This window comes from Heptranchias perlo, chromosome 39, assembly GCF_035084215.1.
Source record: "Heptranchias perlo isolate sHepPer1 chromosome 39, sHepPer1.hap1, whole genome shotgun sequence".
NCBI classification, from domain to species: Eukaryota; Metazoa; Chordata; class Chondrichthyes; order Hexanchiformes; family Hexanchidae; genus Heptranchias; species Heptranchias perlo.
The window spans coordinates 11,117,516-11,188,248 of NC_090363.1; the positions used below are offsets into that span (position 1 = coordinate 11,117,516).

Below are 70,733 nucleotides of genomic sequence, written 5' to 3' on the forward strand. Positions count from 1 at the left end.
ATGTGGGAGCAGCGCCTTTGTGCAGGGTGAGTATTGCACTCTTTATTTTCTCTCTCCCCTCTTGCTTTTTCTCTCCTTTCCTTCCTTTCACTCTCATTTCATTCCTCTTATTTCCTTCTTTTTCTTTCTGCCTCCAGCTCCACTGTCTGTATCCTCTTTTAATGTGTTTCATTCTCCCATCCTATTTCCCTTGCCTTGCCCCTCTCTCTCGTTCCTTTTTCCATCTCTCCCTTTACGCTTTCTCATTCCCTCTTTTCTTTCTTTCCTCTTTCTCTCTTTTCTTGCTTCACTCTTTCATTCTCTTTTCTTTATCGCTCTTTCATTTTTCTCTCCATTTACACTTTCTCGCTCTCTCCTTTCTTTCTCTCTCTCTCTCTCTTTCTTTTCTCTCCTCCCTATCCAGCGAGAATCAGTGAGGGAGAGGGCTCCCACCATGGTCCAGGAATTGAAACCCTTCCGGGGTAAATCTCCCTCACTGTGACCTGTCGCCCCGTGGACTAATTCCCCACCCAACCCCTCCCTGCCATCACCCCTGCAGTGCACTGGACATTACAACATACAGGACTTTGTAATGCGCCAGATGGTAATTCACTGGTGGTGCTCAGGCAGCTTCAAGAAGCCAAAGTGATGGCCCTTGTGGAGAAATGTAGACAAATTCTTGAATATTTGGGATATAAATTTTTATTTCCAATGCTCTTACAAAGGGCAGACTATTGACAACATATAGTCATTGCCACTAACTTTATTAACGTGACGCAGTTGGCATAATAAAATGGGAATATTAACATTAATTATTGAGTTACAGAAAACTTATGCAAAGAGCATGCATTACCTGCTGTTCTGATCAGCTGCCTTCTAATCTAATAAACACAGACCTTCGCGCACACTGAGAGTGTTCTGTGCTTAATTGATTGTCAGGCTAATGGTAGCAAGATCAGTCCAATCAATGTGATTGCAAAAGTATCAACTTCTCCATCTTCTCGCCGGGACAATGACATAAAAAAAATAAATCGGGTAAGTTACATTTCTGTGCAGTTATGGACATTGACTTAAAATTAGTTCCACTGACACTTAGAAACACGCAAGGGAGACCATTCTGCCCATCTTGATCCATCCATCCAGAGCGATCTTAACATCCACCCATTGTAGCATCAAATTGTTTCTGAAATGATTCCAGGGTTCTTGTCTCCATCGCTCTATCTGGAACCTCACTCCACATGATGATGACACTTTGGGGTGGAAACAAGGTGGTAGTGCCCCCAAAAATGGTGGGCAGTGACAGAGGAGAATTAAAACATGGGCAATGCTCCCTCAGTACTGCACTGAAGTGTCAGCCTGGATTATGTGCTCAAGTCTGTGGGGCGGAAGAGAGGCAGGAGGGGTCCATGGGAGTGGGAATAATTGGATGGCTCTTTCAAAGAGCCGCCACAGGCACGATGGACTGAATGGCCTCCTGCGCTGTATGATTCTATATGAGGCTGGTTTGTATTTTAAATGGGATTACCACCTGAGTCGGGACCATCCGCACCAACTGTGACTGAGACCGACGCCCAGCAGTTTGCAGCTGGCAGGAGGCAGGTCGGTGGTGTGGAATTATGGGATGGACCTGTTAGTGACCTTTAACCCCGCGGATTGTCAGCGGTGCTGAGTTTTTCCCGTCCTCATTCATTCCCGGAATGAAGAAGGGAAAAATTCTCTCAGTGAAAGTGTGGGTGAAAGTGTGGAGATGGGACATGTTGTCCGCATTGTAAAATGACACCTGTCCGCCCTCATAGTCCAGGTACACCCCGATCATCCGGGGCTCCACACTCGGGGTGAGGGGGGTGTCATCGGGGGAGGTGACGGCAAAATAACCACTTTCAGGATCCAGCCACACAATCCAGTATCCGGACTCAGGTCTCAGGTTAATCTCCATTTCCTGTTAACAGACTCTCGGGCCACTCCCACACTCCACCAAGTCTTGTTCCCCACCTCCACCTCCCAGTAGTGTCTCCCTGATGTGAATCCCTCCGATCCCAGGACACAGGCCACGCGATCAAACCTCTCCGGGGTGTTTGGGAGCGGCTGCCGTATCACTCCGTCTCTCACACTGGTCCGGTCCTCAGACACGATGAGCCGTGGATTCGCTGTGTTCGGATCCAGAGTCAGAGAGGCTGGAGCTGGGGGAAGGTTAAAATAACAGTCAGTGAGTGAGTTTCTTGCTGTGATTTATTCAAACACTTTCCTGTTTAAAGTGCCCACTCGGGGGATTCCCGGGACCTCGGGTGTTTTTAAAGGGCTCCAGGTTCTGTTATTGGAATCTGCCCCCACCCGGGGGTTTACGCTCCTGGGGCCGCTCTGACTTCCCAACCCGGTCAGAGCTGAGCGGGGACCGGGCGCACATTGTGTTTTATTTTTGTCTTTCTTCAGCCCCTGGCGCCCTGATTCGACACCGACCCGCCACAAGGAACCCAGCGCCCCCTCGCCCTCCACACTCCCCACCCCACCCCGAGTCCCCTGCGGTTCTCAGCCCCTGCAGAGTGACCCACGGGCCTATAGAAATACACAAGGAACCGGCACCAAGAGGCGCCGATGTGACTTGGAGGCACAATCTCGGCCCGGAGACGTTACCCCTGAAATCCCCACATCACCAATCTGCTCGATCGATGAGGGGAGATGGGGGAGGGGGGAAGCGGAAATAAGAAACCAGAGGGAAAGAAAGGGAAGAAAAGTGAGGAGGGGAACTGCTGCAGAAGAAAAGAAAGGACCGAGAGAGAGTGGAGGGGAACTAAACTCAACGGAGGGAATGGGAACAAGAACAGATCCCGCAGAGGGCGGGAGGGAAAGAGCTCGCGCGGGGTAAACAGTGAGGAAAGGAGAGAGTAAAGAGTTCAAGGGGAAAAGTAGAAAAGCAACAGGATAAAGAAGCTGCGGCCCACAACTCAATGTGTCCAACAGCCTGACCCGGAACGCGAGATAAACTGAAACAACCGGGCAGCCCCCAGATTCAGAAAAACCCGCCCCCGAACAGAAAAAACACCCTGGACATAACAAACCGACATCACCCTGAATACAGTCCATCAACAAAATTATATCCAGGAATCTCAACAGACTCGAACACAAAATCAGCCAAAACCGATCGACATAAAAGGAGAGGTGGCAGTGTCATTTCTACAGGAGACTCTCCTCACCATATGTGAACTCCTGCAGCCACAACTGCAGCCTCAAAGCAGTGCAAGGACATCATTGCTTGTGGCTGTCAAGGTAACCGTGGCACTGAACTTTTATGGCTTTCGATCCATTCAGGTCTCTGCTGGCGATATTCTTGACAGAGAGAAGCAGAATGAGCGAGCACGAGTGTGTGCCGCATTGCAGGCTTCTCCATGGTGCAGCGTGTCATTGACTGCACGCATATAGCCATGTGTGTTCCATATCTCAACTCAGCCATCTTTATGAACAGACGGGGTTCGACTCCCTCAATGTGCAGCTGGTGTGTGACGGCAAGCAGTGCATCATGCAGCTCAATGCAGTCATGATGCTTCCATAATGCTGCAGTCCAATCTACCAACTATCTTTGAACCGGCTTCGTAAGTCAATGGCTGGCTACAGGGTAACAAGCGCGAACCCTTCACGAGGTGGCTTGTGATTCCGGTCAGTCACGCACGCACGTGTACAGATAGGTCTACAATGAGAGCAATGCAGCCACAAGAAATGTCATTGAGCAAACCATAGGCATCTTCAAGCAACGTTTCCGCTGCCTGGGCCATTCTGGAGGAGCCCTGCATTACTCAGCTGAGCAGGTGTCTAGATTTGTCGTGGTATGTTGCATGCTGCACAACCTCGCCCTTAAGAAGGAACATCCCTTGCCACCGCCTATCCACCAACTCCCTGAGCCAGAGGCAGAGGAGGAGGAAGACGAGGAGGAAGTGGAGGAAGAGTAAGTGTCAAGAGCAACAAAATGCACAGGCCCTGTCTGCCAGGACTCTTCATGCTCACCTTATTCAAGAGCGATATCTGTAACCTCATTGACGCCTCCCAAGTCACCAACAGTCCTACACTGCTCACATTTCCTCTCCCTCATGACCATCAAATCGCCCTCCATGTGACTGCACATTGCTTCCTCCCACAGCTTAAAGCGTAAATAAAAACCACCACCAACTGCGACCTCCAAACAAAAATTTATCAGATTGCACATTAACTCAAGTATAAAACATTACACCATTCACCTTTGTGAATTCCCTCAGTGCCTTTCATTCGTCTGCCTTTGCCCTTCCTAGTGCTTCGACGAGATGCATCCCCTGTGACTGGAGCATGGGTGGTGGAAGGCTGCTGATCTTCAATTGAGGTGCATGCAGATGGACTTGTAGGAAAAACTCGAGCAGCTCTGGGCCAGGAGGGTACGTATCAGACTGCACCATCTCGACATGGGCTGCAGCAGTCTAGCCTGGCTGGCTGACAGGCAATAGCAAGGGCACTAACAGAGAGGCAGGGCTGGGAGCAGGAAAACTGTCATCCTGAGAGAGGACAGCAGGTTCGACTGCCATGGCGCCATTGCCACTCGAATGGGGCGGCACCTCAGCAATCCTGGTGATCAACTGAAGAGCAGATGGATGGAGTGCTGTGACGCCGTGGAAGCCCCGTTCCACAGTGGTACCTTCCGGCGAGCTGGCACCTGTGGTATCCGTTCACCTCGCCCCGGCTCCTGTGCACTTGTGCCCATTGTCTCAACACGTGCCGATCCCTCCTCTAATCTAGTCTCTACACTAAATGTGGTGTCAGTATCTCAGCTGGTGGATGTGAGTGTCAGATCAAGAGCTGGTGTGGCTTCATTATCCTGTCTTCCTCATCCTCCACCTCAGATGGTGCCGGCTCAAGTCTTGGGTGTCTGCAATGAAAAAAGGAGACGGGTTGAGCTGTGGAGCGGTGAGAGGAGCAAGGAAGACGTGCGTGCTGACACCACCGACAGCACATTAGTCAGAAAATATTGTGGGATGTGGGAAACGAGAAGTAGAATTAGGTATGTAGAGAACCTCTTTGTTGGGACCTCCAGCGCGGCACTTGCCATGGCCACAGCAATGGCCCGCCCAATTATCCAAAGCACAGTCACCTCCAGAGGAGTGAGGACGTGCAGGAGTGCTGATACCCCCTGAGGTCTTTCACACTGCCCGCTGATATGCGCCATCTTCTGTTGCAAGACAGAGAGAAGAATGTCAGTGAGTGTCCTGCAAGACGTTTGGGTAATGTGCCGGTCATGGGTGAAGAACTGCCGGTATATGTGACCTGTGAGTGGTGCGTGTGTGGATTGAAAGTGTGGTGTTATGTGAGGGTGAGGTGCAGCATGCGAAGTGCAGCATTGTGTACAGATGGGCAGCGTTTGTTGGTGGGTGGGTGACGGGGGTGGGGGGTGGGTGTCATCTTGGAGCAGTGTTGTGATTCATAGGATGTGTCACTTGACACTTGCATTCACTCACCTTGACCACTTGTGTCAAATCATTGAACTTCTTCTGGCACTGCACCCACATGTGTGGTGCAATGCTCCTGGCATTCACATCCACGGCCACTTCCTCCCTCTGCCTCTGCAGCTGGTGACTGGAGGGTCTCCTGCCGCCGTGCAGGTACAGGATGGCTCTCTGTTCTTCCACTTACTCAGTCAGGGCCTCCACTGAGCTGTCGGAGAACCTCGATAAATTCTCTCTTGCCGGTCCAGTCATTCGACTTGTTATCCTCCACTGCTTGCATTTGCAGTGCACTTCCCCTTTAAGAGGTTCAGGCTGCCTTGAACTAGTGCTGGCCACGCCCCATATCCAGCCTCCTGGTGGGTGCAGCCTCTCGCCAAGGATAGCGCTGGCTGCACGGACAAATAATGGAAATGAGCCTGAAGCACGAATCTCGCCTCCAGCCTGCATCGGAAACACCGGGCGCGGGTTAATCGCACACAGCGACCCTCGCGCCCGAATTCGGGCGTTCGCGAATTTAACCCCCACTCTCTGATATAATCTGATTCGTTATAATAAGAAATGAGTTTTAAATCAGGACAAAGAAACATATAGGACTTTTACCGGGTTTGATAGCATCAATCATTTCTCTCCACACTGTGTACTGAAAAGGGCCGTTGAATTTTTCGATAGACAGGGCGCCATCTGCTAATGACAGTATATAACCTTCGTCGCTAACCCTGCAAATATTCAACAATTGGTTATAAATTGATCATAAACACCTTTCTGAGTTATTTTACCAAACAGTGCAGAGTTTCAGTAAAGAACATGTCCTACCTCCTCTTCTGACAAGTTTTCTCCTGAAATAAATAAAACACAAATCTGAGTTGACACAAACTGACCATCCATATCCGGACAGCAGAATTGCCCTAATTTTGACAATCTGTTGATAATTCTGAATTCTCACTGCTGCCGACACACAGATACAAAGATGACATTACAAACAGGTATAGAAGAACCGGAGAGAGTGCAAAAAATTCCATGTAGGAAATATTTGAAAGCTGGTCAGAAGAAATTACACCCAAATTATCAAATGCCTCTCATAGAAACAGGATATGGCTGAGAAATCTTATTTGTGTCAGACGATGGAAATCAGCATCAGTCCCCCTCACAGACACTGTGACTCTCACACCCACCGGACCAGACACACCCACACACTCACTCATTGTAACTGTAACTGCATTGCAATGTGAGTTTCAGGAGAATATTAAACTCTTGGGCAACACGGAAATAATTACAAGCTAAATATCAAGATCAGGGCAAATCATTCCCGGGGTGGTTGCTGGTATTCCCGGGATTCTGTAGACATTGTGTGAGGCCGATTAGTTCGGTGACAATAACAGATCCGCCTCGGAATAGACAAAAAAATCGATCGATTTAAAACAGTCCCGAATTATCTGGAAATTCTGCATTTACTTCAAAATTCTTGCCCATCATTTTGTGACTGTGAACATTCACTGAACTAAACTGAAATATAATCCTCACCTTCAGAAATATCACTCCGTCTTTTTCCTCCATCTGTTTTTGGAACTTTGAGAGCTTCTCCTGAATAGAATTTAAATTCTCTTGAATTTCTTGAAGATTTTCCTCCATTGTTTCTAGAATCCTCTCCTCTTCTTCCCTGAGATCTCCGATTAAAAGCTGCTCTTTCTCAGTGAGAATCTGGTGCATTTTAGCGAACTCGGATGTGATGCGGGTCTGCAGACTGCTCGACTGTTCCTACAAAATGAAATGTGAAAAATAATAATGTACCGCGATAAAGGAACAAAACTAACCGAGATCGCAGAGAATCGGCACAGGGAGACCTCACCCTAACTTCGGAAATCTGCTGCTTCTGTTTCAGTTCAGTTTTCAGAACCGCCGTTTTCTTCTCTGTGAGAGAATCTAAGGAAGATTTCAGCTGATCCTGGGATTGGGAGAAAAAATGACAGAATGAAAGTGTTCGACCATGAAAATGTGATCAAATAATCAGGTGATCAAATATGTTCGCTTTTACCTTATAGATTTCAACAGCTTCTTTGATCGGCATGAAGCGGTGGTCTCTGTGTTCCCGCGCATCTCTACAAATCATACAGATCAGTTTCTTGTCAGTTTCACAAAACAGCTTCAGTTCTTCCTGATGTTCCTCACAGTGAAGTTTACTTTCCTTCTCTTCCGGATTCAGCTTTAATTTTCGAGCTTTCTCGGCCAGATTCACTAAGGCCCGATTGACCCTGAAGTTTCTTTCCGGAAACTCCTCCTTACATTCCGGGCAGGAGTTTGTTTCCTTCTGTTCCCAAAACTGTGTGATACAGGAGCGGCAGAAGTTGTGCCCACACTCCAGTATAACCGGATCAGTGAAGAAATCAAGACAGATGGGACAAATTGCCTCCTCGGTCCAACTCTCTGCCTGCCGTCTGGAAGCCATGTTCACACTCAGCACTTCCTCATTCAAACCGCTTTTACCTTCGATGTTACTGGGCTCCCGAACACCTTCAGACCACAAACCCTCTGGTGAATCACCGTGTAAGATACAGATCCATAAACTGAATTGTGTTAATGATTGTAGCCGCTCACCCTAAAATACAAAGTGACATAAATGTCAAGGAGCTGTCTGGAAGCTGTGATCAGTTTCAGTCCTTCCTGATTCAAACTGCTGATGTCATGTTTCTGTGGGTGGATCCAGCCCCGGTTCCCAGTCTGAGATCACTCCAGAGTCCCTGTAAGTGCTGTTCACATCTGGATGAAATTGTATCACATTTACAAAGAGAAAAGACATTCGATGAAGTTTGGGTGCGCACCCATCATCAGACTGAGAGACAAACGGGTATTTTACTCAGTCTGGGAAACGGAGAGGGAAAAAGGAGGAGGGGAGAGGAGAGATCAACGCTGATTTGAAAGAAATTGTTCGGTTGCATGGATCGCAGGCTCGGGCTCAGGATTGGTGTCAGCCTCGCCCACCTTGTCTGTTTTGCCGGCCTGGGATGCGGCAGTTGCTGTGGACGAGCCCCATCTCCTTATAGGCGGGGGCACCGAACACCCTCCGATGTCCAGAGGCCGCGGTGGGCCGGCCCCTGGTGACTCACATAAAACCCACCCTGGGTTTCCTCCAACCGGGCCGGTTGGACGTAGGTCTGGTGCCGGAAGGATTGGACCTGACCGAGGTTCGTCTCCCTGAGGCCGAGCGGGATCGGTGCAACATCTGACCTCACCTCCCCCAGTTGAATTCGAGGGAGGAGGAGCTCGTTGGGGATCAATGGCGGGACGTTTGATAAAACGATCCTCTGTCTCCCGGCCTGGAGAGGATCCACCAGCCGGAATCTCCCGACCACCGTGAGCCCCTTATTGAGGGCCAGTCACACAGCCCGCTCCGACCTCAGGAAGAACACGGCCTTCCCGGACATTTCAGAGGCGGCGACAATGACTGAGGGGCCGACAACCCCAGACATGGTCTTCACACAGGCTTCAATGGGCATGTTGGGCTGAGTGTAGCTCTTGACCCCATTCTGTTTCGCAAAGAGGCGTAAAGGTGCCGGGGAAGCAGGAGCAGCTGCAGAGGCCAAGCCCGCGTCCGTCCGGCTTGTACCGGGCACCGACGAAGGTGGAGTCGCCCGATGAAAATTGGGAGCTGCACTTCACCCAAAGAGAGAGAGAGAGGGAAGGAAAGGGTGGAAGGAGGGTGAGAAAGAGAGGGAGAGAGAGGGAAGGAACGGCGGAAAGGAGGAGGAGGGAGAGAGGGAAAGAGGGAGAGAGAGAGAGGGAAGGAGACAAGGAGGCAGACTGTAGAAGTGGGGGAAACGGTGAGTTGGGTGGAGTGCACTCGACTCGTGTTTTACATTCTCTTCTTGGTTGGGGGACAGAGACGTCTTCACCCAGACAGCTGAAACTGCCGAGGCTCACTGCTCCACAAGGTGTTCATTGCAAAAAGACTTCAGCCAGGCAGCTCCAGCTGTACTGGGCCAGGCAATGGGATTGTTTATAACAAGTATATTTTTAATATCGCACTCGCCCTTTTTCCGGCCTTGTCCACCACCTCAATCTGATTGACAGTCCCCGGGCTCCCTCATTCTCGGCCCCGCCCCTTCAGTCTGATTGACAGTCCCCGGGCTCCCTCACTCCCAGCCCCGCCCCCCTCGTCTGATTGACAGTCCCCGGGCTCCTTCACTCCCAGCCCCGCCCACCCGTCTGATTGACAGTCCCCGGGCTCCTTCACTCCAGCCCCGCCCCCTCGTCTGATTGACAGTCCGCGGGCTCCTTCACTCCCATCCCCGCCCCCTCGTCTGATTGACAGTCCGCAGGCTCCTTCACTCCCATCCCCGCCCCCTCGTCTGATTGACAGTCCGCGGGCTCCTTCACTCCCATCCCCGCCCCCTCAGTCTGATTGACAGTCCGCAGGCTCCTTCACTCCCAGCCCCGCCCCCCTCGTCTGATTGACAGTCCCCGGGCTCCTTCACTCCCAGCCCCGCCCCCTCGTCTGATTGACAGTCCCCGGGCTCCTTCACTCGCAGCCCCGCCCCCTCAGTCTGATTGACAGTCCCAGGGCTCCCTCTCTCCCAACCATCCCCTCCCCAACTCAGGCCACCGTGCAAGGCCATCCCACCTTGTATTGTGCACCATATATTAGGAGATATGTCCTGTGTTTGAATTGCAATATTGGGATCGTTTGTGAACGATCTGTATTGTATTGTTTTGTATTGTATTGCTTTCGAATTGTTTTTTATGTTGTATCTTTAAATTCTATGAAATAAAGTATATCTTGATTTTTTTAAATAAAAGATTGTCTCTGCACCTTTAAAAACTCTGTCTCACTGCACAAGTATTTGAAATATATTGTAGGACGGTGTGATTGTTTCTGTACCTTTAAACTCTCAGACTCACTGCACAGTTATTTCAAGTGTATTGAAGGATGATGTGTGAGGGAGGAGGGTCTGTGAGGTGATGTGTGTGGGAGGAGGGTCTGTGAGGTGATGTGTGTGGGAGGAGGGTCTGTGAGGTGATGTGTGTGGGAGGAGGGTCTGTGAGGTGATGTGTGAGGGAGGAGGGTCTGTGAGGTGATGTGTGAGGGAGGAGGGTCTGTGAGGTGATGTGTGTGAGAGGAGGGTCTGTGAGGTGATGTGTGAGGGAGGAGGGTCTGTGAGGTGATGTGTGTGGGAGGAGGGTCTGTGAGGTGATGTGTGTGGGAGGAGGGTCTGTGAGGTGATGTGTGTGGGAGGAGGGTCTGTGAGGTGATGTGTGTGGGAGGAGGGTCTGTGAGGTGATGTGTGTGGGAGGAGGGTCTGTGAGGTGATGTGTGTGGGAGGAGGGTCTGTGAGGTGATGTGGGAGCAGCGCCTTTGTGCAGGGTGAGGATTGCACTCTTGATTTCCTCCCTCCCCTCTTTCTTTCTCTTCCTTTCCTCTTCTTCCTTTCTCTCTCATTTCATTCCTCTTATTTCTTTATCTTTCTTTCTGCCTCCAGCTCCATTGTCTGTATCCTCTTTTAAAGCGTTTCATTCCCTCATCCCATTTCCCTTGCCTTGCCCCTCTCTCGCGTTCCTTTTCTCTGTTTTCACTTTCTCGCTCTCTCTTTTCCCTTTCTCTTTCTTTTCTTGCTTCCCTCTTTCATTCTTTTTTCATGATCTCTCATTCAATTTTCTCTCCATTTACACTTTCTCGCTCTCTCCTTTCTTTCTCTCTCTCTCTTTCCTTTCTCTCCTCTTTATTCGGCGAGAATAGTATGGGAGAGGGCTCCCACCACGGTCCAGGAATCGCAACCGCCCGGGGCAAATCTCCCTCATTGTGACCTGACCCCCATGGTATAATTCCCCCCCGCGCCCTCCCTGCCGTCACCGCTGCAGTGCACTGGACATTACAATATACTGGACCTTGCAATGCACCAGATGTTACTTCACTGGTGGTGTTCAGGCAGCTTCAAGAATCCAAAGTGGTGGCCCTTGTGGAGAAATGGAGACATGTTTTTGAGTATTTGGGATTTTAACTTTTATTTCCCAAGCTCTGACAAAGGGCAGGCTATTGACAACATAAAGTCATGGCCACTAACTTTATTAACGTGACATAGTTGATACAATAAAATGAGAATATTAACATTCATTATTGAGTTACTAAAAAGGTAAGTAAAGAGCATGCATTACCTCTTGTTCTGATCAGCTGCCTTCTAATCGAATAAACACAGAGCTTCGCTCACACTGAGAGTGTTCTGTGCTTAATCGATTGTCAGGCAAGTGGATGCAAGATCAGTCCGATCGAAGTGATTGCAAAAGTATCAACTCCTCGATATTCTCGCTGGGACATTGACAGAAACGAAATACACCTGGAAAGTTACATTTCTGTGAAGTTATGGACATTGACATGAAATTACTCCCACTGACACTTGGAAACACCCAAGGGAACTAAAACAAGATTTCAAGATAATTATACGTGAGGAAGGCCATTCTGCCCATCTTGATCCATCCAGAGAGATCTTAACATCACCCCAATGCAGCATCAAATTGTTTCTGAAATGATTCCAGGGTTCTTGTCTCCATCCCCCCATCTGGAACCTCACTCCACATGATGATGACACTTTGGGGTGGAAACAAGGTGGTTGTGCCCCCAAAATTGGTTGGCAGTGACAGAGGAGAATTAAAACATGGGCAATGCTCCCTCAGTTCTGCACTGAATTGTCAGCCTGGATTATGTGCTCAAGTCTGTGGAGTAGAAGAGAGAAAGGATGGTTCAATGGGAATTGGAATAATTGGATGGCTTTTTCAAAGAGCCGCCACAGGCACGATGGATTGAATGGCCTCCTGCGCCGTATGATTCTATATGAGGCTGGCTTGTATTTTAAATGGGATTACCACCTGACTCGGGACCATCCGCACCCCCTGTGACTGAGACCGACGCCCAGCAGTTTGCAGCAGACAGGAGGCCGTTACGCGGTGTGGAATTATGGGATGGACCTGTTAGTGACCTTTAACCCCGCGCATTGTCAGCGGTGCTGAGTTTTTCCCGTCGTCATTCAGTCCCGGATGGAAGATCGGAAAGAGTCTCTCAGTGAAAGTGTGGGTGAAAGTGTGGAGATGGGACATGTTGTCCGCATTGTAAAATGACACCTGTCCGCCCTCATAGTCCAGGTACACCCCGATCATCCGGGGCTTCACACTCGGGGTGAGGGGGGTGTCATCGGGGGAGGTGGCGGCAAAATAACCACCTTCAGGATCCAGCCGCACAATCCAGTATCCGGACTCAGGTCTCGGTTCAATCTCCCCTTTCCTGTTAACAGGCTCTCGGGCCACTCCCACACTCCACCGAGTCTTGTTCCCCACCTCCACCTCCCAGTAGTGTCTCCCTGATGTGAATCCCTCCGATCCCAGGACACAGGCCACGCGATCAAACCTCTCCGGGGTGTCAGGGAGCGGCTGCCATTTCCCTCCGTCTCTCACACTGGTCCGGTCCTCAGACACAATGAGCCGGGGATTCGCTGTGTTCGGATCCAGAGTCAGAGAGGCTGGAGCTGGGGGAAGGTTAAAATAACACAGTCAGTGAGTTAGTTTCTTGCGGTGATTTATTCAAATACTTTCCTGTTTAAAGTGCCCACTCGGGGGATTCCCGGGACCTCGGGTGGTTTTAAAGGGCTCCAGGTTTTGTTATTGGAATCTTCTCCCACCCGGGGGTTTACGCTCCTGGGGCCGCTCTGACTTCCCAACCCGGTCAGAGCTGAGCGGGGACCGGGCGCACATTGTGTTTTATTTTTGTCTTTCTTCAGCCCCTGGCGCCCTGATTCGACACCGACCCGCTACAAGGAACCCTGCGCCCCCTCGCCCTCCCCACCCCACCCCGAGTCCCCTGCGGTTCTCAGCTCCTGCAGAGTGACCCACGGGCCTGAAGAAATACACAAGGAACCGGCACCAAGAGGCGCCGATGTGACTTGGAGGCTCAATCTCGGCCCGGAGATGTTATCTCTGAAATCCCCACTTCACCAATTAGATGGATGGATGAGGGGAGATGGGGGAGGGGGGATCTGAAGTAAGAAACCAGAGGGGAAGAAAAGGTGAAAGAAGTAAAAAGTAAGGAGGGAAACTGCTGCAGAAGAGAAGAAAGAACCGAGAGAGAGTGGAGGGGAACTAAACTCATCAGAGGGAATGGGAACAAGAACAGTTCCCGCAGAGGGAGGGAGGGAAATTGCTCAGGCGGGGCAAACAGTAAGGAAGGGAGCGAATAAATAGTTCAAGGGGAAAAGTAGAAAAGCAAGGGGATAAAGAAGCTACGGCCCACAACTCAATGTGTCCAACAGCATGACCCGGAACGCGAGATAAACTGGAACAACCGGGCAGCCCCCAGATTCAGAGAAACCCGCCCCCCGACAGAAAAAAACACCCTGGACATAACAAACCGACATCATCCTGAATACAGTCCATCAAAAAAATTATATCCAGGAATCTCAACAGACTCGAACACAAAATCAGCCAAAACAAAACGGATCTCCATAAAGGGAGAGGTCGGAGTCTAATTTCCACAGGAGACCCTCCTCACCATAAGTGAACTGCTGCAGCCACAACTGCAGCCTCAAAGCAGGGCAAGGACAGCATTGCTTGTGGATGTCAAGGTAACCGTGGCACTGAACTTTTATGGCTTTGGATCCATTCAGGTCTCTTGACAGAGAGAAGCAGAATGAGCGAGCACGAGTGTGTGCCGCATTGCAGGCTTCCCCATGGTGCAGGGTGTCATTGACTGCACGCAAAGAGCCATGTGTGTTCCATATCTCAACTCAGCCATCTTTATGAGCAGAAGGGGTTCCATTCCCTCAATGTGCAGCTGGTGTGTGACCACACGCAGTGCATCATGCAGCTCAATGCCTGCTACCCTGGCAGCAGTCATGATGGCTTCACTATGCGGCAGTCCAACGTCCCAACTATCTTTGAACCGGCTCTGCAAGTCAATGGCTGGCTGCTGGGTGACAAGGGCTATCCCCTCATGAGCTGGCTCATGTCTCCGGTCAGGCACACAAGCACACGCATGGAGCAGGACTACAATGAGAGCCATGCAGCCACATGAAACGTCATCGAGCAACGCTTCCGCTGCCTGGACCGTTCTGGTGGGGACCTGCATTACTCAGCTGAGCAGGTGTCTCGATTCGTCATGGTATGTTGCCTGCTGCAGAACCTCGCCCTTATGAAGGAACAGCCCTTGCACCACCTATCTGGCAAGTCCCTGAGCCAGAGGCAGAGGGGGAGGAGGACGTTAAGGAAGTGGAGGAAAAGGATGAGGAGGAAGAGGAAGAGGCAAGGATGCAACAAGATGCACAGGCCCTGTCTGCCAGGGCTCTGCGTGCTCACCTTATTCATGAGCGATATGTGTAACCTCATTGACACCTCCCAACTCACCAACAGTCCGACACTCCTTGCTTTTCCTCTCCCTCATGACCATCAAATCGCCCTCCATATGATTACACATTGCTTCCTCCCACAGCTTATCAAATAAATAAAAACCACCACTAACTGCGACTTCAAATACAAATTCATAACGTTACACATTAACTCAAGTATAAAACATTACATTATTCACCCTTGTGAATTCCCTCAGTGACTGTCGTTCGTCTGCCTTTCCCCTTACTGGTGCTCCTACGAGGTGAATCCCCTGTACCTGGAGCGCAGGTGGTGGAAGGCTGCTGACCTTCAATTGAGGTGCGTGCAGATGGACTTGGAGGACAAATACAACCAGCTCTTCGCCAGGAGAGTCCGGCTTCAGCCTGCACCATCTCAACATGGGTTCCAGCAGTCTGGCCTGGCTGGCTGACAGGCAACAGCAAGGGCACTGACAGAGTGGCAGGGTTGGGCGCAGGAAAGCTGTCATCTGGAGAGAGGACAGCAGGTTCGACTGCCATGGCGTCACTGCCTCTCGAATGGGGCAGCGTCTCATCAATCCTGCTAATCAATTGAAGAGCAGATGCACGTTCTCTTGCCGGTCCAGTCATTTTACTTGTGATCCGACTTTACTTGCATTTGAAGTGCACTTCCCCTTTAAGAGGTGCCGGCTGCCTTGAACGAGTCCTCGCCACGCCCCATATTGAGCCACCTGGTGGGTGCAGCCTCTCGCCAAGGATAGCGCTGGCTGCACGGACAAATAATGGAAATGAGCCTGAAGCACGAATCTCGCCTGCTGCCTGCATCGGAAACACCGGGCGCGGGTTAATCGCACACCGCGTCCCTCGAGCCCGAATTCGGGCGTTAGCGAATATAACCCCCACTCTCTTTGATATAATCTGATTCGTTATAATAAGAAATGAGTTATAAATCAGGACAAAGAAATATATAGGACTTTTACCGGGGTTGATGGCATCAATCATTTCTCTCCACACTGTGTACTGAAAAGGGCCGTTGAATTTTTCGATAGACAGGGCGCCATCTGCTAATGACAGTAATTGAACACCCTCGCTAATCCTGCGAATATTCAACAGTTGGTTAGAAATTGATCATAAACACCTTTCTGAGTTATTTTCCAAAACTGTGCAGTGTTTCAGTAAAGAACATGTCCTACCTCCTCTTCTGACAAGTTTTCTCCTGAAATAAATAAAACACAAATCTGAGTTGACAGAAACTGACCGTTTATATCCAGACAGCAGAATTACTCCAATTTGTGACAATCTGTTGATAATTCTGAATTCTCACTGCTGCCGACACACAAATAGAAAGATGACATTGCAAAAAGGTACAGAAACATCGGAGAAAGTGCAAAGAATTCTATGTCGGATATATTTGAAAGCCGGACAGCAGAAATTACACCCAAATTATTAAAAGCTTCTCATAGAAAAAGGATATGGCTGAACAATCTTATTTATGTCAGACGATGGAAATTAGCATCAGTCCCCCTCACAGACACAGTGACTCTCACGCACACCGGACCAGACACTTGCACACACTCACTCAATGTAACTGTAACTGCATTGCAATGTGAATTTCAGGAGAATATTAAACTCTGGGGCAACACGGAAATAATTACAAGCTAAATATCAAGATCAGGGCAAATCATTCCCGGGATTCTGCAGACATTGTGAGAGACCGATTAGTTCGGTGACAATAGCAGATCCGCCTCGGAATAGACAAAAAATCGATCGATTTAAAACAGTCCCGAATTATCTGGAAATTCTGCATTTACTTCAAAATTCTTGCTCATCATTTTGTGACTGTGAACATTCACTGAATTAAACTGAAATATAATCTTCACCTTCAGAAATATCACTCCGTCTTCTTCCTCCATCTGTTTTTGGAACTTTAAGAGCTTCTCCTGAATAGAATTTAAATTCTCTTGAATTTCTTGAAGATTTTCCTCCATTGTTTCGAGAATCCTCTCCTCTTGTTCCCTGAGATCTCTGATTAAACGCTGCTCTTTCTCAGTGAGAATCTGGTGCATTTTAGTGAAATCGGATGTGATGCGGGTCTGCAGACTGCTCGACTGTTCCTACAAAATGAAATGTGAAAAATAATAATGTACCGCGATAAAGGAACAAAACGAACCGAGTTCGCAGAGAATCAGCACAGGGAGAACTCACCCTAACTTTGGAAATCTGCTGCTTCTGTTTCAGTTCCGTTTTCAGAACCGCCGTTTTCTTCTCTGTGAGAGAATCTAAGGAAGATTTCAGCTGATCCTGGGATTGGGAGAAAAAATCACAGAATGAAAGTGTTCGACCATGAAAATGTGATCAAATAATCAGGTGATCAAATCTGTTCCCTTTTACCTTGTAGATTTCAACAGCTTCTTGAATCGGCATGAAGTGGTGGTCTCTGTGTTCCCGCGCATCTCGACAAATCACACAGATCAGTTTCTTGTCAGTTTCACAAAACAGCTTCAGTTCTTCCTGATGTTCCTCACAGTGAAGTTTACTTTCCTTCTCTTCCAGATTCAGCTTTAATTTTCGAGCTTTCTCGGCCAGATTCGCTATGGCCCGATTGACCCTGAAATCTATTTCCGGAAACTCCTCTCTACATTCCGGGCAGGAGTTTGTTTCCGTCTGTTCCCAACACTGTGTGATACAGGAGCGGCAGAAGTTGTGCCCACACTCCAGTATAACCGGATCGGTGAAGAAATCAAGACAGATGGGACAAATTGCCTCCTCGGTCCAACTCTCTGCCTGCCGTCTGGAAGCCATGTTCACACTCAGCACTTCCTGATTAACCCCGCTTTTACCTTCGGTGTTACTGGGCTCCCGAACACCTTCAGATTACAAAACCTCTGATGAATCACGGTGTAAGATCTAGATCCTTAAACTGAATTGTGTTCATTATTGTAGCCGCTCACCCTGAAAGACAAAGTGCCACAAATGTCAAGGAGCTGTCTGGAAGCTGTGATCAGTTTCAGTCCTTCCTGATTCAAACTGCTGGTGTCATGTTTCTGTGGCTGGATCCAGCCCCGGTTCCCAGTCTGAGATCACTCCAGAGTCCCTGCAAGTGCTGTTCACATCTGGATGAAATGATATCACATTTATAAAGAGAAAAGACATTCGATGAAGTTTGGGTGTGCACCCATCATCAGACTGAGAGACAAACGGGTATTTTACTCAGTCTGGGAAAACGGAGAGGGAAAACGGAGGAGGGGAGAGGAGAGATCAACACTGATTTGAAAGAAATTGTTCGGTTGCATGGATCGCAGGCTCGGGCTCAGGATTGGTCTCAGCCTCGCCCACCTTGTCTGTTTTGCCGGCCTGGGATGCGGGCAGTTCCTGCGGACGAGCCCCATCTCCTTATAGGCGGGGGCACCGCACACCCTCCGATATCCAGAGGACGCAATGGGCCGTCCCCTGGTGACTCACATAAAACCCACCCTGGGTTTCCTCCTCCCGGGCCGGCTGGACGTAGGTCTGGTGCCGCCCTGGAGAGGATCCACCAGCAGGAATCTCCCGCCCACCGTGAGCCCCTTATTGAGGGCCAGGAACACAGCCCGCTACGACCTCAGGAAGAACACGGCCTTCCCGGACATTTCAGAGGCGGCGACGATGACTGAGGGGCCGACAACCCCAGACATGGTCTGCACACAGGCTTCAATGGGCATGTTGGGCTGAGTGTAGCTCTTGACCCCATTCTGTTTCGCAAAGAGGCGTAAAGGTGCCGGGGCAGCAGGAGCAGCTGCGGAGGCCACGCCCGCGTCCGTCCGGCTTGTACCGGGCACCGACGAAGGTGGTGCCGCCCGATGAAAATTGGGAGCTGCACTTCACCCAAAGAGAGAGAGAGAGGGAAGGAAAGGGTGGAAGGAGGGAGAGAAAGAGAGGGGGAGAAAGGGAAGTAATGGCGGAAAGGAGGAGAAGGGAAAGAGGGAAGGAGGGAGAGAGAGAGGGAAGGAAGCAAGGAGGCAGACTGTAGGGATGGGTTCCTGTAGAATCGGAGAAAACGGTGGGTTGGGTGGGGTGCACTCGACTGGTGTTTTTCCTCCTCTTCTTGGTTGGGGGACAGAGACGTCTTCACCCAGACAGCTGAAACTGCCGAGGCTCACTGCTCCACAAGATGTTCGTTGCAAATAGACTTCACGCAGGGCAGCTCCAGCTGTCCTGGGCCAGGCAATGGGGTTGTTTATAACCAGTATAGTTTTAAAATCGCACTCGCCCTTGTTCCGGCCTTCCCGCCCCCTCAATCAGATGTAAACAATCTTACAACACCAAGTTATAGCCCAACAATTTTATTTGAAAATCACAAGCTTTCGGAGGCTTCCTCCTTCGTCAGGTGACATTCAACTGACGAAGGAGGAAGCCTCCGAAAGCTTGTGATTTTCAAATAAAATTGTTGGGCTATAACTTGGTGTTGTAAGATTGTTTACATTTGTCAGCCCCAGTCCATCACCGGCATCTCCACATCATCTCAATCAGATTGACAGTCCCCGGGCTCCTTCACTCCCAGCCCCGCCCCCTCAATCTGATTGACAGTCCCCGGGCTCCTTCACTCCCAGCCCCGCCCCCTCTGTCTGATTGACAGTCCCCGGGCTCCTTCACTCCCAGCCCCGCACACTCAATCTGATTCACAGTCCCCGGACACCCTGACTCCTCGCCCCGCTCCCTCAGCCTGATTGACAGTCCCTGGGTATCGAAGCCGCGCTGTACCTGACCTGCGAGTTTTTACCAGGACAGTTTAGAGGGAGCTTTACTCTGCATCTAACCCATAAGACCATAAGAGATAGGAGCAGGACTGGGCCATTCGGCCACTCGAGCCTGCTCCGCCATTTAATGAGATCATGGCTGATCTGATTTTTACCTCAACTCCACATTCCCGCCCTTTCCACATTCATGACCCTCTGGGAGAAGAAATTCCTCCTCATTTCCGTCTGAAACGGGCGACCCCTTATTCTGAGACTATGCCCCCTAGTTTTAGATTCCCCCATGAGGGGTAACATCCTCTCAGCATCTACCCTATCGAGTCCCCTCAGAATCTTGTATGTTTCAATAAGATCTCCTCTCATTCTTCTAAACTCCAATGAGTTTCCTCATAAGACAACCCTTCCATACCCGGAATCAACCTAGTGAACCTTCTCTGAACTGCCTCCAATGCAAGTATGTCCTTCCTTAAATAAGGGTACCAGAACTGTATGCAGTACTCCAGGTGTGGTCTCACCAGCACCCTGTACAGTTGTAGCATGACTTCACTGCTTTTGTACTCCATCCCCCTAGAAATAAAGGCCAATATTCCGTTTGGCTTCCAGCTTACCTGCTGCACCTGTATGTTGACTTTTTGTGTATCATGTACGAGGACACCCAGATCCCTCTGTACCGCAGCATTTTGTAGTATTTCTCCATTCAAATAATATTTTGCTTTTTTATTTTTCCTCCCAAAGTGAATGACTTCACATTTTCCCACATTATATTCCATCTGCCAAATTTTTGCCCATTCGCTTAACCTGTCAATATTCCTTTGAAGACACTTTGTGTCCTCCTCGCAACTTGCTTTCCCACCTATCTTTGCATCATCAGCAAATTTAGCCACAAGACACTCTGTTTCTTCATCCAAGTCATTGATATATATTGTAAATAGTTGAGGCCCCAGCACTTATCCCTGCGGCACCCCACTAGTTACACATTGCCATTTTGAAAATGACTCTTTTATCCCAACTCTTTGTTTTCTGTAAGTAAGCCAATCCTCTATCCGTGCCAGTATATTACCCGCAACACCATGAACTCTTATCTTGTGCAGTCATCTTTTATGAGGCACCTTATTGAATGCCTTTTGGAAAACCCGATATACTGCATCCATTGGTTCCCCTTTATCCACTCTGCCTGTTACTTCCTCAAAGAACTCGAATAAATTTGTCAGATATGATTTCACCTTCATAAAACCACGTTGAATCTCCTTCATTGTATTATGAGTCTCCACATGTCCTGCGACTACTTCTTTACGAATGGATTCTAGCATTTTCCGAATGACAGATGTTAGGCTAACTGGCCTATAGTCACCTGCTTTCGGTAACTCCCTTCTTGAATAAGGGTGTTACGTTTGCGGTTTTCCAATCCACTGGGACCTTTCCAGAATCTAGTGAATTCTGGAAGATTACAACAAATTGCAACCAACCCGTGCTGTGCCTGACCTGGGACTGTTTTTAGAGCAGTGTTGGCAGATCTCTGGGGGCCGATTGACTCAGTGCCGTCTGATTGGGGAGTGATGTGTGTTTTGGGATAAGATCAAATAAATGCAAAGAAAAAGAAGAAAAGAAAGAAACGAATACATAAGTTAGGTACCTCTGAAGAAGGCAATTAATCTCCTGAAAAAGAAAATGAAATAAAACATAAATTTAACATTGTGCCATCACAGTGCGGTCAGTGAGCATATCTGCATTGTCACTTACTAATGAAGTGTATAATTTCAATATACTGTTCGGCCAGAGAACTTGGAATTTTATTCTGAATTTGGCACACGGTGTAATCCACCTGGGAGTACTTCATGTCCAACGTGAAAATGTTTTCCAGTTCGCAGCAAAGAGAATCCAACACTCGATGGATACTGGATGATACCAGCAAAGGTAGGTGGATAAAGGTGAGACTGAGTACAGTGATACTGAAATACACCGGGTGATAATGTTTGAGGTGCTTGAGGTGTTGGTATCGGTGGTCCAGATCTGGTCCATTGTCCGATGCTCCGCCACCACAATCATCCGAGTCATCGCCCACTTTGCCTGGAGTTCCAAGACAGACAGCGTCCACTGGGAAACCATGTCCAAGAACCCCAGACAAAAGGGTGAAAGGGCATCAACAATGCTGCCCTAATCCTGATGGCCACCTTTCTGCGTGACTGCCCCAGGATTTGGGTGGAGCCCCATTATGCAAACACCAAGTGTCACTACGTGCTCAGTTTCTACCTGTCCACCACACTGAGAAGATTAAGTTCCGTAGCCCTCCTTGTGCGTTCTTTCCTGCACCCACAGAATCTCAGCGCCACTGCGAGCTGTCGTCGATGCTGCAGTGGGAATTAGAACGTTGCCGAACTTGGACTGCCCCTTCACACAGAGAGTGTGGAGAGAGATGCGTTGATATTTGTCTCAGATCATCGCCAACCGCTCGGTAACACAGGAATCTGTGCTCTACAGGCTGTTCCCCGGGACGCAAACAGAGACAGATATCAACTGCTGATGGAAGACTATCAACTCAGTGAAGGAGGCCCTTTGGTCTGCCCAAAACCGAGTGGTCTTCCAGCTCAAGCACGACCGAGTGCTGCCGATTGGCACACTCCAAAGTCCAGGAGTACGTGCTTTGGAACGAACTGAAGTGAGGTGCGCTCTCCTCAAGGGCTCCATGGGGAAAGACCACCATGTAAGGCCATCCCACCTTGTATTGTACACCATATATTAGGAGATATGTACTGTGCTTGAATTGTAATATTGGGATCGTTTGTCAACGATCTGTATTGTATTGTTTTGTATTGTATTGCTTTCGAATTGTTTTTTTTTACATTGTATCTTTAAATTCTATCAAATAAAGTATACCTTGAATTTTTTAAATAAAAGAGTCTCTCTGTACCTTTAAAAACTCTGTCTCATGCACAAGTAATTGAAATATATTGTAGGACGGTGTGATTGTCTCTGTACCTTTAAATTCTCAGACTCACTGCACAGTTATTTCAAGTGTATTGAAGGGTGATGTGTGAGGGAGGAGAGTCTGTGAGGTGATGTGGGAGCAGCGCCTTGGTGCAGGGTGAGGATTGTGCTCTTTATTTTCTCTCTCCCCTCTTTCTTTCTCTTCCTTTCCGCTCCTTCCTTTCTCTCTCTTTTCATTCCTCTTATTTCTTTCTCTTTCTTCCAATTTCCCTTGCCTTGCCCCTCTCTCGCGTTCCTTTTTTCATCTCTCTGTTTTCACTTTCTCGCTCTCTCTTTTCTCTTTCTCTCTCTTTTCTTGCTTCCCTCTTTCATTCTTTTTTCATTATCTCACATTCATTTTTCTCTCTATTTACACTTTCTCGCTCTCTCTCTTTCCTTTCTCTCCTCTTTATCCGGCGAGAATAGTATGGGAGAGGGCCCCCACCACGGTCCAGGAATCGCAACCCCCTGGGGTAAATCTCCCTCACTGTGACCTGACCCCCATGGTATAATTTCCCCGCCCTCCCTGCCATCACCCCTGCAGTGCACTGGAGATTACAACACACAGGACCTTGCAATGCACCAGATGTTACTTCACTGGTGGTGTTCAGGCAGCTTCAAGAATCCAAAGTGGTGGCCCTTGTGGAGAAATGGAGACATGTTTTTGAGTATTTGGGATTTTAACTTTTATTTCCCAAGCTCTTACAAAGGGGAGGCTATTAACAACATATAGTCATGGCCACTAACTTTATTAACGTGACATAGTTGATGCAATAAAATGAGAATATTAACATTAATTATTGACTTACAAAAAAGGTAAGTAAAGAGCATGCATTACCTCTTGTTCTGATCAGCTGCCTTCTAATCGAATAAACACAGAGCTTCGCTCACACTGAGAGTGTTCTCTGCTTAATAGATTGTCAGGCTAGTGGTAGCAAGATCAGTCATATCAAAGTGATTGCAAAAGTATCAACTCCTCGATATTCTCGCTGGGACAATGACAGAAACGAAATATATCTGGAAAGTTACATTTCTGTGAAGTTATGGACATTGACATGAAATTAGCCCCAGTGACACTTGGATACACCCAAGGGAACTAAAACAAGATTTCAAGATAATTACAGGTGAGGAAGGCCATTCTGCCCATCTTCATCCATCCATCCATCCAGAGAGATCCTAACATCCACCCATTGTAGCATCAAATTGTTTCTGAAATGATTCCAGGGTTCTTGTCTCCATCGCTCTATCTGGAACCTCACTCCAAATGAGGATGACACTTTGGAGGGGAAACAAGATGGTAGTGCCCCCAAAAATTGTGGGCAGTGACAGAGGAGAATTAAAACATGGGCAATGCTCCCTCAATACTGCACTGAATTGTCAGCCTGGATTATGTGCTCAAATCTGTGGAGTGGAAGAGAGGCAGGAGGGTTCCATGGGAATGGGAACAATTGGACGGCTGTTTCAAAGAGCCGCCACAGGCATGATGGATTGAATGGCCTCCTGCGCCGTATGATTCCATGTGAGGCTGGTTTGTATTTTAAATGGGATTACCATTTGACTGGGGACCATCCGCACCACCTGTTACTGAGTCCGACGCCCAGCACTTTGCAGCTGGCAGGAGGCAGATAGGCGGTGTGGAATTATGGGATGGACCTGTTAGTGACCTTTAACCCCGCAGATTGTCAGTGGTGCTGAGTTTTTCACGCCGTCACTCCGTCCCGGATGGAAGATCGGAAAAATTCTTTCGGTGAAAGTGTGGGCGAAAGTGTGGAGATGGGACATGTTGTCCGCATTGTAAAATGACACCTGTCCGCCCTCATAGTCCAGGTACACCCCGATCGTCCGGGGCTTCACACTCGGGGTGAGGGGAGTGTCACAGGGGGAGGTGGCGGCAAAATAACCACTTCCAGGATCCAGCCACACAATCCAATATCCGGACTCAGGTCTCGGGTCGATGTTCCCTTTCCTGTTAACAGACTCTCGGACCACACCCACACCCCACCAAGTCTTGTTCACCACCTCCACCTCCCAGTAGTGTCTCCCTGATGTGAATCCCTTCGATCCCAGGACACAGGCCCAGAGATCAAACCTCTCCGGGGAGTTAGGGAGCGGCTGCCATTTCCCTCCGTCTCTCACACTGGTCCGGTCCTCAGACACCATGAGCAGTGGATGGGCTGTGTTCGGATCCAGAATCAGAGAGGCTGGAGCTGGGGGAAGGTTAAAATAACACAGTCAGTGAGTGAGTTTCTTGCTGTGATTCATTCAAACACTTTCCTGTTTAAAGTGCCCACTCGGGGGATTCCCGGGACCTCGGGTGTTTTTACAGGGCTCCAGGTTTTGTTATTGGAATCTGCTCCCACCCGGGGGTTTACGCTCCTGGGGCCGCTCTGACTTCCCAACTCGGTCAGAGCTGAGCGGGGACCGGGCGCACATTGTGTTTGATTTTTGTCTTTCTTCAGGCCCTCGCGCCCTGCTTCGACACCGACCCGCCACAAGGAACCCAGCGCCCCCTCGCCCTCCACACTCCCCACCCCACCCCGAGTCCCCTGCGGTTCTCAGCCCCTGCAGAGTGACCCACGGGCCTGTAGAAATACACAAGGAACCGGCATCAAGAGGCTCCGATGTGACTTGGAGGCACAATCTCGGCCCGGAGATGTTACCCCTGATATCCCACATCACCAATCAGCGCGGTCGATGAGGGGAGATGGGGGTGGGGGGGAGGGGGGAGGCGGAAATAAGATCCCAGAGGGAAAGAAAGGGAAGAAAAGGTGAAAGAAGTAAAATGTGAGGAGGGGAACGACTGCAGAAGAGAAGAAAGAACCGAGAGAGAGTGGAGGGGAACTAAACTCAACAGAGGGAATGGGAACAAGAACAGATCCGGCAGAGGGCGGGAGGGAAAGAGCTAAGGCGGGGCAAACAGTGAGGAAGGGAGAGAGTAAAGAGTTCAAGGGGAAAAGGAGAAAAGCAAGGGGATAAAGAAGCTGCGGCCCACAACTCGATGAGTCCAACAGCCTGACCCGGAACACGAGATAAACTGGAACAACCGGGCAGCCCCCAGATTCAGAGAAACCCGCCCCCAACAGAAAAAAACACCCTGGACACAACAAACCGACATCACCCTGAATACAGTCCATCAACAAAATTATATCCAGGAATCTCAACAGACTCCAACACAAAATCAGCCAAAACAAAACGGATCTACATAAAAGGAGAGGTGGGAGTGTCATTTATACAGGAGACCCTCCTCACCACATGTGAACTGCTGCAGCCACAACTGCAGCATCAAAGCAGGGCAAGGACATCATTGCTTGTGGCTGTCAAGGTAACGGTGGCACTGAACTTTTATGGCTTTGGATCCTTTCAGGCCTCTGCTGGCGAAATTCTTGACAGAGAGAAGCAGAATGAGCGAGCACGAGTGTGTGCCGCATTGCAGGCTTGCCCATGGTGCAGGGTGTAATTGAATGCACGCATATAGCCATGTGTGTTCCATACCTCAACTCAGCCATCTTTATGAGCAGATGGTGTTCCACTCCCCCAATGTGCAGCTGGTGTGCGACCACACGCAGTGCATCATGCAGCTCAATGCCCGCTACCCTGGCAGCAGTCATGGTGCCTTCGTTATGCGGCAGTCCAACATCCCAACGATCTTTGAACCGGCTCTGGAAGTCATTGTAGGCCTGCTCTGCGTGTGTGCCTGACCGCAGACATGATCCACCTCATGAGGGGATAGCCCTTGTCATTGGGTGACAAGGGCTATCCCTCTCATGAGGTGGCTTATGTCTGCCGTCAGGCACACACACAGAGCAGGCCTACAGTGAGAGCCATGCAGCCACATGAAACGTCATCGAGCACACCATAGGCATCTTACAGTAACGCTTCTGCTGCCTGGACCGTTCTGATGGGGACCTGCATTACTCAGCTGAGCAGGTGTCTACATTCCTCATGGTATGTTGCCTGCTGCAGAACCTCGCCCTTATGAAGGAACAGCCCTTGCACCACCAATCTGGCAAGACCCTGAGCCAGAGGCAGAGGGGGAGGAGGACGTGAAGGAAGTGGAGGAAAAGGATGAGGAGGAAGAGGATGAGTCAAGGATGCAACAAGATGCACAGGCCCTGTCAGCCAGGGCTCTGCATGCTCACCTTATTCATGAGCGATATCTGTAACCTCATTGACACCTCCCAACTCACCAATAGTCTTACACTCCTCACCTTTCCTCTCCCTCATGACCATCAAATCGCCCTCCATATGATTACACATTGCTTCCTCCCTCAGCTTATCACATAGATAAAAACCAACACCAGCTGCGACTTCAAATACAAATTCATAACGTTACACATTAACTCAAGTATAAAACATTACATTATTCACCCTTGTGAATTCCCTCAGTGACTGTCGTTCGTCTGCCTTTCCCCTTACTGGTGCTCCTACGAGGTGAATCCCCTGTGCCTGGAGCGTAGGTAGTGGAAGGCTGCTGACCTTCAATTGAGGTGTGTGTAGATGGACTTGGAGGACAAATACAAGCAGCTCTTGGCCAGGAGAGTCCGGCTTCAGCCTGCACCATCTCAACATGGGATGCAGCAGTCTGGCCTGGCTGGCTGACAGGCAACAGCAAGGGCACTGACAGAGTGGCAGGGATGGGAGCAGGAAAGCTGTCATCTGGAGAGAGGACAGCAGGTTTGACTGCCATGGCACCACTGCCTCTCGAATGGGGCAGCGTCTCATCAATCCTGGTGATCAACTGAAGAGCAGATGGATGGAGTGCTCTGACGCCTTGGAAGCCCCGTTCCACAGTGGTGCCAACAGCCACGATTGCAGCAGTCTGCACTTCTAAAGCAGCAGTCCGAGCTTCAACTGAAGCATGAAGACCTTTGATGACATTGGATGGTGCTGCAATGGAAGCCTCGGTATCGGCCATCAGGCATTTCATCATATGGGTTCCTCAGCTGTGCTGATGGAGGTGTTCACCGATTCCAAGCTCTGCGCAAAGCCCTGTGCCAAGTTTGAAATGACTCCTCCATGCCCCTTGACCCTGCACACAGGCTTTCTGGCAGACTTTCCAGTGCACCAAACATTTGGTGGTGTGTGCCCATCAGATGTCCTCTGTAGCCTGGCCCATCACACTCATCATCTGACAGCAGAATCATTGAGTGACCTCACACTCCGTTAGAGCTGGCATCTGTGTTTTCTGTTCACTCTGCACCGGCTCCTGTGAACTTGTGCCCAATGTCTCACCTCGTGCAGATCCGTACTGTAACCTAGCCTCTACAATACGCGTAGCGTCAGTATCTGAGCTGTTGGCTGTGAGTGTCAGAACAAGTGATGGTGTGGCTTCATTGTCATTGTCTTCCTCCTCCACCTTGGATGGTGCCGGCTCCAGTCTTGGGTATCTGCAATGACGAAAGGAGATGGGTTGAGTTGTTGAGCTGGGAGAGGAGCAAATATGACGTACGTGCTGACACCATCTACAGCACGTGAGTCAGAAAAGACTGTGCGATGTGGGAAAAAAGAAGGAGGGTGAGGTGTGTCGAAACACTCTTCATTGTGAATATCGCGCTACTAGTGGCCACGGCCGCAGCGACGGCCTGCCCAATTATCAGAAGCACGGTCTCCTCCAGGGGAGTGCAGATGTGCAGTTGGGCCCGTCCTCCCTCAGGTCTTTCATGCTACCAGCTGTTATGTGCCACCTCATCCTGAAAGACAGAGGGAAGATTACCAGTGAGTGTCCTGCGAGGTGTTTGGGTGATGTGCCTGTCATTGGCGAAGAGCTGCCAGTGTGTGTGACCAGTGAGTGGTGGGTCTGTGGATTTTAAGCATGATAATATTTGAGGGTGAGCTGCAGCCTGCAAAGTGCTGCATTGCGTATGGATGGGCGATGTTTGTTAGTCAATGAGTGACTGGGGGTTAGGGTTCGGGTTAGGGTTAGGGGGTGTCGTGGTGGATCAATGTTGCAGTTGGTAGAACGTGTCACTTGAAACTTGCATTCACTCACCTTGACCACTCGCATCAAATCATTGAACTTCTTCCAGCACTGCACCCACGTGCGTGGTGCCATGCACCTGGCATTCACCTCCACGGCAACTTCCTCCCATTGCCTCCGCAGCTGGTGTCAAGACGACTCCTGCCACCCTGGGGGGACAGGATGTCTCTCTGTTCATCCATTACCTCCACCAGGGCCTCCACTGAGCTGTTGTGGAACCTCGATGCACGCTCTCTTGCCGGTCCAGCCATTTTACTTGTTATCCTCCACTGCTTGCATTTGCAGTGCACTTCCCCTTTAAGAGGCGCAGGCTGCCTTTAACTAGTCCTGGCCACGCCCCATATTGAGCCTCCTGGTGGGTGCAGCCTCTCGCCAGGGAGAGCGCTGGCTGCAGGTACAAATCATGGAAATGAGCCTGAAGCACGAATCGCGCCTGCTGCCTGCATCGGAAACACCGGGCGCGGGTTAATCGCACACCGCGACCCTCGCGCCCGAATTCGGGCGTGAGCGAATTTAACCCCCACTCTCTTTGCCATAATCTGATTCGTTATAATAAGAAATGAGCTATAAATCAGGACAAAGAAATATATAGGACTTTTACCGGGGTAGATGGCATCAATCATTTCTCTCCACACTGTGTACTGTAAAGGGCTGTTGAATTTTTCGATAGACAGGACGCCATTTGCTAATGACAGTATTTGACCATCCTCGCTAATCCTGCAAATATTCAACAATTGGTTATAAATTGACCATAAACACCTTTCTGAGTCATTTTTCCAAACTGTGCAGAGTTTCAGTAAAGAACATGTCCTACCTCCTCTTCTGACAAGTTTTCTCCTGAAATAAATAAAACACAAATCTGAGTTGACAGAAACTGACCATTTATATCCAGACAGCAGAATTACTCCAATTTTTGACAATCTGTTGATAATTCTGAATTCTCACTGCTGCCGACACACAGATAGAAAGATCACATTACAAAAAGGGACAGAAATATCGGAGAAAGTGCAAAAAAGTCCATGTCGGATATATTTGAAAGCCGGACGGAAGAAATTACACCCAAATTATTAAATGCTTCTCATAGAAACAGGGTATGGCTGAAAAATCTTATTTATGTCAGACCATGGAAATCAGCATCAGTCCCCCTCACAGACACAGTGACTCTCACACCCACCGGACCAGACACACCAACACAATCACTCAATGTAACTGTAACTGCATTGCAATGTGAGTTTCAGGAGAATATTAAACTCTTGGGCAACACGGAAATAATTACAAGCAAGATATCAAGATCAGGGCAAATCATTCCCGGGGTGGTTGCTGGTATTCCCGGGATTCTGTAGACATTGTGTGAGTCCGATTAGTTCGGAGAAAATAGCAGATCCGCCTCGGAATAGACAAAAAATTATCTGGAAATTCTGCATTTACTTCAAAATTCTTGCCCATCATTTTGTGACTGTGAACATTCACTGAACTAAACTGAAATATAATCCTCACCTTCAGAAATATCACTCCGTCTTTTTCCTCCATCTGTTTTTGGAACTTTGAAAGCTTCTCCTGAATAGAATATAAATTCTCTTGAATTTCTCGAAGATTTTCCTCCATTATTTCTAGAATCCTCTCCTCTTCTTCCCTGAGATCTCTGATTAAACGCTGCTCTTTCTCAGTGAGAATCTGGTGCATTTTAGCGAACTCGGATGTGATGCGGGTCTGCAGACTGCTCGACTGTTCCTACAAAATGAAATGTGAAAAATAATAATGTACCGCGAAAAAGGAACAAAACTAACCGAGATCGCAGAGAATCAGCACAGGGAGAACTCACCCTAACTTCGGAAATCTGCTGCTTCTGTTTCAGTTCAGTTTTCAGAACCGCCGTTTTCTTCTCTGTGAGAGAATCGAAGGAAGATTTCAGCTGATCCTGGGATTGGGAGAAAAAATCACAGAATGAAAGTGTTCGACCATGAAAATGTGATCAAATAATCAGGTGATCAAATCTGTTCGCTTTTACCTTATAGATTTCAACAGCTTCTTTAATCGGCATGAAGCGGTGGTCTCTGTGTTCCCGCGCATCTCTACAAATCATACAGATCAGTTTCTTGTCAGTTTCACAAAACAGCTTCAGTTCTTCCTGATGTTCCTCACAGTGAAGTTTACTTTCCTTCTCTTCCGGATTCAGCTTTAATTTTCGAGCTTTCTCGGCCAGATTCACTAAGGCCCGATTGACCCTGAAGTTTCTTTCCGGAAACTCCTCTTTACATTCCGGGCAGCAGTTTGTTTCCTTCTGTTCACAACACTGTGCGATACAGGAGCGGCAGAAGTTGTGCCCACACTCCAGTATAACCGGATCAGTGAACAAATCAAGACAGATGGGACAAATTGCCTCCTCGGTCCAACTCTCTGCCTGCCGTCTGGAAGCCATGTTCACACTCAGCACTTCCTCATTCAAACCGCTTTTACCTTCGATGTTACTGGGCTCCCGAACACCTTCAGACCACAAACCCTCTGGTGAATCACCGTGTAAGATACAGATCCATAAACTGAATTGTGTTAATGATTGTAGCCGCTCACCCTAAAATACAAAGTGACATAAATGTCAAGGAGCTGTCTGGAAGCTGTGATCAGTTTCAGTCCTTCCTGATTCAAACTGCTGGTGTCATGTTTCTGTGGGTGGATCCAGCCCCGGTTCCCAGTCTGAGATCACTCCAGAGTCCCTGGAAGAGCTGTTCACATCTGGATGAAATTTTATCACATTTACAAAGAGAAAAGACATTCGATGAAGTTTGGGTGTGCACCCATCATCAGACTGAGAGACAAACGGGTATTTTACTCAATCTGGGAAAACGGAGAGTGAAAAAGGAGGAGGGGAGAGGAGAGATCAATGCTGATTTGAAAGAAATTGTTCGGTTGCATGGATCGCTGGCTCGGGCTTCGGATTGGTGTCAGCCTCGCCCACCTTGTCTGTTTTGCCGGCCTGGGATTCGGGCAGTTCCTGCGGACGAGCCCCATCTCCTTACAGTCGGGGGCACCGCACACGCCCCGATGTCCAGAGGACGCGGTGGGCCGTCCCCTGGTGACTCACATAAAAGCCACCCTGGGTTTCCTCCTCCCGGGCCGGCTGCATGTAGGTCTGGTGCCGGAAGGATTGGACCTGACGGAGGTTCGTCTCCCTGAGGCCGAGCGGGATCGGTGCAACATCTGTCCTCACCTCTCCCAGTTGAATTCGAGGGAGGAGGAGCTCGTTGGGGATCAATGGCGGGATATTTGTTAAAATGATTCTCTGCCTCCCGCCCTGGAGAGGATCCACCAGCAGGAATCTCCCGCCCACCGTGAGCCCCTTATTGAGGGCCAGGAACACAGCCCGCTCCGACCTCAGGAAGAACACGGCCTTCCCGGACATTTCAGAGGCGGCGACAATGAATGAGGGGCCGACAACCCCAGACATGGTCTTCACACAGGCTTCAATGGGCATGTTGGGCTGAGTGTAGCTCTTGACCCCATTCTGTTTCGTAAAGAGGCGAAAAGGTGCCTGGGCAGCAGGAGCAGCTGCGGAGGCCAAGCCCGCGTCCGTCCGGCTTGTACCGGGCACCGGCGAAGGTGGAGTCGCCCGATGAAAATTGGGAGCTGCACTTCACCCAAAGAGAGAGAGAGAGGGAAGGAAAGGGTGGAAGGAGGGAGAGAAAGAGAGGGAGAGAGAGGGAAGGAACGGCGGAAAGGAGGAGGAGGGAGAGAGGGAAGGAGGGAGAGAGAGATGGATGGAGACAAGGAGGTAAACTGTAGAAGTGGGGGAAACGGTGAGTTGGGTGGGGTGCACTCGACTGGTGTTTTTCCTCCTCTTCTTGGTTGGGGGACAGAGACGTCTTCACCCAGACAGCTGAAGCTGCCGAGGCTCACTGCTCCCCAAGGTGTTCATTGCAAAAAGACTTCACCCAGGCAGCTCCAGCTGTACTGGGCCAGGCAATGGAGTTGTTCATAACAAGTATATTTTTAATATCGCACTCGCCCTTGTTCCGGCCTTGTCCACCACCTGTCTGATTGATCGTCCCCGGGCTCCCTGATTCTCGGCCCCGCCCTTTCAGTCTGATTGACAGACTCCGGGCTCCCTCACTCCTTGCTCCGCCCCCTCAGTCTGATTGACAGTCCCCGGTCTCGTTCACTCCCAGCCCCGCCCCCTCAGCCTGATTGACAGTCCCCGGGCTTCCTCACTCCAAGCCCCGCCCCCTCAGCCTGATTGACAGTCCCCGGGTGTCGATGCCGTGCTTTCCATGACCTGCGAGTTCTTCCTGGGACAGCTTAGAGGGAGCTTCAACCTGCATCTAACCCTTAAGACCAGAAGAGATAGGAGCAGGAGTAGGGCATTCGGCCCCTCGAGCCTGCTCCGCCATTGAATGAGATCATGGCTGATCTGATTTTTCCCTCAACTCCACTTTCCCGCCCTTTCCCCACATCCTTTGACTGCCTTGCTGATCAAAAATGTGTCTAACTCAGCCTTGATTGTATTCAATGACTCGGCCTCCACAGCTTTTTGGGATAAAGAATTCCAAAGATTCATGACCCTTTGGGAGAAGAAATTCCTCCTCATTTCCGTCTTAAACGGGCGACCCCTTATTCAGAGACTTTGACCCCTAGTTTTAGATTCCCCCACGAGGGGTAACATCCTCTCAGCATCTACCCAATCGAGTCCCCTCAGAATTTTGTATGTTTCATAAGATCTCCTCTCATTCTTCTAAACTCCAATGAGTATGGACCAAACCTGATCAATCTTTTCTCATAAGACAGCCCTTCCATCTCTGGAATCAACCTCGTGAAGCTTCTCTGAACTGCCTCCAATGCAAGTATGTCCTTCCTTAAATAAGGGTACCAGAACTGTATGCCGTACTCCAGGTGTGGCCTCACCAGCACCCTGTACAGTTGTAGCATGACTTCCCTGCTTTCATACTTCATCCCCCTAGAAATAAAGGCCAATTATCCGTTTGCCTTCCAGATTAACTGCTGCACCTGTATGTTGATTTTTTTATGTCTAATGTACGAGGAAACCCATATCCCACTGTATGGCAGCACTTTGTAGTATTTCTCCATTCAAATAATATTTTGCTTTGTTATTTTTCCTCCCAAAGTAAATGACTTCACATGTTCCCACATTATAGTCCATCTGCCAAATTTTTGCCAATTCGCTTAACCTGTCAATATCCCTTTGAAGACACTTTGTGTCCTCATCGCAACCTGCTTTCCCACCTATCTTTGCATCATCAGCAAATTTGGCCACAAGACACTCTGTTTCTTCATCCAAGTCATTGATATATATTGTAAATAGTTGAGGCCCCAGCACTGATCCCTGCGGCACCCCACTAGTTACACATTGCCATTTGAAAATGACTCTTTTATCCCAACTCTTTGTTTTCTGTAAGTAAGCCAATCCTCTATCCATGCCAGTATATTACCGGCAACACCATGAAGTCTCATCTTGTGCAGTAATCTTTTATGAGGCACCTTATTGAATGCCTTTTGGAAATCCAAATATACTGCATCCATTGGTTCCCCTTTATCAACTATGCCTGTTACTTCCTCAAAGAACTCTAATAAATTTGTCAGACATGATTTCACCTTCATAAAACCATGTTGACTCTCCTTCATTGTATTATGAGTCTTCAAATGTCCTGCGACTACTTCCTTATGAATGGATTCTAGCATATTCCGAATGACAGATGTTAGGCTAACTGGGCTATAGTCACTTGCTTTTTGTAACTCCCTTCTTGAATAAGGGTGTTACGTTTGCGGTTTTCCAATCCACCGGGACCTTTCCAGAATCTAGTGAATTCTGGAAGATTGCAACCAATTGCAACCAACCCGTGCTGTGCCTGGCCTGGGACTGTTTTTAGAACAGTGTTGGCAGATCTCTGGGGGCCGATTGACTCAGTGCCGCCTGATTGGGGAGTGATGTGTGTTTTGGGATAAGATCAAATAAATGCAAAGTAGAAGAAGAAAAGAAAGTAGTCACTAAGTTCGGTACCTCTGAAGAAGGCAATTAATCTCCTGAAAAAGAAAATGAAAGGAAACATAACTTTAACATTGTGCCATCACAGTGTGGTCAGTGAGCATATCTGCATTGTCACTTGCTAATTAAGTGTTTAATTTCAAAATACTGTTCGGCCAGAGAACTTGGAATTTTATTCTGAATTTAGCATACGGTGTAATCCACCTGGGAGTACTTCATGTACAACGTGAAAATGTTTTTCATTTCCCAGCACCGGGAACCCTGCTCTCGATGGATACTGGGAGACACCAGCAGAGGGAGGTGGATAAAGGTGAGACTGAGTACAGAGATGCTGAGATACACCAGGTGATAATTTGTGAGGTGCTTGAGGTGTTGGTAGAGGTGGTCCAGGTCTGGTCTATTGTCCGATGCTCCACTGTCACAATCATCCGAGTCATCGCCCACTTTGTCTGGAGTTCCAAGACAGACTGCTTCCACTGGGACACCATGTACAAGACCCCCAGACAAAAGGGGGGAAGGGCATCAACAACGCTGCCCTGATCCTGATGGCCGCCTTTCTGCGTGGCTGCCTCAGGACTTGGGTAGAGCCCCATTATGCAAACACCAAGTGTCACTTCGTGCTCAGTTTCTACCTGTCCACCACACTGAGAAGATTAAGTTCCCTGGCCCTCCCTGTGCGTTCTTTCCTGCACGCACAGAATCTCCGCGCCACTGCGAGCTGTCGTCGATGCTGCAGTGGGAATGAGAACTTTGCTCAACTTGGACTGCCCCTTCACAAAGAGAGTGTGGAGAGAGATGCGTTGATATTTGTCTCAGATCATCGCCAACCGCTCGGTAACAAAGGAATCTGTGCTCTACAGGCTGTTCCCCGGGACGCAAACAGAGACAGATATCAACTGCTGCTGGAAGACGATCAACTCAGTGAAGGAGGCCCTTTGGTCTGCCCAAAACCGAGTGGTCTTCCAGCTCAAGCACGACCGAGTGCTGCCGATTGGCACACTCCAAAGTCCAGGAGTACGTGCTTTGGAACGAACTGAAGTGAGGTGCGCTCTCCTCAAGGGCTCCATGGGGAAAGGCCACCGTGTAAGGCCATCCCACCTTGTATTGTGCACCATATATTAGGAGATATGTACTGTGTTTGAATTGCAATATTGGGATCGTTTGTGAACGATCTGTATTGTATTGTTTTGTATTGTATTGCTTTCGAATTGTTTTTTTTATATTGTATCTTTAAATTCTACGAAATAAAGTATACCTTGAATTTTTTAAATAAAAGACTGTCTCTGTACCTTTAAAAACTATGTCTCACTGCACAAGTATTTGAAATATATTGTAGGACGGTGTGATTGTTCCTGTACCTTTAAACTCTCAGACTCACTGCACAGTTATTTCAAGTGTATTGAAGGGTGATGTGTGAGGGAGGAGGGTCTGTGAGGTGATGTGTGTGGGAGGAGGGTCTGTGAGGTGATGTGTGTGGGAGGAGGGTCTGTGAGGTGATGTGTGTGGGAGGAGGGTCTGTGAGGTGATGTGTGTGGGAGGAGGGTCTGTGAGGTGATGTGTGTGGGAGGAGGGTCTGTGAGGTGATGTGTGTGAGAGGAGGGTCTGTGAGGTGATGTGTGTGGGAGGAGGGTCTGTGAGGTGATGTGTGAGGGAGGAGGGTCTGTGAGGTGATGTGTGTGGGAGGAGGGTCTGTGAGGTGATGTGTGTGGGAGGAGGGTCTGTGAGGTGATGTGTGTGGGAGGAGGGTCTGTGAGGTGATGTGTGTGGGAGGAGGGTCTGTGAGGTGATGTGTGTGGGAGGAGGGTCTGTGAGGTGATGTGTGGGAGGAGGGTCTGTGAGGTGATGTGTGTGGGAGGAGGGTCTGTGAGGTGATGTGTGTGGGAGGAGGGTCTGTGAGGTGATGTGTGTGGGAGGAGGGTCTGTGAGGTGATGTGTGTGGGAGGAGGGTCTGTGAGGTGATGTGTGTGGGACGAGGGTCTGTGAGGTGATGTGGGAGCAGCGCCTTGGTGCAGGGTGAGGATTGTGCTCTTGATTTCCTCCCTCCCCTCTTTCTTTCTCTTCCTTTCCTCTCCTTCCTTTCACTCTCTTTTCATTCCTCTTATTTCTTACTCTTTCTTTCTGCCTCCAGCTCCATTGTCTGTATCGTCTTTTAAAGCGTTTCATTCCCTCATCCTATTTCCCTTGCCTTGCCCCTCTCTCGCGTTCCCTTTTTCATCTCTCTGTTTTCACTTTCTCGCTCTCTCTTTTCTCTTTCTCTCTCTTTTCTTGCTTCCCTCTTTCATTCTTTTTTCATCATCTCTCATTCATTTTTCTCTCTATTTACACTTTCTCGCTCTCTCCTTTATTTCTCTCTCTCTCTTTCCTTTCTCTCCTCTTCATCCGGCGAGAATAGTATGGGAGAGGGTTCCCACCACGGTCCAGGAATCGCAATCCCCCGGGGTAAATCTCCCTCACTGTGACCTGACCCCCATGGTATCATTCCCCCCCCCCCCACCGCGCTCTCCCTGCCATCACCGCTGCAGTGCACTGGACATTACAATATACTGGACCTTGCAATGCACCAGATATTACTTCACTGGTGGTGTTCAGGCAGCTTCAAGAATCCAAACTGGTGGCCCTTGTGGAGAAATGGAGACATATTGTTGAGTATTTTGGATTTTAACGTTTATTTCCCAAGCTCTTCCAAAGGGCAGGCTATTGACAACATATAGTCATGGCCACTAAATTTATTAACGTGACATAGTTGATACAATAAAATGAGAATATTAACATTTGGTATTGAGTTACAAAAAAGGTAAGTAAAGAGCATGCATTACCACTTGTTCTGATCAGCTGCTTTCCAATCGAATAAACACAGAGCTTCGCTCACACTGAGAGTGTTCTGTGCTTAATCGATTGTCAGGCTCGTGGTAGCAAGATCAGTCATATCAAAGTGATTGCAAGAGTATCAACTCCTCAATATTCTCGCTGGAACAATGACAGAAACGAAATATATCTGGAAAGTTACATTTCTGTGCAGTTATGGACATTGACATGCAATTAGTCCCAGTGACACTTGGAAACACCCAAGGGAACTAAAACAAGATTTCAAGATAATTACAGGTGAGGAAGGCCTTTCTGCCCATCTTGATCCATCCATCCAGACAGATCTTAACATCACCCCATTGTAGCATCAAATTGTTTCTGAAATGATTCCAGGGTTCTTGTTTCCATCGCTCTATCTGGAACCTCACTCCACAAGATGATGACACTTTGGGGTGGAAACAAGGTGGTAGTACCCCCAAAAATGGTGGGCAGAGACAGAGGAGAATTAAAACTTGGGCAATGCTCCGTCAGTGCTGCACTGAAGTGTCAGCCTGGATTATGTGCTCAAGTCTGTGGGGCGAAAGAGAGGCAGGAGGGTTCCATGGGAGTACGAATAATTGGATGGCTCTTTCAAAGAGCAGCCACAGGCAAGATGGATTGAATGGCCTCCTGCGCTGCACGGTTCGAAATGAGGCTGGTTTGTAATTTAAATGGGATTATCACCTGACTCGGGACTATCCGCACCACCTGTGACTGAGGCCGACGCCCAGCAGTTTGCAGCTGGCAGGAGGCAGGTCGGCGGTGTGGAATTATGGGATGGACCTGTTAGTGACCTTTAACCCCGCGGATTGTCAGCGGTGCTGAGTTTCTCCCGTCGTCATTCAGTCCTGGACTGAAGATCGGAAAGATTCTCTCAGTGAAAGTGTGGGTGAAAGTGTGGAGATGGGACATGTTGTCCGCATTGTAAAATGACACCTGTCCTCCCTCATAGTCCAGGTGCACCCCGATCATCCAGGGCTTCACACTCGGGGTGAGGGGGGTCCGTGAGGGGGAGGTGGCGGCAAAATAACCAGTTCCAGGATTCAGCCGCACAGTCCAGTATCCGGTCTCAGGTCTCGGGTCGATGATCACTTTCCTGTTAACAGACACACGGGCCACTCCCACTCTCCACCAAGTCTTGTTCCCCACCTCCACCTCCCAGTAGTGTCTCCCTGATGTGAATCCCTCCGATCCCAGGACACAGGCCACACAATCAAACCTCTCCGGGGTGTCAGGGATCGGCTGCCGTTTCTCTCCGTCTCTCACACTGGTCCGGTCCTCAGATACGATGAGCCGGGGATGGGCTGTATTCGGATCCAGAGTCAGAGAGGCTGGAGCTGGGGGAAGGTTAAAATAACACAGTCAGTGAGTGATTTATTCAAACACTTTCCTGTTTAAAGTGCCCACTCGGGAAGTTCCCGGGACCTCTGGTGTTTTTAAAGGGTTCCAGGTTCTGTGATTGGAATCTGCTCCCACCCGGGGGTAGACGCTCCTGGGGCCGCTCTGACTTCCAAACCCAGTGAGAGCTGAGCGGGGACCGGGCGCACCTTGTGTTTTATTTTTGTCTTTCTTCAGCCCCTGACGCCCTGCTTCGACACCGACCCGCCACAAGGAACCCAGCGCCCCCTTGCCCTTCCCACTCCCCACCCCACCCAGAATCCCATGTGGTTCTCAGCCCCTGCAGAGTGACCCTCGGGCCTGTAGAAATAAACAAGGAACCGGCACCAAGAGGCTCCGACGTGACTTGGAGCACAATCTCGGCCCGGAGATGTTACCCCTGATATCCCACATCACCAATCAGCTCGATTAACGAGGGAAGATGGGGTGTGGAGGCGGAAATAGGATACCAGAAGGAAAGAAAATGAAGAAAGGGTGAAAGAAGTAAAAAGTAAGGAGGGGAACCGCTGCAGAAGAGAAGAAAGAACCGAGAGAGAGTGGAGGGGAACTAAACTCATCAGAGGGAATGGGAACCACAACAGATCCCGCAGAGGGCGGGGCGGAAAGAGCGCTCGCGGGGCAAACAGTGAGGAAGGGAGAGAGTAAAGAGTGCAAGGGGAAAATTAGAAAAGCAAGGGGATAAAGAAGCTGCGGTCCACAACTCGATGTGTCCAACAGCCTGACTCGGAACTCGAGATATACTGGAACAACCGGGCAGTCTCAGATTCAGAGAAACCCGCCCCCGTAATAGAAAAAAACACCCTGGACACAACAAATCGACATCATCCTGAATACAGTCCATCAACAAAATTATATCCAGGAATCTCAACAGACTCCAACACAAAATCAGCCAAAACAAAACGGATCTACATAAAAGGAGAGGTGGGAGTGTCATTTCTACAGGAGACCCTCCTCACCATATGTGAACTGCTGCAGCCTCAGAACAGGGCAAGGACATCATTGCTTGTGGATGTCAAGGTAACGGTGGCACTGAACTTTAATGGCTTTGGATCCATTCAGGTCTCTGCTGGCGATATTCTTGACAGAGAGAAGCAGAATGACCAAGCACGAGTGTGTGCCGCATTGCAGGCTTCCCCATGGTGCAGGGTGTCTTTGACTGCACGCATATAGCCATGTGTGTTCCATATCTCAACTCAGCCATCGTTATGAGCAGAAGGGGTTCGACTCCCTCAATTTGCAGCTGGTATGTGACCGCACGCAGTGCATCATGCAGCTCAATGCAGTCATGACGCCTCCATTGTGCTGCAGTCCAATCTACAAAATACCTTTGAACCGGCTCCATAAATCAATGGCTGGCTACAGGGTGACAATCGCTATCCCTTCATGAGGTGGCTTGTGATTCCGTTCAGTCACGCATGCACGCGCACAGACCGGCCTACAATGAGAGCCATGCAGCCACATGAAATGTCATTGTGCAAACCACAGGAATCTTATAGCAACGTTTCCGCTGCCTGGACCATTCTGGAGGAGCCCTGCATTACTCAGCTGAGCGGGTGTCCAGATACGTCGTGTTATGTTGCATGCTGCAAAAACTCGCCCTTATGAAGGAACAGCCCTTGCCACCGCCTATCCACCAACTCCCTGAGCCAGAGGCAGAGGAGGAGGAGGGCGAGGAGGAAGTGGAGGAAGAGGAAGTGTCAAGAGCAACAAAATGCACAGGCCCTGTCTGCCAGGGCTCTTCATGCTCACCTTATTCAAGAGCGATATCTGTAACCTCATTGACAACTCCCAAGTCACCAACAGTCCTACACTCCTCACATTTCCTCTCCCTCATGACCATCAAATCGCCCTCCACGTGACTGCACATTGCTTCCTCCCACAGCTTAAAGCGTAAATAAAAACCACCACCAACTGCGACTTCCAAACAAACATTTATCAGATTGCAGATTAACTCAAGTATAAAACCATTCACCTTTGTGAATTCCGTCAGTGCCTTTCATTCGTCTGCCTTTGCCCTTCCTGGTGCTTCTACGAGATGCACCCCTGTGGCTGGAGCATGGGTGGTGGAAGGTTGCTGACCTTCAATTGAGGTGCATACAGAGGAAAAATCGGAGCAACTCTGGACCAGGAGGGTCCGGATTAGACTGCACCATCTGGACATGGAATGCAGCAGTCTAGCCTGGCAGGCTGACAGGCAACAGCAAGGGCACTAACAGAGAGGCAGGGCTGGGAGCAGCAAAACTGTCATCCTGAGAGAGGACAGCAAGTTCGACTGCCATGGCGCCATTGCCAGTCGAATGGGGCGGCACCTCAGCAATCCTGGTGATCAACTGAAGAGCAGATGGATGGAGTGCTGTGACGCCGTGGAAGCCCCGTTCCACAGTGGTACCTTCCGGCGAGCGGGCACCTGTGGTATCCGTTCACCCCGCCCCGGCTCCTGTGAACTTGTGCCCATTGTCTCAGCACGTGCCGATCCCTGCTCTAATCTAGTCTCTACACTAAACGTGGTGTCAGTATCTCAGCTGGTGGATGCGAGTGTCAGATCAAGAGCTGGTGTGGCTTCATTATCCTGTCTTTCTCATCCTCCACCTCAGATAGTGCCGGCTCAAGTCTTGCGTATCTGCAATGAAAAAAGGAGACGGGTTGAGCTGTGGAGCGGTGAGAGGAGCAAGTAAGACGTGCGTGCTGACACCATCTACAGCACATTAGTCAGAAAATATTGTGGGATGTGGGAAACGAAAAGTAGAAGTAGGTATGTCGAGAACCTCTTCGTTGGGACCTCCAGCGCGCCACTTGCCATCGCCACAGCAATGGCCCGCCCAATTATCCAAAGCACAGTCACCTCCAGAGGAGTGAGGACGTGCAGGAGTGCTGATACTCCCTGAGGTCTTTCACACTGCCCGCTGATATGCACCATCTTCTGTTGCAAGACAGAGAGAAGAATGTCAGTGAGTGTCCTGTAAGAAGTTTGGGTGATGTGCCGGTCATGGGTGAAGAACTGCCGGTATATGTGACCTGTGAGTGGTGGGTGTGTGGATTGAAAGTGTGGTGTTATGTGAGGGTGAGATGCAGACTGCGAATTGCAGCATTGTGTACAGATGGGCAGCGTTTGTTGGTGGGTGGGTGACGGGGGTGGGGGGTGGGTGTCATCTTGGAGCAGTGTTGTGATTGATAGGATGTGTCACTTGACACTTGCATTCACTCACCTTGACCACTTGTGTCAAATCATTGAACTTCTTCTGGCACTTCACTCACATGCGTGGTGCAATGCTCCTGGCATTCACATCCACGGCCACTTCCTCCCTCTGCCTCCGCAGTTGGTGTCTGGAGGGTCTCCTGCCGCCGTGCAGGTACAGGATGGCTCTCCGTTCGTCCACTTACTCAGCCAGGGCCTCCACTGAGCTGTCGGAGAACCTCGATAAATTCTCTCTTGCCGGTCTACTCGTTCTAATTGTTATCCTCCACTGCTTGCATTTGCAGTGCACTTCCCCTTTAAGAAGTGGAGGCGGCCTTGAACTTGTGCTGGCCACGCCCCATATTGAGCCTCCTGGTGGGTGCAGCCTCTCGCCAAGGATAGCGCTGGCCGCAGGTACAAATAATGGAAATGAGCCTGAAGCATGAATCTCGCCTGATGCCTGCATCGGAAACAGCGGGCGCGGGTTAATCGCACACCGCGACCGTCGCGCCCGAATTCGGGCGTTCGCGAATTTAACCCCCACTCTCTTTGATATAATCTGATTCGTTATAATAAGAAATGAGTTGCAAATCAGCACAAAGAATCATCTCGGACTTTTACCGGGTTTGATGGCATCAATCATTTCTCTCCACACTGTGTACTGTAAAGGGCCGTTGAATTTTTCGATCGACAGGGCGCCATCTGCTAATGACAGTAATTGACCATCCTCGCTAATCCTGCAAATATTCAATAGTTGGTTATAAATTGATCATAAACACCTTTCTGAGTTATTTTACCAAACTGTGCAGAGTTTCAGTAAAGAACATGTCCTACCTCCTCTTCTGACAAATTTTCTCCTGAAATAAATAAAACACAAATCTAAGTTGACAGACACTGACCATCTATATCCGGACAGCAGAATTAGCCCAAATTGTGATAATCTGTTAATAATTCTGAATTCTCACTGCTGCCGGCACACAGATTGAAAGATTACATTACAAAAAGGTACAGAAGCACCGGAGAAAGTGCAAAAAGTTCCATGTCCGATATATTTGAAAGCCGGACAGAAGAAATTACACCCAAATTATTAAATGCTTCTCATAGAAACAGGGTATGGCTGAAAAATCTTATTTGTTTCAGACGATGGAAATCAGCATCAGTCCCCCTCACAGACACAGTGACTCTCACACCCACCGGACCAGACACACCCACACACTCACTCAATGTAACTGTAACTGCATTGCAATGTGAGTTTCAGGAGAATATTAAACTCGTGGGCAACACGGAAATAATTACAAGCTAAATATCAAGATCAGGGCAAATCATTCCCGGGGTGGTTGCTGGTATTCCAGGGATTCTGTAGACATTGTGTGAGGCCGATTAGTTCGGTGACAATAACAGATCCGCCTCGGAATAGACAAAAAATCGATCGATTTACAACAGTCCCGAATTATCTGGAAATTCTGCATTTACTTCAAAATTCTTGCCCATCATTTTGTGACTGTGAACATTCACTGAACTAAACTGAAATATAATCCTCACCTTCAGAAATATCACTCCGTCTTTTTCCTCTATCTGGTTTTGGAACTTTGAGAGCTTTTCCTGAATAGAATTTAAATTCTCTTGAATTTCTCGAAGATTTTCCTCCATTGGTTCGAGAATCCTCTCCTCTTCTTCCCTGAGATCTCTGATTAAACGCTGCTCTTTCTCACTGAGAATCTGGTGCATTTTAGCGAACTCGGATGTGATGCGGGTCTGCAGACTGCTCGACTGTTCCTACAAAATGAAATGTGAAAAATAATAATGTACCGCGATAAAGGAACAAAACTAACCGAGTTCGCAGAGAATCAGCTCAGGGAGACCTCACCCTAACTTTGGAAATCTGCTGCTTCTGTTTCAGTTCAGTTTCCAGAACCGCCGTTTTCTTGTCTGTGAGAGAATCTAAGGAAGATTTCAGCTGATCCTGGGATTGGGATCAAAAAATCACAGAATGAATGTGTTCGACCATGAAAATGTGATCAAATAATCAGGTGATCAAATCTGTTCCCTTTTACCTTGTAGATTTCAACAGCTTCTTTAATCGGCATGAAGTGGTGGTCTCTGTGTTCCCGCGCATCTCTACAAGTGTAACAGATCAGTTTCTTTTCAGTTTCACAAAACAGCTTCAGTTCTTCCTGATGTTCCTCACAGTGAAGTTTACTTTCCTTCTCTTCCGGATTCAGGTTTAATTTTCGAGCTTTCTCGGCCAGATTCGCTAAGGCCCGATTGGCCCTGAAGTTTCTTTCCGGAAACTCCTCTCTACATTCCGGGCAGGAGTTTGTTTCCTTCTGTTCACAACACTGTGCGATACAGGAGCGGCAGAAGTTATGCCCACACTCCAGTATAACCGGATCAGTGAACAAATCAAGACAGATGGGACAAATTGCCTCCTCGGTCAAATACTCGGCCTGCCGTCTGGAAGCCATGTTCACACTCAGCACTTCCTGATTAACCCCGCTTTTACCTTCGTTCCTGCTTCAAACTGCTTTTACCTTCGATGTCACTAGGCTCCCGAACACCTTCAGTTCAGTGATTTCACAATGCTGGTCACTGCAATAGTCAGGGAATTATTATTATATACTCGTCTATGTCTCGTCGAATTTTACACGGGGAGATGAAAACTGGAGCAGGATTAACCACAAACAGTGTTAGAGGACGGAGAGGCAATAGTTGAACCTGGGCGGGGAGGGTGAAAGTCCAAGGAATTGGCAGTGGGGGGAGGGGAGAGATCGAGGGAGGGGGCGGAGATGGTCAGGGATCGAGATTCCACTGCACTTTGCTCCTGACCGAACTCGCTGACGACTACAAACCCTCTGGTGAATCACTGTGTAAGATTTAGATCCATAAACTGAACTATGCTAATGATTGTAGCCGCTCACCCTAAAAGACAAAGTGCCACAAATGTCAAGGAGCTGTCTGGAAGCTGTGATCAGTTTCAGTCCTTCCTGATTCAAACTGCTGGTGTCATGTTTCTGTTGGTGGATCCAGCCCCGGTTCCCAGTCTGAGATCACTCCAGTGTCCCTGCAAGTGCTCTTCACATCTGGATGAAATTGTATCACATTTATAAAGAGAAAAGACATTCGATGAAGTTTGGGTGTGCACCCATCATCAGACTGAGAGACAAACGGGTATTTTAGTCAGTCTGGGAAACGGAGAGGGAAAAAGGAGGAGGGGAGAGGTGAGATCAACGCTCATTTGAAAGAAATTGTTCTGTTGCATGGATCGCAGGCTCGGGCTCAGGATTGGTGTCAGCCTCGCCCACCTTGTCTGTTTTGCCGGCCTGTGATTCGGGCAGCTCCTGCGGACGAGCCCCATCTCCTCACAGGCGGGGCACCGGACACCCTCCGATATGCAGAGGACGCGGTGGGCCGTCCCCTCGTGACTCACATAAAAGCCACCCTGGGTTTCCTCCTCCCGGGCCGGCTGGACGCAGGTCTATTGCCGGAAGTATTGGACCTGACGGAGGTTCGTCTCCCTGAGGCCGAGCGGGATCGGTGCAACATCTGTCCTCACCTCTCCCAGTTGATTCTGAAGGAGGAGGAGCTCGTTGGGGGATCAATGGCGGGATGTTTGATGAAACGATCCTCTGCCTCCCGGCTTGGAGAGGATCCACCAGCTGGAATCTACCGACCACCGTGAGCTCCTTATTGAGGGCCAGGAACACAGCCCGCTCCGACCTCAGGAAGAACACGGCCTTCCCGGACATTGCTGAGGCGGCGACTATGACTGAGTGGCTGACAACCCCAGGCATGGTCTTCACACAGGCTTCAATGGGCATGTTGGGCTGAGTGTAGCTCTTGACCCCATTCTGTTTCGTAAAGAGGCGAAAAGGTGCGGGGGCAGCAGGAGCAGCTGCGGAGGCCACGCACGCGTACGTCCGGCTTCTAGCCGGCACCGGCGAAGGTGAAGTCGCCCGATGAAAAATGGGAGCTGCAGATGAGAATGCCCACGTGGCAAAGGAGCAGAATGCAAAATGGTTAGGCAAGGGTTAATTAGTTGGTAGCTGAGGTGGGCCGAGAGGCCCGCCCCCCTTCTAGGCCATATGTTTGCGTAATCAGCAGGCCTGCATTGTCTTATCAATGTGGAAGTCTTTGATGTGATTCAGGATCTGGTCTGAGTGTCTCCATGTTTATGGCAAATCAATAGAGGTAACGAGCTTAGCCAGTTTGAAAGACATTCCAAGTTAGGAGATAAGGAACAGAAGGGACAGGAAAGAACATTCCAAGTTGGAAGATAAGGAGGTATCCCCTTTGATGTCTAATTGCAGCATGATCAGCATATGGACTATCTATGATTGGCCGGCAATAATGTAACCCCGCATGGCAACCTATGCCCAGCTTATGATTGGTGTTGACCCTTGTGTTAACGATGTTCCAAGCCCTACTGATCTGTATAAAGGTGTGAACTTCTGTATGTGTCTTTGTCTTCTTATTCTGTCAGGGTCATCCGGACTCTCTCAGGAGTCTGAATCGAAGCTGCAGACTGAGTCCTGCTATTAAAGTTGTGTTGAACTTTAAAGGTGTATTCGACTCAGTGTTTGCTGAACCAGACTGAGGGGAGAAAAAGAATCCGGTTCATCATTTGGTGGCCCGTACGGAGATCTCAACGGTCGTTCACCGAGAGTTCGCGGAGTAAGAGGCGGATTTGTCTTGGACACGGAGGAAGGAGAGAGCGCGCCCGGTGTGAGTAAACCTTTCTTTACTATATCGGCTTTCCTGAATCTGTTAAGTCTGACGACGAATCGTCCAATCGCTAACACTCGTGTGGCTTCCATACGAGATTCAGGTCAGCCTGACGAATACACAATGATAGCAGGAAGAGGTCAGTGGTCAGATATCACTGAGGGTCAGTACATGTACTGAGGGAGTAACTTGTAAGCGGTAGGTCAGTGATCGAACTATCACTGAGGGTCAGTGATCAAATTATCACTGAGATTTAAAGTTCGAGTTCCTGGTGATTGGATATAAACCGGAACTTCGAGTCAGTGATTAAATTATCACTGAGAGTTAGAGTTCGAGTTCCTGGTGATTGGGTATAAACAGGAACTTCGAGTCCCTGGGGATTGGGTATGAATCGGAACTGATTGCTTGTGCTGATCGACTAAGGAAGGAAGTGCCTGTCTCAACGTGCAGCCTTAGACCGGTTGTTAAGAGGGGAAATCCCCCACGCGAAGGTCAGGACCCTGAAGTGGGCGTAGAGACCAAAGGCACTTAGGATTGTGAGGCACAAGGAGTCAGGTCCATCCTTGAATTCTGTTCGAATACGGTTGTATTAATAAGTTGACTAGGATAAAGGAAAACGGGACATAGAATGGGTAATTGTCAGGACATCACTGCAGAACCGGGAAGTGCCTTACAGACTTTGTGTGAAAATATCCGGACAAGGCAAAACAATTTAGACAATTGTCAGGCAGACTGAATAAAAAACTGGGGAATGTCAACTGGCCATTGGGAGGAACTAAAGACCTGGATACTGCCATAAAAGCACAGGAATTAATTTGGAAAAGTAATAGAGGCAAACCAGTCAAAGGGTTAATTGCTTTATGGAGACAGTACTGTCAAGAAATAAAAGAAGCTTCGTTATTAGCAAGTTGGCAGGATAACGCGTTGAAGTTAGGGATAGGACTCACTGAAGGAGGGGTAGTCAAGTCTGTAGAAGTCCTAAAAGGAGAATATGCTCATGGAAAACGCTCTAAACAGGAGTCTGAAAAGACTTCGGGCGAGCCCAAAACAGTTGAGAAAAGTGAATTATGTAATCCAATGATTGGCCTTGCCTTGGCTGGGGGAGACGATGATGATTTGGATGAGTGGAATTATAGGCCCCACGTAGCTCCCCAGGGTCCCAGTGCCCCTCCTGAGTACAGTAACATCGATTCTTCAGTGCCTACGGGACCGACTGTTCAAACCCCTGTGACACGACAGGACATACTCCAGTAGATATAGGGAATAGATATGCTGATCAGGAAGCTAAGGAAGCGTCCCAGACACAGAGGGTGGTTGTCCCTAGAATGGTGAGTCAGATTAAAAGCTAAAACCAGAGCAAGTCTCCCTCTGAAAAGCCAATGCCAACCATCCAAGACGTCATTAACTTACAGGAGGACGCTGCTGACTGTGATAAACAATTGTGGAAACAACTTGGTTGTACTTATGACTGTGTATCTAAATTGTGGGTTACCCCTGCGGGGCAGACCTGAATGTCAGATGAATTAGCAGTATGGGTTATTGAATGTGTACACTTTGCAACTCATTGTGGTGCCAAAGCTGCTAGTGATACGCTGCTGGCCACTTGGTGGCATCCTAGGTTGCAAGCATTAGCCCAGTGCATCAGCAGTCATTGTCTCGTTTGTCAACAACACAACCCTGGGAAGGGAGTGCCTTGCGAATGTGGAAATACCCCTTTGCCAGAAGGTCCCTTTGAGACCCTCCAGATGGACTACATTGAGTTGGAAAGATGTCAGGGTTATAAATATGTTCTAGTTATTGTTGATGTATTTAGTAAATGGATAGAGGCCTATCCGACTACGGATAACAAAGCCTCCACTGTTGTAAAGGTTCTGATGAAAGAGATCATCCCTAGATACGGAATCCCAAATCAAGTGAGTTCAGATAACGGCCCTCGTTTTGTGGGTCAGGTGAACAAGGAATTCTGCACCCAGATGGGCATTAAACAGCAGCTACATTGTGCTTACAGACCACAGGCCGCTGGATTGGTTGAGCGTGCTAATCAGACTTTGAAAAATAAACTGGCTGAACTGCAGGCAGAGACTGGTACTACTTGGCTCAAACTTCTTCCTGTAGCCTTATTTCAGATACGTACTACTCCGGCTGGGGTAGCGCGATTAAGTCCTGCTGAAATTATATATGGTAGACCCCTCAAGACCCCGTGGAATCAAAACGTTCCGAAAACCATCCACTTTCACCACATGACGACAGAAATGACTAACTATATTTTGTCATTAACTAAGGCATTGAGAAGCCTCCACTCTCGGGTACGAGCGGCCTACGTCGAACTTCCTCCTATAGCCAGTCCATCTAAAATCGAACCTGGAACGTATGTGTTAATCAGGAATTGGACAAGGAAAGGACTGGAACCTCGTTGGGAGGGACCCTATCAGGTTCTACTCACCACCCCTACCGCTGTGAAGGTAGAGGGGAAGAGTGCTTGGGTTCACCTCCACCACTGTAAAACTATCAGTCCCACGTCTCAAATTTAAAATGCTAACTTCTCTCTTCTTCTAAGAAATCTTACCTATACAGGTATCTTGACCAGCCATGAAAGTCTTCCCTTTGATTTTCTGCCTTGAACTCTTGCTGACCCTGAGAGTAACCAAAAGGAGAACATGTCGACGGGACCAGCCTAAGCGCATACATCACCTATGCCAAGGAGACGTACTTCGGTGCAACGATAACGACCCAGACGGATTCGGAAGGTGGAACATCACCCGGATAGACGGATGTGCCGGGCTCCTGAGGCAGCCCCACCGCTCGATAGAGTTAGAAATATCGCAGGGAGGAATACCTTGTTACTGGACTGAATGTCAATTTGATTATGTCTGTCGAAGGTCTGGAGAGAGAACCCGTAAGATGTGCCAACAAGACTTAGATAGTGAACGGCACAATCGTTACTTAAAATTTAACCAAGAGAGAAAGCGTAATGGGTTAGCCCCCATGGATATTTTTGACTATCTAAGATTAGAGGGTTCTCTGCCACAAAGACGTAAGAGAGATCTCCAACTCCAAAAGCGCGAACTGCACGTTAACACCTTCCTGTACATGAGTTATGTGTATGCCAAACGGCAAGGTATCTCTAGCTGTTGGATGTGTTCCCACATCCCTAACCATTCCAAGGGAGGTATCCCTTTAAGGCCGATTCCCTTTACGTCCCATGAATCCGCGGAATGGGTCATAAGACGAAACCATTCGGGAAATGCGATAAGAACCCCGGAAACAATAGAATGGGCATCAGCGGGGTATAGCCTTAATGAGTTTAGAGGATGGTACCAGCCTAATTACAATCGAGCCCATAAGCCCCCGTTTCTGCTCTTGACCAACACGTCTAGACCAAACGGGACGGTATGTTGGAATAAGAATGCCCCAAATAATGGCCTTTTATGGGACAAAGTAATTATAGCACCACCCACTATTGGCTACCGCCCATAGTCAACCTGACGACCCAGGGCATGTTCCAGGGCCAGTGGGCCCCAACGCTTAATAAAACCAATGGGTTGCCGTGTAATCACCTTGACTCTCAGCCTTTTATATATATGGCTAATGAGGGAAATTTAACTGCATATAATGGTACGTATTTTATATGCGGCCATAAGGCATACCCATGGTTGCCTCAGAACTGGATCTATTTAGGATATGTAGTACCATATGTTTATCACTTGCCTTCCCTAGCGGATCACCACCATTACAGGCCAAAAAGGGCAATTACAGAAACGGAGCGGTATTTCGCTATTTTGTTTCCTGGATATGGGGTAGCCAGGACAATCAAGGAAATTCGGCAGTTGGCTTCGGTATTAGAAGAAGTAGCCAATGAAACTGCAGTAGCACTAAAGGATATTAATGCAGAAATGATAGCCATTCGGACAGTGGCCTTGCAGAATCGCATGGCTCCAGACTACCTGTTTGCCGCAAAAGGGGGAACATGTGCACTGATTGGATCAGAATGCTGCACCTACATACCAGATAACTCAGAAAATATAACTAATCTGACTGAGCATATACAGAAAGCCGTAACAAAACTACACCAAACCCTGGGAGAAGTTTGGTTAGAATGGCTTTTCAGTGGCTCATGGGGATCGTACTTGATGCACGGATTAGTTATGCTAATTGTAGCAATACTTACTTGTGGCCTGATCGTTGCTTGCGTCAAAATCTGCTGTAAGGTAGCAATGGAACAAATTCGAATATGAGACTCTGCTCAGGCAGAACTGCTGAGTGAGCAAAAATTAGTTATCAAGGAATGATATAAGGGGAGGACGAGAATGCCAACGTGGAAAAGGAGCGGAATGCAAAATGGTTAGGCAAGGGTTAATTAGTTGGTAGCTGGGGTGGGTAGAGAGCCCCCCCCCCCCCTTCTAGGCCATATGTTTGCGTAGTCAGCATGCCTGCATTGTCTTATCAATGTGGAAGTCTTTGATGTGATTCAGGATCTGGTCTGAGTGTCTCCATGTTTATGGCAAATCAACAGAGGTAACGAGCTGAGCCAGGTTGAAAGACATTCCAAGTTAGGAGATAAGGAACAGAAGGGACAGGAAAGAACATTCCAAGTTCGAAGATAAGGAGGTATCCCCTTTAATGTCTCATTGCAGCATGATCATCACATTTTTTTTTATTCGTTCACGGGATGTGGGCGTCGCTGGCGAGGCCGGCATTTGTTGCCCATCCCTAATTGCCCTCGAGAAGGTGGTGTTGAGCCGCCTTCTTGAACCGCTGCAGTCCGTGTGTTGCCGGTTCTCCCACAGTGCTGTTAGGAAGGGAGTTCCAGGATTTTGACCCAGTGACAATGAAGGAACGGCAATATATTTCCAAGTCGGGATGGTGTGTGACATGGAGGGGAACGTGCAGGTGGTGTTGTTCCCATGTGCCTGCTGCTCTTGTCCTTCTAGGTGGTAGAGGTCGCGGGTTTGGGAGGTGCTGTCGAAGAAGCCTTGGCGAGTTGCTGCAGTGCATCCTGTGGATGGTACACACTGCAGCCACAGTGCGCCAGTGGTGAAGGGAGTGAATGTTTAGTGTGGTGGATGGGGTGCCAATCAAGCGGGCTGCTTTATCTTGGATGGTGTCGAGCTTCTTGAGTGTTGTTGGAGCTCCACTCATCCAGGCAAGTGGAGAGTATTCCATCACACTCCTGACTTGTGCCTTGTAGATGGTGGAAAGGCTTTGGGGAGTCAGGAGGTGAGTCACTCGCCGCAGAATACCCAGCCTCTGACCTGCTCTCGTAGCCACAGTATTTATATGGCTGGTCCAGTTAAGTTTCTGGTCAATGGCGACCCCCAGGATGTTGATGGTGGGGGATTCGGTGATGGTAATGCCGTTGAATGTCAGGGGGAGTTGGTTAGACTCTCTCTTGTTGGAGATGGTCATTGCCTGGCACTTATCTGGCGCGAATGTTACTTGCCACTTATGAGCCCAAGCCTGGATGTTGTCCAGGTCTTGCTGCATGCAGGCTCGAACTGCTTCATTATTTGAGGGGTTGCGAATGGAACTGAACACTGTGCAGTCATCAGCGAACATACCCATTTCTGACCTTATGATGGAGGGAAGGTCATTGATGAAGCAGCTGAAGATGGTTGGGCCTGGGACACTGCCCTGAGGAACTCCTGCAGCAATGTCCTGGGGCTGAGATGATTGGCTTCCAACAACCACTACCATCTTCCTTTGTGCTAGGTATGACTCCAGCCATTGGAGAGTTTTCCCCCTGATTCCCATTGACTTCAATTTTACTAGGGCTCCTTTGTGCCACACTCGGTCAAATGCTGCCTTGATGTCAAGGGCAGTCACTCTCACCTCACCTCCGGAATTCAGCTCTTTTGTCCATGTTTGGACCAACGCTGTAATGAGGTCTGGAGCCGAGTGGTCCTGGCGGAACCCAAACTGAGCATCGGTGAGCAGGTTATTGGTAAGTAAGTGCCGCTTGATAGCACTGTCGATGACACCTTCCATCACTTTGCTGATGATTGAGAGTAGACTGATGGGGCGGTAATTGGCCGGATTGGATTTGTCCTGCTTTTTGTGGACAGGACATACCTAGGCAATTGTCCACATTGTCGGGTAGATGCCAGTGTTGTAGCTGTACTGGAACAGCTCGGCTAGAGTCGCAGCTCGTTCTGGAGCACAAGTCTTCAGCACTACAGCTGGGATGTTGTCGGGGCCCATAGTCTTTGCTGTATCCAGTGCACTCAGCCGTTTCTTGATAACACGTGGAGTGAATCGAATTGGCCGAAGACTGGCTTCTGTGATGGTGGGGATATCGGGAGGAGGCCGAAATGGGTCATCCACTCGACACTTCTGGCTGAAGAAGGTTGCAAACGCTTCAGCCTTGTCTTTTGCACTCACGTGCTGGACTCCACCATCATTGAGGATGGGGATGTTTGCAGAGCCTCCTCCTCCCGTTAGTTGTTTAATTGCCCACCACCATTTACGACTGGATGTGGCAGGACTGCAGAGCTTTGATCTGATCCGTTGGTTGTGGAATCGCTTAGCTCTTTCTATAGCATGTTGCTTCCGCTGTTTAGCGTGCATGTAGTCCTGAGTTGTAGCTTCACCAGGTTGGCACCTCATTTTTAGGTACGCCTGGTGCTGCTCCTGGCATGCTCTTCTACACTCCTCATTGAACCAGGGTTGATCCCCTGCCTTGTTGGTAATGGTAGAGTGAGGAATATGCCGGGCCATGAGGTTACAGATTGTGGTGGAATACAATTCTGCTGCTGCTGATTGCACACAGCGCCTCATGGATGCCCAGTTTTGAGCTGCTAGATTTGTTCTGAATCTATCCCATTTAGCACGGTGGCAGTGCCACACAACACGTTGGATGGTGTCCTCAGTGCGAAGACGGGACTTCATCCCAGCGAGGACTGTGCGGTGGTCACTCCTACCAATACTGTCATCGACAGATGCATTTGCAACAGGTAGATTTGTGAGGACGAGGTCAAGTAAGTTTTTCCCTCGTGTTGGTTCGCTCACCACATGCCGCAGGCCCAGTCTAGCAGCTATGTCCTTCAGGACTCGGCCAGCTCGGTCAGTAGTGGTGCTACCGAGCCACTCTTGGTGATGGACATTGAAGTCCCCCACCCAGAGTACTTTTGTGCCCTTGCTACCCTCAGTGCTTCCTCCAAGTGGTGCTCAACATGGAGGAGGACTGATTCATCAGCTGAGGGAGGACGGTAGGTGGTAATCAGCAGGAGGTTTCCTTGCCCATGTTTGACCTGATGCCATGAGATTTAATGGGGTCCAGAGTCAATGTTGAGGACTCCCAGGGCTACTCCCTCCTGACTGTATATCACTGTACCGCCACCTCTGGTTGGTCTGTCCTGCCGGTGGGACAGGACATACCCAGGGATGGTGATGGAAGTGTTTGGGACGTTGGCTGAAAGGTATGATTCTGTGAGTATGGCTATGCCAGGCTGTTGCTTGACTAGTCTGTGGGACAGCTCTCCCAATTTTGGCACAAGTCCCCAGATGTTAGTAAGGAGGACCTTGCAGGTTCGACTGGGCTTGGTGTTTTGCCGTTGTCGTGTCCGGTGCCTAGTGGTCCGATGCCGGGTGGTCCGTCCGGTTTTATTCTTATTATGACTTTTCGTAGCGAGATTTAACAACTGAGTGGCTTGCTAGGCCATTTCAGAGGGCAATTAAGAATGAAACACATTGCTGTGGACTATCTATGATTGGCCGGCAATAATGTAACCCCGCATGGCAAGCTATGCCCAGCTTATGATTGGTGTTGACCCTTGTGTTAACGATGTTCCAACCCCTATTGATCTGCATAAAGGTGTGAACTTCTGTATGTGTCTTTGTCTTCTTATTCTGTCAGGGTCATCCGGACTCTCTCAGGAGTCTGAATCGAAGCTGCAGGCTAAGTCCTGCTATTAAAGTTGTGTTGAACTTTAAAGGTGTATTCGACTCAGTGTTTGCTGAACCAGACTGAGGGGAAAAAAAGAATCCGGTTCATCACACTCACCCCAATTATCAGGCCTGGTTTTAAAAATGGCTTTTTATAAAGGAGGCTTTAAAAGGAAACCATCTCTTCCCCCAGTTGCTAACTGGTAATGAGAGAGGGGCATTCTCACCTCTTTGAACAAAAAACAGGGGGGATCGCTCCAACGAGAGAGAAAGGGGAGGAAAGATGGGAGAGAGAGAGGGAAGGACGGAGAGAGAGGGAAGGAACTGAAGGAAGGTAGGAGAGAGAGAGGGAAGGAAAGGAGCGAAGGAGGGAGGGAGAAAGAAGGAAGGAATGGAAAGAAGGAGGGGGAGAGAGAAGAAAGGAAAGGAGTGAAGGAGGGAGACTGTAGGGGTTGGGTTGCTGCAGAAGTGGGAAAAACATTGGGTTTCGTTGCGGTGCACTCGACTGATGATGTTCCTCCCCTTCTTGATGGGGGGAGGGGAGGTGTGGGGGGTGGGGGTGGGGGGAAGAGACGTCTTCACCCAGACAGCTGGAACTGCCGAGGCTCAGTGCTCCACAAAGTGTTCTTTGCAAAAATGCATCAACCAGGCAGCTCCAGCTCTCCTGGACCAGGCAATGGGGGTGTTTACATCAAGTTTTGTTCTTAATCAATCAATCAATCAGCCCCTTGTTGTTCCGGCCTTGTCCAGTGACACAGATGAATGACATTCCCCGGGCTCCATCGCTCACAGCCTCGCCACCTCAGTCTGATTCACAGTTCCCGGGCTCACATGCTCATAGCCCCGCCACCTCAGTATGAATGACAGTTCCCGGGCTCCATCGCTCCCAGCCCCTCCGATTGGCGCTCTTAAAGCGTTACCGCAATCTGCCACTCAGGGGATGAATGACCGCAATCTGCAGCTCAGGTGATTAATGACCGCAATCCGGTGCTGACGGACCTGTGTGTTTACAGCATTTCCTCTCTCCCTTTCACCTTAACTGTGGGAATGAAGGCCATTGTCTCTGTGGCTCATACAAACCAGTGTCACCTGAAGCCTGGGCTTCCAAGTGGTGTTGTCACTGGGAACAGCAGCTCTTGGAGAGAAAGCCCATCTGCTCAGTGTTTAATTACAAACAGAGAGAGAGAGCAACCTCATTGCTCACTCAGTCAGATTATCAGGGATGTGCCTCACACATAGCAACAAGAGAAAGGGGCAAGAAACTAACTCCAATTTATCTTCAGAGTCTGTTCAAGCAGTCATCTGTTCTTAAAGTCTGAAAACATTTATTCGTTTTTAAAGAACCAACGAGAAATCGCTGACTCCAGCATCTACAGAGAGATTCCCGACAACGTTCATATCACGTTCATGGCCAACCAGTGACGTGCTGTCAGATCCTGGGATACTTCCATTCCCACCCGTGGTGTCAGACACTTCCACCCACTCCCCCCGCCAGAAAACACAGTCCACTCCCAAGCTCTGCAAGACTCCCGGTTCTGCCTCTGCGGTGCTGCCAAAGGGAAGGATTCCCTGAGGACCTATTCTCCCAATTCCCCATTCCCAGTGCGGTCTAAACCCAAGGACCACCCCCACCCAAAACCTCGGTTTTAATTCACCTCAGAACCGCTACCGCAGCGCTGCAGAACCCGAGACCCATCACTTTGTGTGTTCACACCTCAGGACACCTCCTGCAAAACCGCTACCATTTAATCCTGGACCCTTAATCAAATTCTTCTAAATCGAACAATCGTGTCCCATCTTTACCGAATGTCAGAACTCTGCCTCCATTGTGCAAATTCTTAGCTCACCCACTGCCCTGCAGGTGAACCGCGGGACTCCCACACCAGCTCGGTGAAACCCGAGACCACAACCAATGTGACCAGAATCTCTCCCACCCTCCCAGTGCTGCCGAAACTCGCAACTAACCCCCGCTCCGCCACATTTTCGCGAAATGGCAGACGCAGTCCTCCATCGTGTTAACTCCTCCCAAGCGCTTCATTTTGTGCTGGAGACCGTAAAGAGGTAAGAGGTGAATTAAGCTCGCAGCCAAACGAATTTCCAATTGGAAATAAAATCACTGATTCCGTTTTGAACGAGAAATGGACAGAATCAGTGAATTACTTGCCTGAACAGAGGTAAAAGCCCAGGATATCATATCATTAAATAATCACTTAGAAACCTTAAACCAGTCGCCCTGACGGTATTGAATTACCTCTCAACGGGTACATCCCCTCCGTAATTCTAAAATAGCACGGCCGGGGTTTTCAGCTTGAACGCTCTCGGCCCCTCGTCCCCAGTTATTCATTTCAATTGACAGGAAAATGAGGCTGGCGAGCGGCGAACCAGGAAACTCAGATCCATATATTTCCTCTGAGTGTGAGCAATTCGACGGGAGATTCACGTTTGCACATTTTCACTTCTGTTGAAGAACTCCTGTTAAATTTGGAGGGATTTAATTGGAGCTAATTTTAACTTGAGGGATAGTGTAAAATGGACGCTTTGAATTTAGCCGCCCATTATGGAAGGATGCAAAGGCTGCAAGTGGATATAGACAGGTAAAGTGAGCGGGCAAGAACATGGGAGATGGAATATAATGTGGAAAAATGTGAAGTTATCCACTTTGGTCGGAAAAACAGAAATGCAGAATATTTTTAAATGGTGACAGATTGGGAAATGTTGATGTTGAAAGGGACCTGGGTGTCCTTGTACATAAATTACTGAAAGCTGATATGCAGGTGCAGCAAACAATTAAGAAGGCAAATGGTATCTTGGCTTTTATCACAAGAGGCTTTGAGTACAGGAGTAAAGATGTCTTACTGCAATTATATAGCGCCTTGGTGAGACCGCTCCTGGAGTATTGTGTACAATTTTGGTCTCCTTACCAAAGAAAGGATATACCTGCCTTAGAGGGAATTCAAAAAAAGTTCGCCAGACTGATTCCTGGGATGGCGGGATTGTCGTATGCGGAAAGAGTGAGTAGACTCGGCCTGTATTCTCTAGAGTTCAGAAGAATGAGAGGTGATCTCATTGAAACATTAAAAATTCCCTCAGGGCTCGACAGGGTAGATGCAGGGAGGATGTTTCCCCTGGCTGGGGCGTCTAGGACCAGGGGTCACAATCTCAGAATAAGGGGTAGGCCATTTCAGACTGAGATGAGGAGAAATTTCTTCACTCAGAGGGTGGTGAATCTTTCGAATTCTCTACCCCAGAGGGCTGTGGAGGCTCAGTCATTGAGTACATTCAAAACAGGCATCGATAGATTTCTGGATATTAAGGGCATCAAGGGATATGGGGATAGTGCAGGAAAATGGAGTTGAGTTAGAAGATCATCCACGATCTGATTGAATGGCGGGGCGGGCTCGCGGGGCCGGATGGCCAACTCCTGCTCCTATTTCTCATGTTCTTATTATACACCACTTCCGATTTTCCTTTCCTTTAAGTCAATGGACGGGAAATCGGGCGTGGTGCATAGTGGGCGCTCAATTCGATATCACCCCTTTTGCACCAATCCCCAAATTAAAATGATTCACATCGTGTTTTAATATGGCGAAGCAATTTAATTATTTACATGAATACGTTATTGAGACAGGGGACGCTTTACCATATTCTTCAGCTCATCTCTGAATTTACTCTGGGACGCTGCATAATCTAACGTGTTTGTGCAGGAACTCAAAGCCTGAAGCATGTGCCCGGATTGTTCCATAATGTTGAAAGGCGCATTGTAATTTGTTTCTAAAAATTGAGTATCTGTAAATTGTACATATATATGAGCTATGAATCTTATCATCCATAACAGTGTAAAACTGCCAGATATGGCTAGCTGCAAAATGATGGATTTTCTTCGGTTCTCCATCTCTGGATCATTGTGTATCTCACTATTGTTGTTTTCCCCGAGTCCCCTCCTCACTCTGTTGGCCAGTACAATGTGTCTGATGGTCAGAGCATTGAGCAGTAAAATCAACAGAAATGGAACAAACGGGGTTGAAATAGTTTCCAACCACAAAAATGCTACCCATATGGGTACGGTACAGAAGCTTCATTTTACGTAGCAGGACCACGGTACATTGTCAATTATTTCCCGTGGTTCATACACAAAATAGATTGGAACATTTTCCAACAAGCTCAAGGAACACACCATTGCGAGAACCACAGCCGCAGTTTCTTTGGTACAATATTTTGTTCTCAACTTTTGGCAACAAATGGCGACACACAGCGCCTCATGGATGCCCAGTTTCGAGCTGCTAGATCTGTTCTGAATCTATCCCATTTAGCACGGTGGTAGTGCCACACAACACGTTGGATGGTGTCCTCAGTGTGAAGACGGGACTTCATCTCCACGAGGACTGTGCGGTGGTCACTCCTACCAATACTGTCGTGGACAGATGCAACTGCGACAGGTAGATCGGTGCGGATGAGGTCAAGTAATTTTTTCCCTCTTGTTGGTTCGCTCACCACCTGCCGTAGGCCCAGTCTAGCAGTCATGTCCTTCAGGACTCTGCCAGCTCGGTCAGAAGTACATCATTTGTTCTTTGTTCTACTGAACCCGAAGACAGCAGCAGCAACGCAGACTTTATCTCCAGCAATACTTTCCGGGGTAGAATTTCGAGGGTTGGAGGTTCTTCCGATCGCTTGTCGTAAGTTCGGCGGTTCACACCTTTTCTCCAGAATTTCCGTTAATCTCAGCAACTTGTCTTGATGGACGTTTTCTACTTTTCAACGATACTAACGCACCAGATCCAAGACGGGATGCTAATATTTGGCTGGGACTGAAAATTACACGACTCTCTGCAAAGGAGACGAAATCCTCATTAAATTGTTTACTTTAAAACTTGAGTACAAATTGCACTGCCGTCGGGTTATTACATCAAGAATATGTCTAAAACTTGACGTTTTCTTATTGTTATTTGATTGATGGCTGTAACATCGACTACATCAATACAAACCGATAATATTATTACTCCGACAGCAGGAGCAGTGATACAGTGAAACACTGTTAAAGATTAATATTAACTGATTATAAAAGGCTGACCGGGAACACCAATCACTGCAAGAATAGGGTAGTAAATGTTTTCTATCTGTGTGATTACCGGCTGTCCCATTTTCGGAGAGAAGCGACTTGTCTCTTAGTGTTATGGACACGCAGATCATCTGCCTTAAAAAAATGGGCTTCTTTATACCTGAGAAACACCTCAAGTGAAACATGAGCATTGCACAATGATTGGAATTAATTAATGAACAAACAGATTAAGCCGAGTGTATTCACTCCCACTGATGGGAAGTAGGTTATTATATAACGACATTTCACATTGAAAAAACGAAGTCTAGAATATTACTTTGATCACATTTTAGAAATAATATATTTTGAAATCTGCACTCCTAATGTAATGGTGCATACCCCCGAAACTGTGGATAATCCCTTATAGGTTCATGGAAGCTATTTAATTGAAGAAATGCGCACATTTGTGGTAGATTGGCTCCATCTACGTTTTAGGTACATCATATTTTTTTCTTTTTTAATTACACTCTACATAATATCGATATGAGGAGGCTCCATGGGGCACGTGAGATCGAAGAGCCTTCACAGATACACACAGAAAGTGATATAGTCAGTTGCATACAGCTGAGCAGCCACACGAAGATGCTGAGATGTTGGATTTCAGCATCAACAGGCGTTGGGCAGAGGTGAAAGCAACAGGGTCTGGTCTGATAAGTACTGGCTGTGAGAAAGATAATTGTGGATAAGGATCTTAATAGCCGTTTGGAAGGGCTTTGGGAGTTTATGGCCATCATGTAATAATGAGTTGGAGGGTGAAAAGGACACTTCATTGAGGCTGTGGAGCCGGAATTTGGATCGGGACCCGGTTCTGCCCGTCGGATCAAAGGGGCCGATTTATTTTAGAAATTTGGCACAGTGCCCCTAATGACCGACACCTTTTGGGATATTTCACTATTTGGCCAACGGTGGATTTTGGTGTGCTATGTATTAAAATGTTGATGTCCAGTCAAACTGTGGGAAAGGGATTACAATTCCCACAGCAGCAGATGCTGGCATGGGCGGGTGGGGCGATTTTGTGTATGAAAGTTAGATGGGCCACTTTGTGCTATTTGAATGCTGTTTTCATAAACTCCTCAAAAGACTGAACCGTACTTGATCCAGAGAGTTACTTCCCAGTTGGAACTGAGGTAACTGATTCCAGTCAGGGCCGCGATTCAGAAATTACAATCCGTCTCAGCTCCCTTGGATTATGTAGGATCATAGGCAGAGGTGTGAGCCATTCTGCCCCTCGAGCCTGTTCCACCATTCAATTAGATCATGGGTGATCTGCATCTAAACTCCACCGATCCGCCTTGGTTCCATATCCCTTAATACCCTTACTGAACAAAAATCTATCAATCCCATGTTTGAAATTTTCAATTGATCCCCCAGCCGCAACAGACTTTTGGGGGAGAGAGTTACAGATATTCACTATCCTTTGTGTGAAGAAGTGCTTCCTGACATCACACCTGAACAGCCTAGCGCTAATTTAAAGGTTATGGCCCCTGTTCTGGACCATCCTACCAGAGGAAATAGTTCCTTCCTTCCTATCTTGAATCATCGTAAACACTCAGATCACCCCTTCACTTTCTATACTTGACGGAATACACGTCTAATCGATGCAACCTGTCCTCATAATTTCACCCTTTGAGCCCCAGTATAATTCTGCTGAATCTGCGCAGTGCTCCTCCAAGGCCGATTGTTCCTTCCTGAGATGTGGTGCCCAGACCGGAATGCATTACTCTAAATTGGGGTCAAACCAGAGTGCTGTACAGCTCCAACATAATTTCCACCCCCTTGGATTCCAGTCCTCTTGAGATAAAGGCCAACATTCCATTAGTCTTTTAAATTAATTTTTGTATCTGTCACACAAGGTAAAGGTGAGACTGAGTGTAGTGAAGCAGACACCAAGAGAAGGAGATTGATAAAGGTGTCACTGCGTACAACGAGTGATGGAGAGAGACACTAACAGAGGGAGACAGATAAAGGTTAGAGTGAGTAAAGTGATGCTTACACCCTCATCTACAAGCAGAAGGGGAGAGGGAAGAAATCAGAAATTGGCAATCCATTTCCGTGCGAAATATCGACTATAAAGTTCTGTCGAAGGCCATCGCCAAAAGGCTCAAGTCTGCTCTGGAGCGGGCGATCCTCCCCGGTTAGAGCTGCACTGTGCCTGGCAGGACGATCTCAAATCGCCTTGCGCTGCTCAGTGATAAGATCACCTAAGTGTAGGACAGAGGGGTGAACACCTGCCTCATCAGCTTGGACAAGGAGGAGGCGTTCGACAGAATATCCACCACGTACATGATGGGCGTGTTCTCCAAAATGGGGCTCAGGGAGGGAATTCGTGAATGGATCCGACTGCTCTGCGCAGATATCAGTTGCGCAGTCCTAATCAACGGGTGGGATTCGGTGAGCTTTCCAATCAGATCTCGAATCAGGTAGGGCTGTCCTCTCTTTGCAGTCTTGTTCATATATTGCATCGAACCGTTTGCCTTGTCCATCACCAAGGATGCAGGTGTCAGCGGGTGACGATCCCAGGCTCACAGGTTAAGGCTTCCCTGTGCATGGAGGATGTTACGATTTTTTGCACCGATCATTGGTCGGTACACAGACAGATGGGCACCTGCAACCAGTTTGAGCTGGCCTCGGGATCTCGAGTGAACTGAAATAAGACAGCGGCCATGTTCATTGGCAGGTGGGCAACCCGATCCTATGTCCCCTTCACTATCAGGTCTTACTACCTGAATGTGCTGGGGATCTGGTTCGGGGGGCCTCAGGCCTGCACCAAGAACTGTGGGGAGTGGGTCACCAAGGCCAGCGAAGGCTTGGTATTTGGGTGGTGGGGGGTGCGCTCCCTCTCCATAAACGGCAGGAACCTGGTGATAAGGTGTGAGGTGCTCGCGGTGTTGCTCTACATGGTCAAGGACTGGCCCATTCCCTGCCATCACAGTCACCTGAGCTATCGTGCACTTTGTCAAGGTGGACCACACCCACTGGGACACCATGTGCAAGCCCCTAGACAAAGGGGGTAAGGGCGTCCCCAATGCCACCTGATCCTGATGGCCACCTTTGTGTGTGGCTGCCTCAGGATGTGTGTAGAACCCCTCTACGCAACACCAAGTGTCACTACCTGCTGAACTTCTATCTGTCCACCACACTGAGAAGACTGGTCTGGCCACGCTGGCCGAGCAGACGCAGGCTGTCCCATCCAGCTGGTCCGTACCCCAGCTGAAGGAGCTGTCCATGACCGTGTATTGCCGACTGGCACACTTCAAGATCCATGAGTACGTGCTGTGAGACGTAATGAAGTGAGGTGCATATTACGCTATGGGAAAGGCCACAGAGTAAGGCCATCACACCTTGTATTGTACACCATGTATTGGGAGATAAACGCTGTGTTTGAATTGTAATATTGGGATCGTTTTGTCTACGATCTGTATTGTATTGTTTTGAATTGTATTGCTTTGGAATTCTGTTTTTTACATTGAACTGTGTGTATCTTTAAATTCTATGAAATAAAGTATATCTTGAATTTTTTTAATAGAAGAGTGTCTCTGCACCTATCAAACTCTGTCTCACTGCACAGATATTTAAAATGTAGAACAGTGTGATTGTTTCTGTATCTTTCAACTCTCTGACTCACGACACAGTTATTTATAGTGTATTGTAGGATGATGTGTGTGGGACGAGGGTCTGTGAGGTCATGTGAGAGCAGCGCCTTTGTGCAGGGTGAGTATTGCACTCTTTATTTTCTCGCTCCCCTCTTTCTTTCTTTTTCTCTCCTTTCCATCCTTTCACTCTCTTTTCATTCCTCTTATTTCCTTCTTTTTCTTTCTGCCTCCAGCTCCACTGTCTGTATCCTCTTTTTATGTGTTTCATTCTCCGATCCTATTTCCCTTGCCTTGCCCCTCTCTCACGTTCCTTTTTCCATCTCTCACTTTACACTTTCTCCTTCCCTTTGTTCTTTCTTTCCTCTTTCTCTCTTTTCTTGCTTCACTCTTTCATTCGCTTTTTTTTATCGCTCTTTCATTTTTCTCTCTATTTACACTTTCTCGCTCTCTCCTTTCTTTCTCTCTCTCTCTCTTTCTTTTCTCTCCTCCCTATCCAGCTAGAATCAGTTAGGGAGAGGGCTCCCACCATGGTCCAGGAATTGAAATCCTGCCGGGGTAAATCTCCCTCACTGTGACCTGTCGCCCCGTGGAATAATTCCCCGCAACCCCTCCCTGCCATCACCCCTGCAGTGCACTGGACATTACAAAATTCAGGACTTTGTAATGCGCCAGATGGTAATTCACTGGTGGTGCTCAGGCAGCTTCAAGAAGCCAAAGTGATGGCCCTTGTGGAGAAATGTTGACAAATTCTTGAATATTTGGGATATAAAGTTTTATTTCCAATGCTCTTACAAAGGGCAGACGATTGACAACATATAGTCATTGCCATTAACTTTATTAACGTGACGCAGTTGGCATCGTAAAATGGGAATATTAACATTAATTATTGAGCTACAGAAAACTTATGCAAAGAGTATGCATTACCTGCTGTTCTGATCAGCTGCCTTCTAATCTAATAAACACAGACCTTCGCGCACACTGAGAGTGTTCTGTGCTTAATTGATTGTCAGGCGAGAGTAAGCAAGATCAGTCCAATCACAATGGTTGCAAAAGTATCAACTCCTCGATACTCTCGCCGGGACAATGACAGAAAAAAAATAAATCGGGAAAGTTACATTTCTGTGCAGTTATGGACATTGACTTAAAATTAGTCCCACTGACACTTGGAAACACGCAAGGGAACGAAAACAAGATTTCAAGATAATTACAGACGAGGGAGACCATTCTGCCCATCTTGATCCATCCATCCAGAGAGATCTTAACATCCACCCATTGTAGCATCAAATTGTTTCTGAAATGATTCCAGGGTTCTTGTCTCCATCGCTCTATCTGGAACCTCACTCCACGCGATGATGACACTTTGAGGTGGAAACAAGATGGTAGTGCCCCCAAAAATGGTGGGCAGTGACAGAGGTGAATTAAAACATGGGCAATGCTCCCTCAGTTCTGCACTGAAGTGTCAGCCGGGATTATGTGCTCAAGTCTGTGGAGTAGAAGAGAGACAGGAGGGGTCCATGGGAGTGGGAATAATTGAATGGCTCTTTCAAGGAGCAGCCACAGGCACGACGGATTGAATGGCCTCCTGCGCTGTATGATTCGAGATGAGGCTGGTTTGTATTTCAAATGGGATTACCTCCTGACTCGGTACCATCCGCACCACCTGTGACTGAGACCGACGCCCAGCAGTTTGCAGCTGGCAGGAGGCAGGTCGGCGGTGTGCATTTATGGGATGGACGTGTTAGTGACCTTTAACCCCGCGGGTTGTCAGCGGTGCTGAGTTTTTCCCGCCGTCATTCAGTCCCGGATGGAAGATCGGAAAGATTCTCTCAGTGAAAGTGTGGGTGAAAGTGTGGAGATGGGACATGTTGTCCGCATTGTAAAACGACACCTGTCCGCCCTCATAGTCCAGGTACACCCCGATCATCCGGGGCTCCACACTCGGGGTGAGGGGGGTCAGCGAGGGGGAAGTGGCGGCAAAATAACCACTTCCAGGATTCAGCCACACATACCAGTATCCGGACTCAGGTCTCGGGTTAATCTTCCCTTTCCTGTTAACAGACTCTCGGGCCACTCCCACACCCCACTCAGTCTTGTTCCCCACCTCCACCTCCCAGTAGTGTCTCCCTGATGTGAATCCCTCCGATCCCAGGACACAGGCCACGCAATCAAACCTCTCCGGGTTGTCAGGGAGCCTTTGCCGTTTCTCTCCGTCTCTCACACTGGTCCGGTCCTCAGACACGATGAGCCGGGGATGGGCTGTGTTCGGATCCAGAGTCAGAGAGGCTGGAGCTGGGGGAAGGTTAAAATAACACAGTCAGTGAGTGAGTTTCTTGCTGTGATTTAATCAAACACTTTCCTGTTTAAAGTGCCCACTCGGGGGATTCCCGGGACCTCGGGTGTTTTTAACGGACTCCAGGTTCTGTTATTGGAATCTGCTCCCACCCGGGGGTTTACGCTCCTGGGACCGCTCTGACTTCCCAACCCGGAAAGAGCTGAGCGGGTACCGGGCGCACATTGTGTTTTATTTTTGTCTTTCTTCAGCCCCTGGCGCCCTGATTCGACACCGACCCGCCACAAGGAATCCTGCCCCCCCCTCCCCACTCCCCACTCCCCACCCGACCCCGAGTCCCCTGCGGTTCTCAGCCCCTGCAGAGTGACCCACGGACCTGTAGAAATACACAAGGAACCGGCACCAAGAGGCTCCGATGTGACTTGGAGGCACAATCTCGGCCCGGAGACGTTACCCCTGAAATCCCCACATCACCAATCAGCTCGATCGATGAGGGGAGATGGGGGGTGGGGGAGGCGGAAATAAGAAACCAGAGGGAAAGAAAAGGAAGAAAAGGTGAAAGAAGTAAAAAGTGAGGAGGGGAACTGCTGCAGAAGAGAAGAAAGAACCGAGAGAGAGTGCAGGGGAACTAAACTCATCAGAGGGAATGGGAACAAGAACAGATCCCGCAGAGGGAGGGAGGGAAAGAGCTAACGCAGGGCAAACAGTGAGGAAGGGAGAGAATAAACAGTTCAAGTGGAAAAGTAGAAAAGCAAGGAGATAAAGAAGCTGCGGCCCACAACTCAATGTGTCCAACAGCCTGACCCGGAACTCGAGATAAACTGGAACAACCGGGCAGCCCCCAGATTCAGAAAAACTCGTCCCCTAACAGAAAAAACACCCTGGACACAACAAACGGACGTCAGCCCGAATACAGTCCATCAACAAAATTATATCCAGGAATCTCAACAGACTCAACACAAAATCAGCCAAAACAAAACCGATCTACATAAAAGGAGGTGGGAGTCTCATTTCCCCAGCAGACCCTCCTCACCATATGTGAACTGCTGCAGCCACAACTGCAGCCGCAGAGCAGGGCTAGGACATCATTGCTTGTGGATGTCAAGGTGACCGTGGCACTGAACTTTTATGGCTTTGGATCATTTCAGGCCTCTGCTGGCGATATTCTTCACAGAGAGAAGCAGAATGAGCGAGCACGAGTGTGTGCCGCATTGCAGGCTTCCCCATGGTGCAGGGTGTCATTGACTGCACGCATACAGCCATGTGTGTTCCATATCTCAACTCAGCCATCTTTATGAGCAGAAGGGGTTCCACTCCCTCAATGTGCAGCTGGTGTGCGACCACACGCAGTGCATCATGCAGCTCAGTGCCTGCTACCCGGGCAGCAGTCAAGTTCAGTGCCACGGTCACCTTGACATCCACAAGCAATGATGTCCTAGCCCTGCTCTGCGGCTGCAGTTGTGGCTGCAGCAGTTCACATATGGTGAGGAGGGTCTGCTGGGGAAATGAGACTCCCACCTCCTTTTATGTAGATCGGTTTTGTTTTGGCTGATTTTGTGTTGAGTCTGTTGAGATTCCTGGATATAATTTTTTTGATGGACTGTATTCGGGCTGACATCCGTTTGTTGTGTCCAGGGTGTTTTTTCTGTTAGGGGACGAGTTTTTCTGAATCTGGGGGCTGCCCGGTTGTTCCAGTTTATCTCGAGTTCCGGGTCAGGCTGTTGGACACATTGAGTTGTGGGCCGCAGCTTCTTTATCCCGTTGCTTTTCTACTTTTCCACTTGAACTGTTTATTCTCTCCCTTCCTCACTGTTTGCCCCGCGTTAGCTCTTTCCCTCCCTCCCTCTGCCGGATCTGTTCTTGTTCCCATTCCCTCTGATGAGTTTAGTTCCCCTGCACTCTCTCTCGGTTCTTTCTTCTCTTCTGCAGCAGTTCCCCTCCTCACTTTTTACTTCTTTCACCTTTTCTTCCTTTTCTTTCCCTCTGGTTTCTTATTTCCGCCTCCCCCACCCCCCATCTCACCTCATCGATCGAGCTGATTGGTGATGTGGGGATTTCAGGGGTAACATCTCCGGGCATCTGAAAGCAACGTTTCTGCTGCCAGGACCGTTCTGATGGGAACCTGCATTACTCAGCTGAGCAGATGCCTGGATTCGTCATGGAATGTTGCCTGCTGCAGAACCTCGCCCTTATGAAGGAACAGCCCTGCCACCGCCTATCTGGCAAGATCCTGAGCCAGAGGCAGAGGAGGAGGAGGACGTGGAAGAAGTGGAGGAAATGGATGAGGAGGAAGAGGAAGAGGCAAGGAGGCAACAAGATGCACAGGCCCTGTCTGCCAGGGCTCTGCGTGCTCACCTTATTCATGAGCGATATCTGTAACCTCATTGACACCTCCCAACTCACCAACAGTCCTACACTCCTCACCTTTCCTCTCCCTCATGACCATCATATCGCCCTCCATATGATTACACATTGCTTCCTCCCGAGGCTTATCACATAAATAAAAACCACCACCAACTGTGACTTCAAATACAAATTCATAACGTTACACATTAACTCAAGTATAAAACATTACATTATTCACCCTTGTGAATTCCCTCAGTGCTTGTCGCTCGTCTGCCTTTGCCCTTCCTGGTGCTCCTACGAGGTGCATCCCCTGTGGTTGGAGCATCGGTGGTGGAAGGCTGCTGACCTTCAATTCAGGTGTGTGCAGATGGACTTGGAGGACAAACACAAGCAGCTGTGGGCCAGGAGAGTCCGGCTTCACCCTGCACCATCTCAACATTGGTTGCAGCAGTCTGGCCTGGCTGGCTGACAGGCAACAGCAAGGGCAATGACAGAGTGGCAGGGATGGGAGCAGGAAATCTGTCATCCGGAGAGAGGACAGCAGGTTTGACTGCCATGGCGCCACTGCCACTCGAATGGGGCTGTGCCTCAGCAATCCTGGTGATCAACTGAAGACGAGATGGACGGAGTGCTCTGATGCCTTGGAAGCCCCGTTCCACAGTAGTGCCAACAGCCACGATCGCAGCAGTCTGCACTTCCAAAGCAGCAGTCCGAGATTCAATTGAAGCATGAAGACCTTTGATGACATCGGATGGTGCTGCATTGGAAGTCGTGGTTTCGGCCATCAGGCGTTGCATCTTATGGATTCCTCAGTTGTGCTGATGGAGGTGATCACCCATTCCATGTGGGTAAGGATGGGCTCCAAGCTCTGCGCAAAACCTGTGCCAAGTTTGAGGTGACTCCTCCATGGCCCTTGACGTTGCATGCAGGCTTTCTGGCTGGCTTTCCAGTGTCTCAAGCATTTGGTGGTGTACGCCCATCAGAATTCCTCTGTTGCCTGGTCCATCAAACTCATCATCTGACAGCCGAACCATTGGGCGACCTCGCACTCTGGTGGAGCTGGCATCTGTGATAACTGTTCACCCCACACCGGCTCCTGTGCACTTGTGCACGAAATCTCACCACGTGCAGATCCCTACTCTAACCTAGCCTCTACAATATGCGTAGCGTCAGTATCTGAGCAGTTGGCTGTGAGTGTCAGAACAAGTGATCGTGTGGCTTCATTGTCATTGTCTTCCTCCTCCACCTTGGATGGTGCCAGCTCCAGTCTTGGGTATCTGCAACGACAAAAGGAGGTGGGTTGAGTTGTTGAGCCGTGACAGAAGCAACTATGATGTGCGTGCTGACACCATTTACAGCATGTGAGTCAGAAAAGATTGTGGGATGTGGGAGATAAGAAGGACAATTAGGTTTGGAAAGACACCCTCCATTGTGACGTTCAGCGCCACCAGTGGCCATGGCCGCAGCGACGGCCTGTCCAATTATCAGAAGCACGGTCTCCTCCAGGGGAGTGCGGATGTGCAGGTGTGCCCGTCCTCCCTCAGGTCTTTCATGCTACCAGCTGTTATGTGCCTCCTCCTCCTGCAAGACAGAGGGAAGTGTACCAGTGAGTGTGCTGCAAGATGATTGGGTGATGTGCCTGTCGTGGGCGAAGAGCTGCCAGTGTGTGTGACCTGTGGGTGGTGGGTCAGTGGGTTGCAAGTGCGGTAATATTTGAGGGTGAGATGCAGCCTGCAACGTGCTGCATTGCATACAGATGGGCAGCGTTTGTTGGTCGATGGGTGACTGGGTGTGTCGTGGTGAAGCCATATTGCGGTTGGCAGAACGTGTCACTTGACAATTGCATTCACTCACCTTGACCATTCGCGTCAAATCATTGAACTTGCTCCAGCACTGCACCCACGTGCGTGGTGCAATGCTCCTGACATTCACCTCCACGGCACCGTCCTCCCACTGCCTCCGCAGCTCGTGTCTGGAGGGTCTTCTGCCACCCTGGGGGTACATGATGGCTCTCTGTTCGTCCGCTGCCCCCACCAGGGCCTCCACTGAGCTGTTGTGGAACCTCGATGCACGCGCACTTGCCGGTCCAGCCATTTTACTTGTTACCCTCCACCGTTTGCATTTGCAGTGCAGTTCCCCTTTAAGAAGTGCAGGTTGCCTTTAACTGGTGCTGGCCACGCCCCATATCGAGCCTCCTGGTGGGTGCAGCCTCTCGCCAAGGATCGCTCTGGCCTCAGGGACAAATAATGGAAATGAGCCTGAAGCACGAATCTCGCCTGCTGCCTGCATCCGAAACACCGGGCGCAGGTAAATCACACACCGCGACCCTCACGCCCGAATTTGGGCGTCAGCGAATTTAACCCCCACTCTCTGATATAATCGGATTCGTTATAATAAGAAATGAGATTTCAATCAGGACAAAGAAACATCTCGGACTTTTACCGGGTTTGATGGCATCAATCATTTCTCTCCACACTGTGTACTGAAAAGGGCCGTTGAATTTTTCGACAGACAGGGCGCCATTTGCTAATGACAGTAAATTATCTTCCTCGCTAATCCTGCGAATATTCAACAATTGGTTATAACTTGATCATTAACACCTTTCTGAGTTATTTTCCCAAAATGTGCAGAGTTTCAGTAAAGAACATGTCCTACCTCCTCTTCCGACAAGTTTTCTCCTGAAATAAATAAAACACAAATCTGAGTGGACAGAGACTAACCGTCTACATCCGGACAGCACAATTAGCCCAAATTGTGACAATCTGTTGATAATTCTGAATTCTCACTGCTGCCGACACACAGATAGAAACATCACATTACAAAAAGGTACAGAAGCACCGGAGAAAGTGCTAAAAGTTCGATGTAGGATGTATTTGAAAGCCGGACAGGAGAAATTACACCCAAATTATTAAATGCCTCTCACAGAAACAGGGTGTGGCTGAAAAATCTT

The 70,733-nt window shown here is 48.9% G+C and overlaps 4 protein-coding genes across 4 annotated transcripts in view; all 4 read right to left on the minus strand.

Moving 5' to 3' along the window:
* Window positions 1–1,609: 1,609 nt before the first annotated feature.
* LOC137304999 (uncharacterized) lies at window positions 1,610–17,710 on the minus strand. The gene is given in 14 exon segments (XM_067973771.1): window positions 1,610–1,914; window positions 1,917–2,159; window positions 6,039–6,154; window positions 6,252–6,274; window positions 6,960–7,193; window positions 7,285–7,380; window positions 7,471–8,031; window positions 8,816–9,003; window positions 12,401–12,943; window positions 15,754–15,869; window positions 15,967–15,989; window positions 16,654–16,887; window positions 16,979–17,074; window positions 17,165–17,710. Coding segments are annotated over 14 exon segments (3,189 nt in total). The 5' UTR covers window positions 17,576–17,710.
* Window positions 17,711–23,170: 5,460 nt separating this feature from the next.
* On the minus strand, window positions 23,171–31,079 carry LOC137305231 (zinc-binding protein A33-like). The gene is made up of 6 exons (XM_067974077.1): window positions 30,456–31,079; window positions 30,270–30,365; window positions 29,945–30,178; window positions 29,262–29,284; window positions 29,049–29,164; window positions 23,171–24,677 (listed from the first exon to the last, which is right to left on the minus strand). The coding sequence occupies exons 1-6, from the start codon at window positions 30,864–30,866 to the stop codon at window positions 24,127–24,129; spliced, it is 1,431 nt and encodes a 476-aa protein (XP_067830178.1). The 5' UTR covers window positions 30,867–31,079; the 3' UTR covers window positions 23,171–24,126.
* A 6,896-nt stretch (window positions 31,080–37,975) lies between these two features.
* Window positions 37,976–44,321, minus strand: LOC137305233 (zinc-binding protein A33-like). The gene is made up of 6 exons (XM_067974078.1): window positions 43,911–44,321; window positions 43,724–43,819; window positions 43,399–43,632; window positions 42,691–42,713; window positions 42,478–42,593; window positions 37,976–38,620 (listed from the first exon to the last, which is right to left on the minus strand). The coding sequence occupies exons 1-6, from the start codon at window positions 44,319–44,321 to the stop codon at window positions 38,070–38,072; spliced, it is 1,431 nt and encodes a 476-aa protein (XP_067830179.1). The 3' UTR covers window positions 37,976–38,069.
* A 20,564-nt stretch (window positions 44,322–64,885) lies between these two features.
* Window positions 64,886–70,733, minus strand: part of LOC137304931 (zinc-binding protein A33-like) — a 7,183-nt gene continuing 1,335 nt past the window's right edge. The window contains exons 4-6 of the mRNA XM_067973716.1: window positions 70,439–70,461; window positions 70,226–70,341; window positions 64,886–65,436 (exon numbers count right to left, since the gene is read on the minus strand). Coding sequence (XP_067829817.1) covers window positions 64,886–65,436; window positions 70,226–70,341; window positions 70,439–70,461 — 690 coding nt within the window. The remainder of the gene's footprint in view (window positions 65,437–70,225; window positions 70,342–70,438; window positions 70,462–70,733) is intronic.

Bases quoted from the DNA above. Each gene is read 5' to 3' on its own strand.
- LOC137305231 (XM_067974077.1), bottom strand. From the start codon at position 30,866: ATGGCTTCCAGACGGCAGGCAGAGAGTTGGACCGAGGAGGCAATTTGT. The intron at 30,179-30,269 runs GTGAGTTCTCCC...TTCATTTTGTAG, and splicing joins AGCAGATTTCCGAAGTTAGG to GAACAGTCGAGCAGTCTGCA. The intron at 24,678-29,048 runs GTAAAAGTCCTA...ACCTTCCCCCAG, and splicing joins GATTGATGCCATCTACCCCG to CTCCAGCCTCTCTGATTCTG.
- LOC137305233 (XM_067974078.1), bottom strand. From the start codon at position 44,321: ATGGCTTCCAGACGGCAGGCCGAGTATTTGACCGAGGAGGCAATTTGT. The intron at 43,820-43,910 runs GTAAAAGGGAAC...TCCCAATCCCAG, and splicing joins AAGCTGTTGAAATCTACAAG to GATCAGCTGAAATCTTCCTT. The intron at 42,714-43,398 runs GTGAGGATTATA...TATTTATTTCAG, and splicing joins ACGGAGTGATATTTCTGAAG to GAGAAAATTTGTCAGAAGAG.